The sequence below is a fragment of the Epargyreus clarus genome, unplaced genomic scaffold (genome assembly GCF_041222505.1).
Source record: "Epargyreus clarus isolate Ecla_fem2 unplaced genomic scaffold, WU_Ecla_fem_2.2 ptg000031l, whole genome shotgun sequence".
Classification (NCBI taxonomy): domain Eukaryota; kingdom Metazoa; phylum Arthropoda; class Insecta; order Lepidoptera; family Hesperiidae; genus Epargyreus; species Epargyreus clarus.
Window position 1 is genome coordinate 10,132,909 of NW_027332236.1, and position 70,340 is coordinate 10,203,248.

The 70,340-nt window shown below is 36.8% G+C and overlaps 2 protein-coding genes across 2 annotated transcripts; one reads left to right on the forward strand and one right to left on the reverse strand.

The window, feature by feature from the left end:
• Nucleotides 1-1,359: 1,359 nt before the first annotated feature.
• Nucleotides 1,360-6,355, reverse strand: LOC140754901 (uncharacterized). Its single transcript, XM_073090065.1, has 3 exons — nt 6,244-6,355; nt 2,669-5,898; nt 1,360-1,392 (listed from the first exon to the last, which is right to left on the reverse strand). Exons 1-3 carry the CDS (start codon nt 6,353-6,355, stop codon nt 1,360-1,362), a joined length of 3,375 nt encoding a protein of 1,124 aa, XP_072946166.1.
• A 7,128-nt stretch (nt 6,356-13,483) lies between these two features.
• Nucleotides 13,484-57,643, forward strand: LOC140754902 (uncharacterized). The gene is made up of 4 exons (XM_073090066.1): nt 13,484-13,631; nt 54,647-54,854; nt 55,400-55,624; nt 57,632-57,643. The coding sequence occupies exons 2-4, from the start codon at nt 54,711-54,713 to the stop codon at nt 57,641-57,643; spliced, it is 381 nt and encodes a 126-aa protein (XP_072946167.1). The 5' UTR covers nt 13,484-13,631; nt 54,647-54,710.
• Nucleotides 57,644-70,340: the final 12,697 nt, after the last annotated feature.

A 70,340-nucleotide genomic window follows, 5' to 3' on the forward strand; every position in this document is an offset into this window, starting at 1 on the left:
AGTATAAAACTTCCACGACGGTCCAAATATTCGAAATCCAAAATTAAACCCGTTTAAAGTATGACTATGCGGTCTTCAGTTCAAAAAATACATATCAAAATATTCTCATTCCTGTAAAGTGCCGTTTTACAGCAAAAGGAAAACAACTCGTAAGTCTACATTTCATTTATGTAAAACGCCTGTAACCTACCCGTCTCACTGCTAGCTATGAACGATGAATAAATATATCTCACTGTAAAAAGAAATACATTTTATTAATTTTTTTTCGACTGAAGGGAGTAATGTTTTTGGAGTGTATGTTACATTCTGAAGGCGGTAGAACCCTTTGTGATTCAACTCCGGCGGCACCATCGCCAAACCTATTTCTGCCTCATAACAGCAGTGTTAGGCGCTGCTGTGTTCCGTTTTGAAGGGTGTGGTAAGGGAGACATACTTTGCCGAGGCGTTCCAGCTTAGTCCTCAGGGGTAGAGGCGCATCTGTGGCCGACCTCAGGTAGGAATATCTAATCCTATCTGGGGTTGATTACAGATGTTCAAGGGCGGCAGTAGCCACTTACCATCAGGTGGACTGCATGCTCGTCTGATACCCCTATATTATATTTAAAAAAATATTTGGCGAATCCTTTAGCTCAATTGACATGATGGATTTGTCAGTGGCCTAACATAAATATGAAGTATCGTTGGATTCCTCTAAATTGTGGTGGTTCATATATTTTGCCTCCATAGCGGTAATATGTTTTCTTTTAAAACTAAAGCTATACTTTCCGTATACTCCTTTAATAAAAAAATAAAACATATGTATTATATTACGAGTAAGATATAATATGTATATACATAATCATTTTCTTTTTAAATTTACGCACCCATCCGTGTCTGTGTCTATTCAATACCGTGTCTTATTATATCTACCCAACTTTATTGTATCTGATTTAGATATCGATTCTGTAAACGCTTCAAAAGACATATACCAAAAAATCCTTAAACTATCAACAACATCAGGGTCCGTGCAACTAAAGAACACTCGCTGTTGGCAGCCCTCTGTCGACAAAACAAGCCGGAAGCCAAAGCACTAAAGCACTTCTCTACGCGACAGTACGTGTCGGCGCTAGGGCGATGCACGAAATATCATAAACCGAGTCTCCGTACGAATGTATTATTGATGTCGGCCACAGATGCATTGCCCTGAGTATTAAGTTGAAAAAGCTGGTATGGTTCTTACCACAACTTTTATTCTAGAATACATCAAGGTATAACACTGTTGTTAAAAGACAGAATGTGGCCTTTGGAGTCGAATTACGAAGGGTTCTACCATCTTTTATCTACATCCAAAAAATCCTTAAATCAACAATATCGTTCGTGCTAAACTAAAAAACACTCGCTGTTCGCTGCCCTCTGTCGACAGAACAACTCGGAAGTTAGAGCACAAGAGCACTTCTCCACTCACCAGTACGTGTCGGCGCTAGGGCGATGCACGAAATATCATGAACAGAGTCCGTACGAATGAATTATGTTACAGCTCCGCTAAATAAATTCCCAAGCCGCTCTACTATTGCATGCAGGACTGCAATCATATTATTATAATACAGTTGCAAATTGCCTATAACTGTCGGGGTATGGCGGTTCGTTTATTGGATTACTCAAATTAATGGTGGATAACTGGGAAGACTAAAAAATGTATTAAAATAAAAAGGAGGTGTGTAAATCGCTTTTTTATTTGGTTGCAGTAGCGAATGAGTATGCAATTCACCTAAAGGTAAGTGGACATTTTCGCTTTTGAAGTAATCAAATCAAATATTTTTTTTTAATTCAAAATTCTAATTAAGTTCTTTATAGAGTTCTTTTCGAATGTCAATACATCTACCGCCACTTCACAAGGTGTTTCTTTATGGAGAAGAAGCGGCAAAAAAATCCTTAACATACATCTTTTTAAACAAATAAATGTTAATTATTTACAATAGTAAACTTAACCTGTTAAGGCGTTAAGGTTACTTTTCACTTGCTGGGAATATTTTAAGCAAAACAAACGTGCATTCACTTCGAAACTTTATTTGCAACTAACTTCAATAGACAAGTGGACTGTATTATTGTATCTTAGCGTAAAGTACTATTCTATTTAGACATTCCGCCCACCAAGAACATAGTTCTTAAACTAATTTAAACATAACTTACAATACATAAAAGAAAACCTTCATACAGAACATAACAAATGATAATAAAGGCTACAATATTAGTTGTTTGCAATATCTGTTACAATCAAAGAATAAATTTTATTACAATGCTACAATTTAAGAATATATTGTATTATTATATAATACTACTTAGTAATAATACACAATTTATTCACTGGACGCTTTAACACTCCTGATTTACATTGAACTGTCACAACTCTCGTTATGTTATCAGGTCCAGTATGTTTTTCTATTATCCTGCCTAAAAACCACTTAGCCGGAGGAAGGTTATCCTCTTTTAAAATTACAATGTCATTAATTTCAGGCTCGGTACATTTTGTGTTCCATTTATTTCTTTGATTTAAATTTACTAAATACTCTTTGTACCATCTATTCCAAAAATCATTTACAATTTTTTGCGTTAAGCGCCATCTGTCTAAACCTTGAACATTACATTTAGTGTAGTCATCATCTGCAATATTTAACAATGGTTCACCTACCAAGAAGTGACCAGGTGTCAAGGGGAGAGGGTCGTTTGGGTCGTCACTAAGTAAAGTTATAGGTCGCGAATTTAGGCAAGCCTCCACCTGCGCCAGTACCGTCGCTAACTCCTCATAGGTAAGTGTATTGTTCCCAACTACTTTACGCAAGTGTGTTTTTGTACTACGTACCCCTGATTCCCATAATCCCCCGAAGTTCGGCGAATGGGGTGGCAAGAAATGCCACTTGGTACTCTCCAAGGTAAGTAATGCAGCAATCTCTCCAGGCAGGGATGACTTGGCATTGTTGAACATCTCTCTCATCTCTCTATCTGCGCCTACGAAGTTAGTGCCATTATCACTGTAAAGATTTTGACAGTGGCCTCTTCGAGCGGTAAAACGTCTGAAGGCAGCAATGAATCCTTTAGCGGTCAAGTCAGTCACTGCTTCTAAGTGTACTGCTCGAGTGACCATGCAGACAAAAAGGCAAATGTATCCCTTGTAGGATTTAGCTCCTCTTCCTGGTGAAAATCGTATATTTATTGGACCACAGTAATCAACTCCAGTAGACTTAAATGGCTTACTTGGTTTTAGTCTAGCTTCAGGTAAAAGTCCCATGAACGGAGTAGTCTTCTTTGTTGTATAACGTAAACAAATTACACACTCTCGGTAAACCTTTTTAACTCTCTCTTTAACTTGCAGTATCCAATATTTTGCTCTTAAAAGGTTCAGCATAGCTTGTGGACCTCCATGTAATGTCCGATGATGAGCATCAAGAATTATCAGCATGGTAAGATGATTCTTAGCAGGCATAATTATTGGATGTTTTGTATCATAACTTGCGTCACATTGTGTTATACGTCCCGTCACTCTCAAGATCCCTTGTTTGTCTACAAAAGGGCAAAGAGTTCGCAGATTACTCCTTTTTGGTACACATCCTCGAGTCTTTAACTGTTTTATCTCATTGTCAAATTCCCGCTCTTGAACTTGTTTTATGCAAGCCAATAAAGTGTCATTTCTTTCAGTTGGTGTAATATATTTAGGTAATTTTATTCTCTTCTGTTTTGGCAATTTTAAATTCAAAATTCTTCTGCAATATGATAATACCATAAGCATTCTTGATAATGATGAAAATTTAGTCCAAATAAATTCATCTTCAATGTTTGATACAACAGTTAAAGATTTGATTCTTTCTTCTTCGTGCGTATCTTCAATACAAGTGTTGTCCTTCTTTAAGTTAGGTTCTGCAAGCCATTGTGGTCCAGTCCACCACAGTGAATGAGTTAACAGCTCGTTCGGTTGTAACCCTCGTGAAGCACAGTCAGCAGGGTTTGTCTCTGTGGATACATGACTCCACTGATCAGAGTCCATTACATTCAATATCGTAGATACTCTATTACTCACAAAAGTCGTCCAACGGCTAGACCCACCTTTGAGCCAAGCCAGAACAATTGTGGAGTCTGTCCAGCCATTTAGGTTCTCCTTGGGTATCTCCATCACCTGTGAAACTTCGCTTATAAGCTTTGCTGCCAAGGCAGCGCCACACAACTCGAGCTTTGGAATTGAAAGTTCCTTCTGTATGGGAGCAACTTTGGTCTTCGCAGTTACTAAGTGCACATGTATTTGGTTTGTCTCATCTATAACTCGTGCGTACACTGCCGCGGAAAAGGCTAACCTTGAAGCATCTGAAAACACATGAAGCTCTGTCTTAGAACCACTTGTTACATTTAACCATCTCGGTATTTGTAGTTGTGTGAGATCTGCTAGTCCATTCTTAAATGTCCGCCATTGATCCAGGAGGTCTTCGATTAAACAGTCATCCCACCCAAGTCCTGATTGCCATAATCTTTGTATCAGGACCTTGGCAACTACTACCACTGGACCAATCCATCCCAAGGGATCGTAGAGTTGTGCTATAATTGAAAGTACCTGTCTTTTAGTTATTGGCTCTTTAGATTCACGTAAATTTACCATATATTGGAAATTATCACTCTCTCTGTTCCAACTCACTCCTAGAATCTTAATGCAGTCATTAAGTTTAATATATTCTGGCGGATCTCCTTGCTCATTACGTTTTCCAACTTTCTGTAGAACCATGTTACAATTACTATTCCATTTTTGAAGTTCGAATCCTCCTGATTTCATTAACTCCGTCATCTCATTATATATAGCTATTGCTTCATGTTCATTATCAGCGCCAGTAATCAAATCATCCATGTAGAAATCTTTTTTCGTTATTCTCGCTGCTAATGGATATTTTGCTTCTTCTAGCTCAGCCAGTCTTTGTAAGGACTTAACTGCCAAGTATGGCGCGCAAGCAGTGCCAAAAGTCAGTCTCAGTAGCTTGTAGTGTACTATAGGCTGCGTCCTGTCAGATGAAAATCTCCAAACGATTCTTTGGAAATCCGTATCTTGCTCCGCTACACAAACCATCCTATACATTTTAACTATATCTGCAACAATGCATATTTTGTGATTTCTCCATCTCATCAAAATATGTCTCAAATCTTGTTGTAGCTTGGGACCAACTAGAAGTTCATCATTCAGTGACCTATTATTATTGTCTTTACTCGAAGCATCAAACACAATCCTCACCTTGGTAGTCTCTTTATCCTCTCTCACCACGGCATGATGAGGAAGATAAACTGCTTTGGTACTCTCTATCTCATCCTCATAAACTTGTCTCATGTGATTCAAACTCAAATACTCTTGAAATACCTTGTTGTACTCTTCTCTCAGTTTAGGCTCTCTTGCCAGTTTTCTTTCTAAAATCTCTAATCTCTTGATAGCTATCTCCTCAGAATTGCCATACAGACACTTTGGATCATCAGTTGCAAATGGTAATCGCACAATAAATCTGCCCTCATTATCTCTCTCTGTCGTTGCATCAAAAAATTCTTCACAAATCTTCTCACTCCTTGTCATCTCTTTTTGAATAGTGTTAGGCTCATTCTCCATTTCCCAAAATTTCTTCAATAAATCATCGTCCCTTACTTGAATGTGCATACCAGTGAATGATGCTCTGGGGGACTCTTCCAATCCTCTGGTAGCTCTTCCAGACAAAATCCATCCAAAAATAGTGTTTTGCGCTATCAAACTGCCCTCGGATTGTTTAACTATACCATCTAGCAATATCTGGCCATAAACCTCGGCACCCAGCAGCATATCAATTTTATCCGGTGTTGCATATGTTGGATCAGCTAAGGGTAGGTTTTCAATTTCTGCCCACTCCGATACGCTAAGCTTTGTAGCTGGAAGTAAAGAAGTTAGGGAATTTAAAACATAAGCAGTTATATTTATGAATCTCTCAGAGCTATGGTGTGACTCCACGCGTAGTGAAACTGTGTATTTGATTCTCATACGACCATCTCCCAGACCTGACACCCACCCACTGATTGGTTTACGCCTAAGGCCAAGTAACTGTACAGTAGCCTCAGTGACAAAGGACGCCTGAGACCCTTGATCAAGTAATGCTCTAATAGCTCGCTTACAACCATTTGAATTAAATACCTTAACTCTAGCTGTCGCCAGTAACACGCTGGTAGGGTGAAGCTCTGCTTCTCTCGAGAAAGCTGTAGTTACATTATGTGCGTCACCTCGTGATGTGATAGGTCTCTCAGGTAAACTCGATGACGTTGTTGCTGCAGCTTCCCTCACATTGCTGGTATTATGATCGGGTTCCTTACTCACTCTCTCAAAATGTAGCATAGTATGATGCCTTCTTCCACATCTTCTGCAACTCGATGACTGTCGACACTTCAATGCAGTATGAGTCGGTGAAAGGCAATTGAAACACAATCTATTGTTTTGCACAAAATCTTGTCTATCTTGAGGCGTCATAAGTATGAATTTTTTACAGTGATAAATATAGTGGTTCTCATGACACATTGAACACTCAACATCACTTTTCTTTGGCTTGCTCTCAATAGCTGTATGAAACGTTTTAGTTTTCGATATATTTTTGACAGCTTGTGTTGCTCGAACTGAACTTGTATCTATCATCTCTAACGATCTGAATCTGTGTTCTAAATATTCACGTAATTGTTCCCAAGTGGGTATATCATCAGTAAGCATGTTAATATAGTGTTCCCACTGTTTCATCGATTCGGTATCTAATTTTGTGACGGTTAAAAACACAATAATTGCGTCCCAAGTACTCGTGTTAATGCCCATATTCTTCAAAGACTTCAAACAGGTAGATGTAGTGTCCAATAAGTGCTTAATCGCGATCGCTGACTCTGTATGTAATTTCTTCAATGAAAATAAGTTTCTTAACACAGCATTTGAGTTGTATCTTTTGTTATCATACCGCCGCACTAATTGTCTCCATGCTTCGTCATAATTACTTTCAGTAATCGAAAAATTATTTAATAAATTTTGTGCTTCACCTGTCAAATTTCCTTTTAAATAATGCATTTTTTGCACCGTTGTAATAGTCTGGTTGTTATGGATTAAAGATGAAAACATGTCGTGAAATGTTTGCCATTCTTCATATTTGCCACTAAAATTGGGTAGACTTATTCGAGGTAATTTAACATCACAATAATTATTCTCGTTAGCACCACACGTGGCCACAGAAGGCGTAGTAGTAGGCGGCAAAAGGTTCTGCAATGTTTCACGTAAAGAAGTCTTGTATTGTATATAAAGCTCTTCAAAAGTCTCGTATATATTCTCCGTAAAATATTTTTCTTTTTTCTCTTTTGAAGCCTGCGATACAATCGCCTTATGGCCATCTTTAAACTCATTATACTGTTGTTCTAATAACTCTAATCTCGTTTGTAAATAAGGAACTTTAATTTTGTCTTTAGCTGTCTTCTTGTAATTTCTTAAACCTTTCTCCAAATTGCCGTATAGATCTTCTTGTAATGATATTAGTTTCTCAACGGTAGCCATCTTAACTCACTCGTAATAATCCCAACAACACCACAATATGCACTCAGTCCTGGTTAAACTTGTAGAATTATGATTAGACACGCTGTCCGTTAATGTATCTCACTCAATTAAACGTAATTAACTCGCATTGTCTATAAAACTCATAAACTCGATGTAATAACGCGTAATTATAGTTGCACTCAAACTTGCACATCGCCGGTCACCGAGCGCTTCTTATCTCTGTTCAGGTAGCCGGCCTATTGTTCTCGGTGCTCGGGTCACTTCCGGCGTTGCCGCTCCGTCCGGCTCGATTTGGACCATATGTTAAGGCGTTAAGGTTACTTTTCACTTGCTGGGAATATTTTAAGCAAAACAAACGTGCATTCACTTCGAAACTTTATTTGCAACTAACTTCAATAGACAAGTGGACTGTATTATTGTATCTTAGCGTAAAGTACTATTCTATTTAGACATAACCTAATGGTACATAAGCAAACGAACATGCAATCCACCTGATACTAATTGGCTACAGTCACCCGTGAATATTTTTATTTTATCCCAGATAATATTAGAGTCAACCTGCGGTCGGGCTCAGTTGCTTTCTCTACCCTTGCATTCCATGTTCAAACACATCCGATAATTATTCGTCTTTGTCTTTTTCACGCTTTAACTGCAGTGTTTAGAGTTGCTACTAAGGCCCCTAGTTTACTGTAGTACCGGGACCAGAATAGGGCTACGGTATCCCCTGCCTGTCGTAAGAGGCGACGAAAAGGGGCTTTCGGGGTTGCGGGCGGCAAGAGTGGGAGCTCAAACCGTCCAGCAAGCGACCCTGGAAAGGACAGCGGTTTGTGTGGTCGCATATCGCTGTAATCACCAGGGGAAAAAAAAGGCCTCTAGTTTAAGGCAACTATGTGTGGCAGACGCAGGGTCTGATTAACCCTTAGGCTAATTAGGCTGCAGCCTAGGGCGCGAGGATCAGCGCACCAAAATTGTGTCTTCGGCACTATTAATGTCATGCTAGTAAACAAAGTCAAAACTAATATATCACTTTTGAGGTCTATCATTACGATGGGGGCGCATCTTCGTAATTAGCCTAGGGCGGCCAGAACTCTTGATCCGTCGCTGGGCAGACGGCAGTGTTGCCTCTGCCACACATGTGTTGACTTAGCTTATTATAGATAACTTATCGTATGTAGCTGCAATAAAAGACTGGTATGTCTTAACTTGTGAAAACTTCTTAGCTCTTAAAAGAATAACTCCCGCCATTTCAACTTTTTGACAACCTGACACATATGCCATTTTTAATTCGTTTTCATCCACAGATAGGATAATAATCCTACTGACGTAGAATATATTAATAAATTTATGCATTCGAATTTTAAAGCCATTATAAATGGTTTTATATGACTATTTTTCTGTAATATTATATATATTTTTTTATAGACCATTTAACAACATAATATTATGAAGTTAATAAATGGTTCTACTCCGCCTGATCTTTAACTAACACTGTGTAGAGTATAAGAGTAGTAAGATGGTCACCTCATCTGGGATTGATTACAGATGTCCATGGGCGGCAGTAGCCACTTACCATCAGGCGGTATTGAAGGTGGTAGAACCCTTTGTGGTTCGACTCCGGCGGCACCACCGCCATACCTATTTCTGCCTAATAACAGTAGTGTTAGGCGCTGCTGTGTTCCGTTTTGAAGGGTGTGGTAAGGGAGACAGACTTTTCCGAGGCGTTCCAGCTTCGTCTTCAGAGGTAGCGGCGCATCTGTGACCGACCTCAGGTAGGAATATCTAATCCTATCTGGGGTTGATTACAGTTGCCCATGGGCGGCATTAACCACTTACCATCATCATATCGTGTCGGTGGTATGTGCTCGATCGAACCTTACTCCTGGCTCTACTACATTTTCTCTGGTTCTCTAAAATGTAATGTAAAATCTGAAAACTGATCAAATAACAAGATACGGTACAATCGGGCGCGTTACGTTAAAGAGTTCTGATTCGTTTAACATTTGCAAGCAAAATACATATATCCACCTAACCACTTATTTCATTTCAAAATAAAATCTTAAATCAATTACTTACTTCAACGGTGAAGGAAAACATCGCGAGGAAACCTGCATACCTGAGATCTAGAAAAAATCTCAAAAAGGTGAGAAGTCTACCAATACAATACGTACTTGGCCAACGGGGTGGACTATGGTGTTATACTTATCATATTGAGAGGCGACCCGTGCCCAGCAGTGGAACAGTAATTTGACGACAAAAAAAAATTAGTAAGTCAGTAAGTCATCATCATCATCAACCCATTAATGTCCCACTGCTGGGCACGGGTCTCCTCTCACAATGAGAAGGATTAGGCCATAGTCCACCGCGCTGGCCAAGTGCGTATTGCTAGACTTCACATGCCTTTGAAAACTTTTTTTTTTAAGTAAGTGTTTTTTTGAGAATTAAAGAATCTTAAACCATAAATCATATTAAACCGAAAATCTGGAATCAATAAGGTAATGTGTAACGGAATATGTAACGGCATAATTTCACCAAACCGGATGTCATACATAATACGGCGTGTTGATTACAAATCTTGCGTGGAATAGTTAATTACACGAAAAAATAATGTTAGCTATGAATACATTTGCGTACATTACAAGAATACGAGTATTTATAAGCCGTTTGAAAATTTTAAGATTTCACAAAATTTCTAACTTCTTTCGTTGATTGTTTAGATTTTTAGCGATACCAAATATAATTCATACGGCACGAAAACCTGTATTTTTTAAGTTTTAAATACCATTTTTGTGAATATTTAATTTTATGTATCCCATTTTCATAATAGAATAATGAATTTTATTAACAATCGTCTAAATAAGACTAAAATAGGTTGACAAAGTCTGACAAACATCAAGTCAAAATCATCTAAAAAGTCTAAACAATCAACAATGAATAGTCACTGCTTAAAACTGCAAATTATATGATAGCATAGGTGTCGCAGTTAAAAGTGGGTGTTAGCAGTTTCTACGTAGCTCTGTAGCTTGCTACGATAAGCGTAAATATGCTACGATGTGTCTACGTACGTAGAGTGCGTAGACCCACGGCGTACGCTGTTTGTCCACCGCACAGTCACCGAGCCGATACCGAGAACGAGATTATTTCGGATTTTAATATGTCGTGAGGGCAATACCATACAAACTACAAACTATTGTTTGTCCACCGCGACTGATATCGACGGTTTAATTTATTCCAGCTGTCACGCGTGTGACGGCAGTGTATGGACAAGTTCCAATGCGTTTTATATTGCCGGCACATCGGCCCGTCATAATAGCGGTGCCGATCTAGCGGTCACGCCGATCTAGTCGAAATATCGGCGGCAGAGATCTCGATCTAGTCGAAATAACGGTGCTCGGGTGACGGATGTGCGGTGGATAAGCGGCTATAGAAAATGTATGTACGCTACTTCGGCGCCGTCATTAATTATCGGTATCAGCTCGGTGACGGATGCGGTGGACAAACAGCGGTAGACTATTCTTTACTCGTAAATACCAAATATTAAAACTACTTCAACTATACAGCAAAATATGTCCGGTGATGTATTTGTTTATAAAATTTGCGTAGCAAATGAGGATGTACAACTGATCGTAAGAACGTCTGTAATCAACGTCCGATCTAATAAGGAATCGGATCGGATCCGGGCCTGATTACTTACCACAGGTAGGCCTCAGGTTGTTAACAGTACCCTTACCATGAGTTTTCAAAACATCCCACAATTTATAGTTACGTTTATTCAATCCAATATTCTGTTCCGTTTGCTTCAGTAGACTGAGTAAACGTAACAATAAGTAAATGCTCACATGTTGGCTAAAAAGAGAGACAAAACATAAAGCGCCATTTTGTCAATTTAGACTTTTAATTTTACGTTACTGGAACTATAGTTCTGATACAATCCGCTAGGGGTGCTGATTGGGAATTGTATGGGCAAATACGTAAACAAATACCAAAACAGTCATATTTGTCAAAACGTAAAAACTCATGGTAAGGGTACAAATGCGTTGCTCTTGAGGACTAAGTTAGAAAGTTTCGGATAAATATGATTTCCTTACCACATCCTTCAAAACAGGATACAGCAGCGCTTAACACCACTGTTATTGCAAAATCAGTTGCGGTGGTGGTGCCGTTAAAGAAACACAGGATTCTACCACCTTTAAACCATAAAGAAATCCACCACATTGAAAAATATTTTTCAATGTGGTTTCACACGTCCATTATTTTTATATTAAGCTTTTAAATCGGTTAAAGCTTTTAAATACGCATCGTTACGCCAATACAAGAAGCTGTAATATGATCCAATGAGCATCAACTGGGTGTTTCAGATTTGTGCCAAGCCCAATAAAAATATCTATGTATGCCAAACTTTAAATCGGTTGAAGAATATTGTGAGACCTTGATGGTACCCGCATTAAAGTTAGGTAACAAACTTAAAAATGGGTAATATATTACTATTAGCATATTGATTCATACTCAAACTATGTTTGTACGAATAAATGGTAAAACCTGTTGTTCGAATTTTTTTTTATAATATAGTAGTAGCAGATGAGCATGCAGTCCACCCGATGGTAAGTGGCTATAGCCGCCCATGGAAATCTGTAAGTAAGCACAGATAGGGTTAGATATTCTTATTTGATGTCGGCCACAGATGCGCCGCTACCCCTGAGGACTAAGCTGGAACGCCTCGGAAGAGAATGTCTCCCTTACCACACCCTTCAAACCAGAACACAGCAGCGCTTAACACTTCTATGAGCCAGAAATAGATGTAGCGGCAGTGCTGCCGGAGTCGAGCCACATAGGGCTCTACCACCTGCATAATTATAATAATACTAGCTGACCCGGCAAACTTTGTGTTGCCATAAAATAATGTTAAGCGTGAACAACCCTTATCACTTAGGGGGATGAAAAATAGATGTTGGCCGATTCTCATAGATACCGGATAAGCACAAAAAATTTCATCAAAATCGGTCAAGCCGTTTCGGAGGAGTATGGCAACGAAAACTGTGACACGAGAATTTTATATATTAGATTTATCATAATAACAGTAGGGTTAAACGCTGCTGTGTTCTGGTTTGAAGGGCCACACCAGAACGCAGCAGCGTAAGGGAGACATACTTATCCGAGGCGTTCAACTTAGTCCTCAGGGCGTAGTAACTATCTGTGGACTATCTGTGTGGGCAGCAGTGGCCAGTTACTATCAGATGGACTTCATCGATGGAATATCAAAGAGACTTGCTCATTTGCTAAGAAAAAAGGCCATTTCTAATATTACTTCATAATTTAATCCAATTTTATATTGGTAGCAGATAAGTGTCTCAGTTTAAAAATGGTTATTTCACAATTATAGGGATGCATGAACGCTATTTATTTTTATACTCAATTATTTATTAAATATTTTTTATTAATCAGAGATACAATAGTATTTGAAAATAATTTTATGACAAGAAGGACACCACGATATCACTCATATAATTTGAAAAAAAAAACATTACACTATACTATTCAAATTAGCATAGATGACTCCACAACACGTCATTGGTTGAATTATGACTCAAAATTGTAGAGGCGAGAAATCACTGATTTCAGACACCCGTCTACCGCTCAGCCGATCATATTTCACGTCAAATACGCCCCTATTAACAAAACATCTACAAGCATGTTAGCACGCGAAAATCGTTCTGATTAAATTGGTTCATTTCCTTTATAGGATTGCTATTGGGTGGCCGGCGGGTTCAAGGACCTAGGCAATGAGGGCCCATGCAATTACCGCCTGAATCATCGCCAAAAAAGAGTATGCGGCGCTCAATTGCAGCTGTGTTGTATTTTCTCCCGATTATCAGGGAGTTTGAAGGATGCAGCGAGGAAGGGGGAAAGAGGAAGCGCGGCGCCTCAGTCGACTCGTGACCGCCGCGCCGCTCGCACGCCATGCTGTTAACCAAATGAAGGCTCCGCGGAATATAAATCCGCGATCAACGTCTATCGAGATACCTAGTTTTTGTTAGTGTGTTAACCTATCGCCGACAGACAAGACTCTTTTGGACTGTTCCCGTTTGTGGCTAATGTGAGTTGATCTTGCAACGTGTGTCTGCGAATCACGTGCCCTACATTTGGGGTGTCGTCTCCGGATCGCTCCAATGCTACATTATTCAGTTTATTTACCAGGCAATGCTTGTAGATTAGTTCTAGAGCTATTTTAGTTGAATTAATGTAGGAAATAAAATTGTATTGATTTTAGTCTAAAATTGATATTGACCGCACGCGAAAGCAAAGCAGATTATTTACTGTGTTTTTCTTAAGTAATAATGGTCAAGAAATCCTTGAAGTAATAAATTGTATGTGGAAAATTTAGTGTAGTATTTATCGAAGCCATAACCGAAACCGTAGACTCCGCCGCGCCTGTCTTACACTTATATCGTATTGCGTAGTGACTAGTTTTAGACTTTATTGTCATTGTATTACAGTTGGGTTTCCCAGCGGCCACTTTAGGTAGAAACATAAAACCGGATGTCTGTAAATTTACAATCTTATTTCTTCATTTTTAGTTACTTCTCCGCATTGCATCGCCAGTAGTTTTATACATTTTAAGTAGTTGTTGTTTTATAGCACTTTTAGTACTAGATTTAGCGTTTGATAGTAAATGATATGTAACTTAAGATTAAGTGTAAGAATGTCTCTCGAGAAAGTTTTATTGCCATATGAATTATCGCGAGGGTGGCAAACGCACGTGGTTACCTGAAGGTAAATAATTGCTGCCACGTGGCTCCGAGCTCAATTAACCGCCCCCGTGAGGGGTTGGAGCGCACGCTTCCGGTGATGGAAAACCTTTACAACTTTCATAATAAACACAAATAAGTATGGGAAATGTTTCGCAATTTTTAATTCTGATTTTTCTTTCCTCATATTTGGGTCATACCAAGGAACCGCTTTGGGCCCGTTCGTTTTCGTTAAGCATAAATTAGTCATGCGAATCAGATTGAAACCTAAAATCAATTTCTTTTTTTATAATAATGTAGCAAACACTATCTTTGGTAGTGCCGCTCCAGTCTGGACCAATCAGGGCAGATGACTATCAGTTTTCAACTACAGACAACTTAATATTCGGAACGGATCATTTGGCAGAACACATTAGATGAGGAGTTGTGTGTGTGCGTGTACGCGGGTGTGTGGGGGTTTGGGCGTTGGGGGGGGGGACTGCGGGTAGAGGCACATGGCGGATCGATGCGGCGCGCGTCGCCTCTTATCATTTGCGTGCGACCCCGCCCCCCTCCCCCCGGATGACCCGCCAATGTATATAGGCAACTATAAACTGATAGACACCGTCTCCGATTGTTGTTGTGAACGGCCGCCGAGTCTTCAGCCACATGACAGTCACATGGCTACAGATGCCGCCGCAACTCATTTTTATGTTTCGTCATCGGAATAATAATGTTGCCCACATTTTTGCTTTACGCGTTTTTGAGAATTTAGGTCATCTTTAAGGTTTTGCTTTGAATGTATGAAGATATGTTTCTATAGTATAATATAGGATAAATAATTCACTTACTCATGGAGATATTTGATAATACTAATAGTTTTAGGTAAGTTTTAGGCATATCACGGATTTTATCATTTAGCTAGTTTTAGTGCTGGACACAGCATCTTTTCAGAGTGTAAAGAGAAGGACCAAAGATCATCACGATAGCCCAATGGGATGAAGTAATTGCATTTGAGGATTTTTTAGTTAATTATTAGTAAGATTTACTCTTATTATATAATTTCACAATCTAAGTGAGTAATTACTTTATAAAACAGATAATTTCGAAAACGTAGAACAGCGTGTTTTGGATTTAATCCACACAACACTTTACAACACTACTACAAGATTTCTATGTTAATTGAAGGTCAAAGAAGTTGGTTTATTCTAACTACGATATAATTACTAAGCCTTGAAGGCAGGCTTTTACGTAGAAGCTTGCGATTTGAAAATAATTTAGCACAGTGACTTGTAAAATGTGGAGAATAGTTTAAGTATTTAAATGAATTAGAAGTGGGTAGAAATTGAGCGCTTTTAACAAAATAGGATAGGTTAGGTTAGGTTAGTTCTAAATTTTGATTTGTAAATTTATGTATTGGTTTTTATTCGCCATAAATTTTTAATGGATTCCTTAGGAGTATATTCTAAAGATTGTGATAAACTTTTGATGATGTCATTTTGGGATGATATTCGCATGCAATTTTAAAGTCTTAATTCTGACTTGACACTGCGGTGTAATGTTCTTGGTTAGATGGGTATAGTATAGCAGAGATCCTGACATGGACATTCCTACTTTATCCTCCGGGGCAACAATGTATATGTAGTCGATGTCAGATTTGACTTCATTTATTATTATTTGGAGCCCGATACTAACGTTAAGAAACATTTTATAAAAATACGCGTAAAGCTCATATGATCCATTATATAGAAAATTCGCGGTAGGCTAGGTGGATATATTTTTTTTTATTTCATAATGTTTAAAAAATATGCTACTTATATATTTTTTTCTGAAAACGTCTTCAAAATAAGTTCAATACAATTGTGACTGGTATCCTTACGATAAATTACAAAATAATTTGAAAGTCCAACAATCTATGTTATTTGAAATTTTAGAACCTCTTACACAGAAATTGAACAAATACCGAATTATTTAAATGTACCTGTTTTTAAAAAGTCTGTCTTTCAGACAGAAATTCTCAGATAGAAGGGGAGAGGAAAATTTACGCTGTAAATGGTTAGGGTTCTGTGTAAAACGTTGAAAACTTTACAGATTCCGGTTATATTATCAAATTGTAACGAAAAAACAGTTTCGTTACACTTGTAACACATATTAGCTACGCGATCGTAGCGGCTCGTAGCATTCGTAGAGAAACGTAGCATATTTGCCGCGTAGCATTCTTACTACGACGTCTACAGCTTACTACACTTTTAATACTCGTTTTCATATATTTTGGTTAGTTGTGTTCTAGATGCTTTGATAATTTAAAGCTAAGTACTATACACCCAGACCCAGAAGTTAATTCTAGTCATTAGTTAGTATATACAAGCAATTAAAATATATTTTATATTTGTGATTTTTTTAATATACTTTATAGTATGATTGTTTCGTTATCCAAGTTATGTGAAGAGAAATCACATAGAAAAAAGTTGTAGAAAATTGCAAGTTTATAAGTATTTTCAAAATGGGAGTACAATTTTAGTAGTGTTTCGACAGCAGCATTACCATTAAACGTATTGTTACACGAGCATTTATCAAAAGTCGATCTCGGGTAAGCCTTCTATTGTATTAAAACGACTATTATAAATGTCTCTAGGATTCTTTTTTAATATATTTTTACTTTATGTAAACGCGTAAGTTTGTGAAGATAAATGGACGTATGTATGTTACTCTTTAACGCAAAAACCACTGATCGGATTTGGATGAAATTTGGCACACAGATGCTTTAAGGCCTAGATTAACATAAGCTGATATTCTTTACTACAGTAAATTAGGTCCAGGGCGAAGAAGCTATGGGCAAAACCTTGTAGTTTATAAAAAAAAAGAAATTCTAACAGAAAATGTATATTTTTTTTACAATATCGTAGAGCAGACGAGCATGTAGTCCATCTGATTGTAAGTGGCCCATGGATATCTGTAATTAACCCCCAATAGGACTAAATTCCTACCTGAGGCCGGCCACAGATACGCCGCTACCGCAAAGAACTAAGCTTGAATACCTCGGAAAAGTACGTCTCCCTTACCACCACTTATTTTATAAAAAACAGCATCCTAGAAGAGTTCAAGTAAACACAATTTACTTATTAACTTCCACCCCTTTTTGGGTTAATTTTGAGTATACACAACGCTTCCAATCTCATGAATCATCTGCGATTTCCTGCTACAATCCATTCGTTTTTCCTCGACACTATTTGACTTGACATTATCGGCCCCGGGGGGTTGCTTGTTATCCTTGTTACTTAACAGACCCTCAAATTAACTTCTTAATGAGGCTTGAAGTATTAGTCTGTCTGACTTCTTGACAGACTTTCCTTTAGTTTTAATTTAAGGAATATTATTGGATTCCTTTAAATTGAGGGAGAAAAATGAGCTATTTCTTTAAGCAGTCGAGATGCTGATTTTGTTCTTTTTTATCTTTTTATATTAGAATCTTTTTACAATAAAGTGAAAATATACGCATTCATTCTCCCATCGATTGACAAATTATCACACAGTATTGAACTATTGAAGCTAGAGCCATGAAATAGACAATAGATTTATTATCGGTTAGGCGTCAATTAGATATAATAAATAAAAAATAAACAATAAGAAAGTAAGTGCGTGATATACGGATGACTTGTAGGATTGTTTATTTGACGAATTTAATTATTAAAGCTAAAATATATACAAATTATTTCTAATTAACAATATATACAATCAAGAGTAAAAAAGATAAAATCATAAATAAAATAAACCATCTAAAATTGCCGTGTGAGGCATGGTTCCCAAAACGCTGGTGGCGTTTCCTTGTTGAACGGCAAGGCTTAGCCTTTGAGCAAAGTAGCCGCCAGCTTTTTGGTCCACGGAAACAGTTACAAGCTTGGTCGACATATCTGACATGAATTTTTTCATGTCAGATGACCATGGACCCATTGTCTCTATTGCAAGCGCCGCAAACAAATAATTGTCTAATAAATTATTATATTTACGGCGCTTGAGAATCTGGGCATGGTCGGCTGCGGCCCCCGCACACACAGATGTATTGCTTACGTGCGATGGGGCCAAGGTGTCTACGCACGTCGCGTCCCATACCAGGGGTCGTCCGAGACTCCATGGAACTAGAGTGATTCCATCGGGTCTCTTGCCATCGTCTCTAAAAAGGCCTGGAGGTTCTAACGTCGCAGGTATAGAGACGGTAGCAAGTGCCCGACGAATCAAACTGTTCAGAGTCCCGTGACGATACAACCTGCCGGCACTCCTGGTACAGGACAAGCCATGCCGACTTGTAGGTGATAAAATGATGACAGATGGACGGATAGACGAGGGAAACATAGTAATATACTCGTAGTTTTGAAGGTGGTAGTCCCTTTGTGGTTCGACTCCGGCGGCACCTCCGCCACACCTATTTCTGCCTAATAACAGCAGTGTTAGGCGCTGCTGTCTTCCGGTTTGAAGGGTGTGGTAAGGGAGACATACTTTTCCGCGGCGTTCCATCTTAGTCCTCAAGGGTAGCGGCGCATCTGTGGCCGACCTCAGGTAGGAATATCTAATCCTATCTGGATTACAGATATCCATGGGCGGCAGTAGCCACTTACCATCAGGTAGACTGCATGCTCGTCTGCTACTCTTATATTATAAAAAAAAAGTTCGGTTTCACCTCTCTGGGCACGAACCCTGAAAATGAAATATATTCAAACGGGTTAAAAATATTGATTTTCCGACTCAAACTAAACAAGTTTATACTCACATTTTTGAAACCGGTTAAAATTTTGTGGTTCATAAAATCTGATTTTAGTAGAAACAGAGCATAGTACCCAGGCTACCTACTTTAGCCTAATTTACTTAAAAGCCACAGAGTGGCTAGTTTATATGATGAACGAGTCTAAATTAGGGATGCCAAAAATCGTGTTATCGATAATAGCGATATTTACATCGATATAAAACCATGGCCAATACGATATTATCATTTCGATATTGATTGAAATTTTGGTGCCGGAAATTTTAAATACTTTAATTCGTTATAGGTAGGCGAAAGAAAAATACTCGTACTCGGATATTTTATTGATATCCATTGTCACAATTATTCTATCTGGGGTTGATTACAGATATATAGACGACAGTAGCCACTTACAATCAACGGACTGCATGTTCGTTTGCCAATCAATATTATAAAAATCGATACTAATATCGATAATGTCGAAACCTTGCATCCCTAGACTAAATAGCTGCATCTCTTTCATCCCGGTACTCCCGAGAGGGATGCAATTGCACCTGAAATGAGATTTACCGCATCCACACAGATTGAAAATTTATTACTTCCCTGGATTTAAGGCTTTATATGACCAATATTCGTGATTTAATACCAATCGGCAGATTGGCTGAACCCATATACTATTCAGTATTATGGAATAAAAAATATTATAAGATTTAACTGAACCTCAGTGCAGTATTAATTTTACGTTATCAAAAAGTAATACAAATTTTTAAACTGTACAATTTTAGAAGACTGAAATTGTGTAAATATTAAGGTACAATAAGTATCGCATGACCAGGGAGGTACCATATATGTCTAGCGTGAAGCAATTCTACCTTTCGATGGAAGAGAGAAGATGCTATACAATTAGAATCTTTGTTATATACGGAGTGGGTTATCACCTCTGATTTTTCAAAGTTATGTGCGTATTAGAAATTAATTATCACTTGCTAAACGGTGAAGGAAAACATCGTGAGGAAACCTACATACCTGAAAGATTTATAAAAAAAAAATCTCAAAGGTATGTGAAGTCTACCAATATGCACTTGGCCAGCGCGGTGGACTATGGCCTAATCCTTCTCATTACGAGAGGAGTCTCGTGCCCAGCAGTGGGACAGTAATGGGTTGTTGATGATGATGCGCGGCAGTGTTACCGCACACTCATAGCCCTTCAGAATTATAGAAAATTTGACTGTCACTTTTTTTAAATTATTTTATAATAAAGGTGTAGCAGCGAGCATGTAGTCCACCTTGTAAGTAGCTACTGCCGCTCATGTACATCTGTAATCAAACCTAGCTAATATTACACTCCCATCTGAGTTTTGTATACCTTCAAATACTTTTAACTGCCCAAATAGACTGCATGTATCGTAAAAAGAGGGACTGCACGCTTATTTTGCAGTTTACTGCCGCATCATGAAATAACACGTTGCATTATGGGATAACAACAGTAACTTCCGAACGTTAACTCGATTGTTTTATCGTTGTTTTGTGGTCAGTGGTCAGCCCTGCACTAATTATATTGTTTAGCTATTTGTAAGATAAAAATCATATGTATGTTTGTCATCGCACAATACTAAAAGTAATTAATGAATTGATTTGATTTTTTTTAAATATTGCTTATTTGTATACAATTCACTTTCAAATTCAATTGTATACATTCATATTCACAATGCATTTATTTCTATGGCTGCAATGACAACAAATACTAAAAAAATGGTGGTACGGAACCCCCGGTGTGCGCATTCGATTCGCACTTGGCCAGGTTTTTTAATATAATATAGGAGTAGTAGACGAGCATGCAGTCCACCTGATGGTAAGTGGCTACTGCCTCCCATGGACATCTGTAATCAAATAGGAGTAGATATTCCTACCGGAGGTCGGCCACAGGTGCGCCGCTACCCCTGAGAACTAAGCTGGAACGCCTCGGAAAAGTCTGTCTCCTCACCCTTCAAACCAGAACACAGCAGCGCTTAACACTGCTGTTAAAAGGCAGAAATAGGTGTGACAGTGGTGCCGCCGGAGTAGAACCACAAAAGGTTCTACCACTTTCAGTTATTTTATGTCGACTGTACTTAACTCCTTTGAACCCATTTAAAATGTTGATCAAAAGTTGTAAGGTTAACAGGAAACTTACACCATTCATCAAATTATGCACCCTCGGGGGGTTCGAATCTATTTCTTATCTTATCTCAAAGACATTTAGTTCATAATGGCAAACATGATTCAGAGAATTGTTACAAGAATACGCCCAACAAAAAGCCGTGATCAATTTTTTAGTTCTTTTAAGGTTTAGAAAAACAATGACATGAAAAGTTCTGAGGTTGGGATCCCATAGGATGAAACTATTTAATCTTAATTATTATACAAAATTGCAAATATGACAATATTATGTAATGTATGATTTAAAACAAAATATTTTTTTTTCGTGAAATGTCCACACGTTTAGTAAAGATTATACAAGCGGTCGCGCATGATGCTTGGCTGTTTGAATCGCAATACTCCTACATATACACTCTCGTTTAAAAAAAGGACACAGAGATAAATCACATGAAGGAACCATAATGCAAATTTTTACTTGATGATTTCTACTGTTTTTTCGGTCCACCTGATCGTATGCTATCAATGCTGCATATTAATCTTTGACCATCTTCATATAAGACAGGTTCTACCTAAAGCTGACCACAGACGCCACTCCTTAGGATTAAGACAGGTTATATCAGTCGACATCACTCTACTACCTATAGATATACTCTAACACCTTACCAGTCGTCTATATCACTCTACCACCGAAATGCAAAACCACTTCACACAAGAAATAGGTGTGACGGTAGTACCTCCCCAGTCAACCATAACTATACTTTTCGAAATCTTCCTACTATTCATCTCCTACCGCAAACCGCATTACGTAACGTCGAACCAAACCTATTTGTGTTTAAAGTCGTTAGTATCGAAAATAAGCAGAGTTGTGCAACGCATAAATTTATTCTTGGTCCTTCAAGCCGGATCGACCATCTCATTTAACTTCAGTAAGCGCAATATAACTAGTGGATGGCTTTTTCATATTAAACAAACGATTAATTTCGAAGATAAATTACTTGCAATCGCTAAGGTGATATTGGAGGGCAAATAAATGTGTGGGAAATAAATGGAGGGGCGATTAAGAAGTCAACCCCTTCTAAATTACACTTTGTTTCTCCATAACGACTTTCAGACCGATAGTTTCGTTTAAGGCTGTCGTCTCACTGTTAGTGGAAGAATTAAAGAAATCTCACACATGTATGTTACTTAGCGACTTTTTTCGTCGGGGATTCGAACCCTGGACATTTAACGTGAGGAGTCGAAGTTACTGGACCACTTCAGTAGGCTATTGATTATATGGTTTGTAGCATATGTAAGCCCCAAAACATCTTATTGCAAAGAATAATGTTTCCATACTCCGTTCATATATTTCATACCTGATGGTAACTGGGAACTGTCGCCCATGGACATCTGTGATTAACCCCAGATAAGATTAAGAGTTCTATCTGAGGTCGAACCGATTGAAGCGTTGCTATCTTGAGTTGTCAAGTTGAAATATAGTGGAAAAGAAGTTTGCCTTATCACATCCTTAAAAGCAAAATAGCAGCGCTTAACACTACCGTTGGTGAAGTACAAATTGATCCCAAGAGGGGATTTTGGGAGCTACTCGAGCGCGGTAGCTTAGTATGGGGTGCGGGGGGTATACCTTACACCTTGTAGATTATCTTCACAATATACGAGCTATCTATATAGGGGCTTTTATGCATACCCAAGTTCGTCAGATTAAGAGAAAAGTAGGTTAGTTAAATGTTGAAATTTTCCAATAATCTGACGATTTCGTCAAGCCGAAGTGACAAAAATGAAAAATCATCAAAAAAGCTCAGTATGTAGAGCTGCGCTGAGACGTGTATTTTTCTATATATTTAATAATTATTTACTCGAGTTATTTTTATTATTTTATTATTATTTAAGAAAATCCTACCAAATAAACGTCAGATTAAGTACGAGTACCACCACGATCACTATATCAAACTGAACGTTGTATATAAAAATCTGACAAGCATGAGAGTGTCAAGATGGCGATACTTTTTGCATTTTCAAAAAATCCCCGTGCGTGCGTCGCATCCCAATCGTCAGTCTTTTGAATTGGAGCTTCGTTAGAGGTCACTTTGTATCCTCTCTGAATGTCTGACGCGTTCAAGTAAATTCTTCCCCCACTTTTAATTCGTCCTTAGTCGTCAGTAGTTAACTGTCCTAATGTATTATTTTTTTCAAAATGTTTATTGTGTTCAAAAGTTATCTCCGTGTTGTTCACATCACTACAACAGCGTCTTTTAAGTTTGCTAATAAATGAAATATGTTAAAAAGTAATAAATGAATATCTGATATTAAGTAGTTAAGTAGTTAGTTGCTATCTCTGAGAAGTAATATCCTGAGAGTAAATATCCGGAGGAAATACCTGAGAGATTTTAAAAATAGTTCTCAAAGGTATGTGAAGTACACCAATTGGCTAGAGCGCTTGACTATGACCTAATCTTTTTCATTTTGAGAGACCTGTCCCTAACAGTGGGACAGTAATAGGTTGACGACTAATAACTATATAGTCTCATCTGCCTTTGACTGAGCGGGTCCTAGGTTCAAGTCCCACACATCCACCCTTTTATCCATAATTTTGTATTAATGTTTTTATTTTTGTAATACTTACTCGGATTGCATGTTAACGTTATTTGATACACGATCTTGTTATTTTTTGATTAAACTCTGCAAAAAATCATTTTTTTACATGCGTACATTTACACATACGTTTTCAATATGTGAATAGTGCATGTGTGTGCATTAATTTAAAAAGTGATGGAAAACATCGTAAAGAAACATACGACTGAGATATCTATAGCAATAGCCAAGTGAGAGTCGAACTTATACATGGTACCAGAATTTTTTTAGTTATTTTTCATTTTTAGTATTTATAATAATAATAATTATATTATTTATTTAAAGTAACTAAGACTCATTTACATTTCTGAATTACAATTACAATTTTCCATTAAATTGCAATTTTAAATGTAGAAAGCTTCAATGATAATAATAATAATTATTATTTATCAAAACAGTCATAGTCAAGTAAATGTATTGTGAAACTAGTTTTTGCCCGCGGCATAAAAAAATAATATAACATACTAACATATATAAAACTGAAAATTCGTACCTTCAACGTTGCGAAAGATCATCACTTGATCAAATGCATATTTTACGATTCAATCTTTACTAATATCGATTAAAATAATCGATGTTTTGGGTCCAAAAAACCGACTCTCTGATTAATCGATTAGATCGCCATCCCTAGTTCCCGTGGGATTTCCGGGATAAAAACTATCCTTTGTCCTTTCTCGGCTCTCAGACTATCTTTGTACAAAATTTCATTAAAATCGATTCAATGGTTTAGGCGTAAAGAAGAGACAACCAGACAGACAGACAGAGAGACAGACAGATAGACAGACAGAGTTACTTTCGGATTTAAAATATTAGTAAGGATTAGTAAGGATAAGGATACACTCTACCTATTTACTACATAAAAATATATAATCGCTTGATGCCAGCTATGAGACAAACACCTAAATCTAGATTCCGATTCAGTCATTTTTCTCTTTTCTTAATAATTTTCGTTTAATGTTTTCTGATATTTGTTTGAAGGATTTGTTTTGCGATGCATTTTTATTTGTTTACTGTTTATGGTTTAGCGTCATGGCGTCTATACCTACAATAAATAACTGTTTATAAACCTGTGTCATCATCAACCCATTACTGTCCCACAGCTGGGCACGGGTCTCCTCTCAGAATGAGAAGGATTAGGTCATAGTCCACCGCGCTGGCCAAGTGCGTATTGGTAGACTTCACATACTTTTGAGATTTTTTTTATAAATCTCTCAGGTATGCAGGTTTCCTCACGATGTTTTCCTTCACCACGTGTAATAAACCCGTGTATTTTTTATATATCGTAAGATAGAGTATGGTTCGAATTTGTGGTTCGATTCTGTTCATTTCTGCCTCATAACAGCAGTGTTAAGCGCTGTTTTGTTCTGGTTTGAAGGGAGTAGTAAAGGAGACATACTTTTCCGAAGTGTTCTACCTTAGTCCTCATAAGTAGCGCATCTGTGGCTAATCTCAGGTAGGAATCTAATCTTATCTGGGGTTACAGATGTCCATGGGCGGCAGTAGCCACTTACCATCAGGTGGACTGCATGCTCGTCTGCTACTCTTATATTATATTAAAAATACAGTTATAGCGATCGGATATTTTTTAAAAAACATACAATCAATCAAAAAAACAGTCAATTATACACAACTAAAATCATTATACATTTTTAACTTATTTACAAACGCTAAAAACGTGGAATGTTTTCAAGAAATAAAATCGAAGGCTTCCATTAGCCAGCGATGCAATTTTCACTGATTTAATTTTCCCAACGATCCCAATGTCTGTTGTGAGCGCGTCCAATTTGTTTTACGATCCTCTTTTTCTTATTTATGGTGGATTTGACAGCTGTATAAATGAGATTTTGGTAAAAAACCCGTGTCTGTCGTCCTCTCAAGGTGAAGACCATTGGCAGCGATCCTTACACTCTCCAATTTAGACACACAATACAAGACAAATAGGCTATACACATATTATAAGCGTGCAACTAAATTATTTAGTGTTTAGCAACTAAATTATTTTGCCGAAAATCACGTTTTATTAAAGATCGGTGGATAAATTTGTGCACCGAGTACAATGTGATGTACTTTTTTTTATTAATTATCGTCCCACTGGGTATGGGTCTCTCATAATGAAAAGATTTAGTACTTAGTCCGATATGTTTACCCATTATATAGGCCAACTTCACATGTCTCAAAGATGTGTGATTTCCACCAATTCGCACTTGACCAAAGCGGTGGACTTAGGCTAAATCCTCTCACTCTGAGAGGCGACTCGTGCCCAGTAGTGGGAAAGTAATCGATTAACGACAAAGTAAAACCTTTACACAATAGGTGTTTTCGCGCTAATACCATCCCAATTACCCGTCTCTATGTTACACCCTCTACCAAAGATATTCAAATATAGATCGGTAATGAGGAAAAGTGTTATCCACGAGCTACCAATTGGTAGTAAGTCAAACTGAAATATGTATCAAATGTAAATCTACCCGAGATCGTGAAGTGTGAAGCGAAAGTTTTTGTAGGATAAACCTAACATTATAAGCTATTTATCATCTTGAAATATATCTAACTATGATCTTAACTTATATTATAAATGAAAATGTAAGTTTTTTTGTGTATTTGCTACATTTTCACGCATCTGATCGCGAGCAAAGCCGCGGGTAAAAGTTAGTACACGTATACCTACTTACAACCGTTGTTGTTACTAAAGATTGAAACTTGAACATTGCTAATAAGCACAAATTGTCAAATCGAACTCATAGGCTAAACATTGTATAGGTAGATCGATTACAGACCTTTTTTGTTTGCCCTGTTCCATAATTATAATGACGTTTTCTTGTAAAGTTTGCGCCAAATTGCTAGTCCGCTCTGAAGTTGTTGCGAGCAAATGTAGCCATACAATTTGCTATGGCGACGCGATTCATTTCTATATTCAGAGCGGACTAGCAGTTTTACGCGGACTATACAATAGATTAAAATGGATATTTAATTTACTTGTGTTTCATAAAGGTTTTATCTAACATAGTACATAGTAGAACTTCATTACGTGTCTCAGAAAATTGGATCTTGTTTGGCAGTAGGTCTACCAGAGGTCAACCTGACCTTGTTTTGATTGGGTAGATGGTAACATGCGAAATATATCTATTTTACAAAGAAACTAACATGCAGTTCACCGGTAGGAGGTAGGTTTAGTGTTGCAAAATGAAATATTTGAGTAACTGATTTGTGTAACCATGCACATCTCAAATATTGACGACTCGCGTGTAGGCTCCACCTGATGGTAGTTAAAATAAAGTCAATTTCTGTTTTCGAATTTTATTTTATTATCCGAAATTTTTGTTTATTAACACTGTTAATTGACGATCATGACAGTGACATCGTAACTGACAGTTCAGGGCGTTAGTAGAATAATGATTACGGTGTACACAAATAATGTATGAAAAGTCTCTTAAAAAGGTTAAATGGTTTATTAAGTTTGTACGTGGCCAGTGTTATCAGCTAATATAATTGTAGTAGTAGTATAATGGGATTGGAATTGGGCAAATTAAATTATCTCTTAAAAATTTCTATAAGAAACATGTGTATTTCGAAAATTAAAAATATCTACATTTTACAATTTGGTAAAAGAAACTGACAATTACCGTCTGTTGAAAAATCGATAAATGCAGAATCTTTGATAAAATAGACACTATACAAAAAATCATGATAGGTATGGTATATATTATATACTGATTTAGGCATATTCGTTAAACTTCCAATTACTCTTCTTTCAAAACACTAATATCATCGCTATGTATGATGTATCTTGGAATTTGCTAAAAAAAGCATTGAAGGTGGTAGAACCCTTTGTGGTTCGACTCCGGCGGCACCACCGTCACACCTTTTTCTACCTAATAACAGCAGTGTTAGACGCTGCTGTGTTCCGTCTTGAACGGTGTGGTAAGGGAGACAGACTTCTCCGAGGCGTTCCAGCTTAGTCCTCAGGGGTAGCGGCGCATCTGTGGCCGACCTCAGGTAGGAATATCTAATCCTATCTGGGGTCGATTACAGATGTCCCTGGGCGGCAGTAGCCACTTACCATCAGGTGGACTGCATGCTCGTCTGCTACTCCTATATTATAAAAATAGTCAGTTCTGAAATGTATGTGAAGTCAACGAATACGCACTTGACCAGCACGGTGGACTACGGCCTAATCTCTCTCGAGAGTCGTAACCCGCAGTAACAGTAATGGCTGGAACGAACCACCAAATTAAGAATCAAATCCTTAGGAAATATCTTTAAATCCGGACTGTCGGACAATCGCGGCCCAGCAGTCCCTCCGATACAAAATGGCGACAGACAGCGCGACCAGGCATCAAACCGTTTGTTTAGGAGGCCATTAAATTTGCAATAATGCAACGCCATTGCAGATTCCGACTGCAGGGCTGTCGCGGGGGAGAATTATTGCGGAAAAAAAACTTTTTATCGCCCCGAGGTCAGCGTCGGTGACGTTACGGTCGTAAAATAAATTCAAGACTGAATTTATTGACGTAAAATATGCGTTGAACGCGTATTTTAAGTTTGTCGAATATGCTCGCTTTGTCGGGGTTAGCTGATGTTTTTGTCGTACTCTCTAAATTTGTGCTGTTGGGTTCATTTAAAATGCTGTTTTATTGCAGTATAATAATCACTGATTATTATGCTTTAATTAACAGGAATATTGTTTAAGAGAACTGTAAAGAGATTTTCTAGATTTGTCCTATTTACATCTTTTTATAAGTAGTACAACCCTCTGTGGTCACTTTGAAGGGTGTGGTAAGGAAGATATATTTTTATAAGACATTTCAGCTTAGTCTACAGAGAATTAAATTTTATCTGGGGTCGATTATGGAAGTCCATGGGCGGCAGTATCCACTAACCATCAGGTGGTTTGCAAGCTCGCCTGCTACTCCTATGGTATACATAAAAAAAAATATATATATATACGGTCGAATTGAGCAACCTCCTCCTTTTTTGAAGTCGGTTAAAAATCGAAATATTTTATTGTTGTACATAACGTATGTTTTCGTTCATAGCTCTGGGGTATTCATAAATGATATTATGTAAAGATAGAACAGGTGTCTTCCTGTGTTTTATCGTAAGCAACAAGTGAGTAGCACTGATACATCGCACAGATAAGATAAACGCTATACAATATGTATATTTGTAATATTTGTGTAACAGGCTTGCAATATGTATGTTGTTTTCGCAATCAAATCATAAAGTTGTGGTTATATTATAAACAATGTAGGAGATAGTATCTTTAATACCGATCGGAATAGTAAAGAAGTTTAAACTCAAGTTGAGATACAGAAGATTATTGCATAAGAGTTTCTCAAGAACATCCGACAAAAAGTCAATACTTTTTGTTGGATGTTCGATGTTGTTGATGTTCAATGGATTCTGACAATTAAATATTAAATATTTATGTTTAAAAAGCGATATATTATTATAGTGTTACACATAGGTACATTACGAGTATGTCATCTTTCATTGTTACAAGTAAAAACTAAGACAAAGGACCTAAAATAAAAAAAAATAAAAAGGATACCCAACCCTACGGATGCATGCAATTTCAACTTCATAGTGTCCCACCCCCTACCCCCTTTGGCAAGCTCTCAGAATGTACGTACTATACATGTTACGCAGGGTTAAGGACTTGGTTTACCAGAAAAGATAAACGAGAAACGAACAAAATTAAAATTTAATTGTAAAAGTAAAATTATATATTTTTTTCATAATAAGCAAACGAGCATGCAGTCAACCTGATGGTAAATGTCTTGCTACTCATGGACATCTGTAATCTACCTCAGGTGGGTCACCGGTTCGGCCGTTGGAATATCTTTTATAATTATGTTTCCCTTACCCACACACATTAAATTCTCTCTCTCTTCCTTAAATTTCAAATACGAATACAACAGCGCTGACCCCTGCTTTTATGAGGGGGAATTACAAAGGGTTCTACCACATTCAAATAATGATTATATAAGATGTATTTGAGCTGTGTTTTAGCGTTAAAATGATTAAAAAGTGTAAGAACTCTTCAAGCCTAAATTCCGTTGGTTCCACCGCCACACCTACTTCTGCGTTAAAAGGGAATAATAGTGTGGAAGATATAAGTTATTTCAACTAAATCCTACGAAACAGCAAAGCATCTGTGAAATTCGGTAGTATTCCAGTACCGTGGTCGGTTGTGAGCTACAAGGTCGATGATCGTCTTGGAATTTAAAAATATATTAAAATTGATCTTAATGTCAGCATATTATTTAAATTGATAATTACAATTAGAAATATAATTTAAAAAGAAATTATACTTTTGTCATGTATAGACTTGTCTTGAGGAATTTGGTAAATATATTGCTATTTGGGAGACTTTAAATGGACTTGTTCGACACTCTGAAAGTTCTAGGTTCTGTCACCGAATAGGCATACTTATGCTGAATTTTGGATTCCTAATTTTTTTACTGTTATATTGAATTCTAAAATAAAGAAGACCTGTATTTCCAATCACTTCTGATACAGTCCGCTAGGGACGTTGATTGAAAATGTATGGGCAAATACGTAAACAAATACAAAAACAGTCATTTTCACTTCCAAATTAACGGATTTAAAAATAATTCCAACCCCTATTTAACCAACTTAAGTGTTAATTTTCCAAAAATTGTAAAATTTACTACTTTCTATCGAAAATCCAAATACCAATTTTCATAGAGTTTACATCAAAACTGGGGGACTTTCATACAAATTTTCAACCCTTATTTATTCACGGAAATGCGGTCGAACGCGATAAAATTATATGCCCGTCTCCTCCTTCTAAACTACCTCTCCACCAATTTTCAGTGAAATCGGTTCAGAAGTTCTTGAGTTATAAATAGTGTAACTAAGACGACTTTCTTTTATATATATAGATGTCACTGAATAAAAAATATGTTAAGGCGTAGGCACTTTTGTACCGTATTATAAGTTAATAAGACGTTCATATATCCTCTAAAAGTTCACCGCTAGCCGTCAATAACGCAAGCAGTGGACATTGTCGTAACAGCTATGGCTGTTTCATAACTAAATAATTTCGCTGAAAGAAGAAACTTATCTTGATTTAGGGCCTTTTTCCTGACACGCGGGAATAATATATACGCGTCTCAACTGCACCCGTAAACTAACTCAATGCAGTCTCTTCACGACGCATATGACACACATGATAAGATACATATTTATGAAAAAATAGGATGCAAGTAGCACTCTTGCGAGATCCACACGAACGAACCTGCGTGACAAGAAAAAGTCTCTTAGTCGCTTAATCGTTTTGAAATACACGGTAAGAAAGAGACTTTATAATATAGGAGTAGCAGATGACCATGCAGTCCACCTAAGTAAGAGGGTTCTGCCGCCCACGGTCTTGTAATCAACCCCAGATAAAATTACATTCCTACATAAGACCGGTTACAGATGCGCCGCTACCTTCAGGAGTACGCTGGAATGCCTCACAAAAGTACCCCTTGAAATAGTACGAGACGACTTAACAATGACGCACTTTTTTTTAACAAAACTATTTCTCACGCGTGACATCGTTTCAAGATTATAGTAGTGCGTGAGACGCCACATAGCATCGTTTTATTTTTGCCCAAAACTTAAAGCATTCCTTTGACCGATTTGGCATTATCTTACGACTGTTGAGTGCTGCTTTATATATTTTCGAATGATTTTTTGCCGGCCAAGTGGGTTTTCTTTATAGCGTCTATGAATGATTGCTACGTAAAGAGGTTAATAGTTTCGGCTTGGAAGAGGCTCGGAAAGATAGACATAATGTGTTACATAAAGTATATAAAAGCTACAATAAGTATAAAAGCGAAAGGGTACTTACAGATTATCGAAGGGCCTATACTACTGAAGCTGATGTAGAAATTAGTTTAATTAAGATGTAGGCACGTATATGGAAGGCATTTTGGTAGCGTACGAAAAGAAATATGGTCTTCTATGGACTTGCGCGTCACAGCTGTCTGATATGTAGAGTTCCATACTAGGAATCCGTGTCGAAAGACAGAGAACAGCAGCGCGAACACTGTTGTTATTATGGAAATAGGTATGGCGGTGGTGCCGCCGGAGTCGAACCACAGAGGGTATTCTACCTTCAAACATACCTTCAAACAAACATACATAGGGTAGAATAGCTTTTAATAACATTTTATTATATAAAATGTGGATAAATTTTGTTTTGTGTAGAAAACGAACAGTTACGACCAGTGGCAATTAACCTCGTTCTAGTTGCAGTTGTATGCAGATCTGGCGTGGATCTGAATAAATGTAAGATTACATCTAAATAGGTCGCTGGACGAAATAATTTCTGCATTAAATCTGGTCCCTAGAGCTTAGGTTGTACGGATAATGTTTAAAATAAACACTTTTTTATTTATATAAACGAGTATAGTAAGCAGCAGTGATAGCCTATTGGTTAAGAAACAGGACCTCTGGATCGAGGGTCCGAGGTTCAAATCCCAGGTACCTCTGATTTTTCAAAGTTATGTGCGTAAGTAAGTAATTAGTTATAACCTGCTTAAACAGTGAAGGAAAACATCGTGAGGAAAGCTGTATACCTGAGAAATTGAGAAAACAAAGGTTTTTTAAAGGTACATAATATGCGAACACCAATATGTACTTGGCCAGCGCGGTGGACTATAGCCTAATCCTCATTCTGAGAGGAGACCCTTGCCCAGCAGTGGGACAGTAATGGGTCGATGATGATGATGAAAAGTTTTTTTATTATATAAACGAGTATATAATTTATTTTTATTAGGACATACATAGTTATATTATAAACTTAGTATCAAAAATGTCGAAAAATAAAAGATTTTTGTTAAGCAATCTTTTTATTTTACATATTTGTTGTAAATACTGTAAAAAATTCAAGTGTCTATCTATTACGGTTCAAGAGACAGAGCCCAGAGACGGATAGACAGCGGAGGCTTACAAATAGGATTCCTTTTTAACCGACTTCAAAAAGGAGGTTGTTATCAATTCGGCCGGTATCTTTTTTTTATGTATGTACACGAATTACTCCGCCGTTAGTGAACCGATTTTAATAATTATTTTTTTATTGTATAGAGACGAGCTGGAAGTTGGTCCCATTTAAATATGGTTAGGATCCATCAATGTAAATATAACAGCCATAACTTCGCCGTTTATGAACCTATTTTAATGCGTTTAATTTCCTGTGTGTACAATTGCTACAACTTGGTCCCATTTAAACATGATGAGGATCAGAGTGGGACTTCAGAAATATGTACTAAACCAACATTTATTTGAATTATTTTTTACTTTGTAATGACATAGAAGTCGGTTGTATTTTTTTGTTATTTTTTTTTATAATATAGGAGTAGCAGACGAGTATGCAGTCCACCTGATGGTAAGTAGCTACTGCCGCTCATGGACATCTGTAATCAACCCCATATAGGATTACATATTGGAACTGGAATGCCTCGGAAAAGTATGTCTTACCACACCCTACAAACCAAAACACAGCAGCGATTAACACTGCTGTTGTGAGGTAGAAATAGGTGTGGCGGTGGTGCCGCCGGAGTCGAACCACAAAGGGTTCTACCTTCGTTTCTACCCGTTTTCGAAATCAGTAACGCCTTGCAACCACGGAGTCATAACCGATATTAGAACCATCATGTAGATGCTTTATTACAAGCATAACTGCGGTCACTATATATAAAAATATCGTAAACCGCCCATAAACCGGTCTCGCCGTTATATCGGCTCCGATCGGAAAATCGAGAAACAGCCTTATTGCGGTTTGTTTGTCGGGAACTTAACAATTTGTACTGTTGGGAAATCAGCTATTTCTTTAATCACGCTAGATTAAAGATTGTTATTTATATATATTTTATCTACGCTGCACCAGTTTCGTTTTTTCGGCTTTTTCTAGTATGGAACCCTAATGTTCCGTACTCGGAATAGCTTAGTGGTTAATTCAAATTCAAATTCAAATCTCTCACTCAAAATTGATTCATATAATATAGAATATTTTTTGAAAGTCAACAAACTATAAAGTACCGCCGCTTCGGAAGGTGTTTCGTTATGGAGAAGAAGCGGCGAAAGAAACTCCATGCGTGTGCAAATTTACATCTTTTAAAGAGTAAATAATATACAATTTTACATAGTACATATAATTAATTATTGATGTTGGAGCTGAAGTTGTCATACTGTAGCGATTTCCCGCTACTCGTCAAGAGCTGGGGCTGCTGAATCACGCTATCGAAGTTTTCTAAACATCTTGCATATATACAAGCTCCGAACTGAGACTGTCGGAGCACGGCCGCTCCCCGGGCACGATCACATAGCTCGGCGGGAAATCTCCCTTTGCCAAAATACCAAGTTAAGAACTCGGCCTTTTGATCGAGGGGTCCCAGGTTCAAATCCCAGGCAACGCACCTCTGATTTTTCAAAGTTATGTGCGTATTGGCAGTTAATTATCACTTGAGGATTTAAAACATTGTGAGAAAACCTGTATACCTGAAAAAAAAGTTCTCAAAGGTATGTGAACTCGCACTTGGCCAGCGCGGTGGACTATGGCCTAATCTTTCTCATTCTGGGCGGAGACCCGTGCCCAGCACTGGGACAGTAGTGGGACGATGATACTTGCATTTGTATTTCTTTACTGGTTTACTGGACGACACGTTGTTTTACGAAACCGTTCTTAAATAAATAAATAAAATAAAAAATATATTTTATTCATACGAAAAAAGTTGACTGTCGAAAAAGTAATTATATAATATGATTATTAAGCTAAGTTAGCATAGAAATACTATTAGTCTTATATTAGGCTAGATTTTTATAAATAAAAAGTATCTAAATATCATTGTTTTATTATATTAAAACAAGGATAATAAATTTCTAACTAAATAACAAAAATAATCTTATAAAATTCTCGTGTCACAATGTTAGTTACCGTAATCCTCCGAAACGGCTTTAACGATTTTCACCAAATTTTATATGCATATTCAGTAGTTCTGAAAATCAGCTACTATCTATTTTTCATACCCCTAAGTGATAATTGTTCACCCTTAAAACATTTTTATTTATATGGCAACACAGCGTTTGCCGGGTCAGCTAGTTATACCTAAAAATCTATACAAAAATACCTTAACTATAAAATACCTTATACATATATATAATAGTGGAATAAAAAACGTTAAACGTCGTTTTATAATCGTGATCTTTCTTGTGAAAAAAAACTAATGTTGTTGTTCTGTAAATAGAGATTTTATTCTATTAATCTATATTCTATGTACAATAATAAAATTAAAATGATATAAATGAATAAAGAAACAAACCTGTAAATAGAGAAACGACATTTAACGTTTTATATTCTAGTAAAACATTTTTATATTTAAATTTATGTGACATTGAATTAAACGTCACAAATAAATAGACAATAGTAAAATAGTTCATAGAGAAAAAGAATAAATTAAAATAAACTTTTTCTTTACATATATACAAAAAAAAGAGACAGTATATACACGGACAGGCGTACAAATTAGAGTATGGATCAGTGTTATCTCCCTGGTCAATACAGTCCTTAACCTTACGTCGTCAGACAGCCTTGTGCGGCGCCGAGGCGTCTGGGTAGGCAGACAGAATATTACACCGTGTTTGGGTGTCATAGTATCCAGTTATTAATTCTGTACATTTTTTTAAAGATTGAGGTTGAAATAACTATGCAGGTGATTGTAGTAGTATTTCAAGGTGTTTGACTCCAGCGTCACCACCGCCACACCTATTTCTAATAACAGTATTAAGCGCTGCTGTGTTATGATTTGAGGGTGTGGTAAGGGAGACATACTTCTAAGGCGTTACAGCTTAGTCCTCAGCGGTAACGCATCTGTGGCCAATCTCAGATAGGAATTTCATCTTATCTAGGATTAATTGATGTCTATGGGCGGCAGTAGCCACTTACCATTCAGTAGACTACTTGATGGTAAGCTCGTTTGCTGTGGCAACTTGCAAGGGACATTTATTTCCTTCAACTTAGCCTAGTGGTGAGGCAGTGATAGCCTAATGGTTAAGAAACTCGGCCCCTCGATCGACGGGTCCGAAGTTCAAATTCCAGGCATGCACCTCTGATTTTTATGTGCGTATTAGAAATTAATTATCACTTGCTAAAAGGTGAAGTAAAACGTCATGAGGAAGGAGGATTTTACTCTGAATTAACTCTTTACTCTTAAACTACTTTGTCACTAAAATTTTTTTCTAGTTTTTAGTTCGATTAACAATAAAAACGTGTTTTTTTAGTATTTTAAACTATAATTTAATTTTCATTTTTTAATCCGTGATAAACTCATAAATTGGGGAATTAATTAATCTAATAAGGATAATGAGAAACTGTTATCAAATTATTGCATTGTCATCGGTCCTTGATACGTGTGCAAAATTTCAAATGAATCAGAATTGTGGAAGTTGGTGAAGATTATGCTCAAAGATTCCGTTACATACATACATTTTTTTATAATATAGGAGTAATCAAATCAAATCAATTTTTTTATTCAAAATAGGTTCTTTACAGAGCACTTTTTGAATGTCGTGAGTAGCAGACGAGCATGCAATCCACCTGATGGTAAGTGGCTACTGCCGCCCGTGGACATCTGTAATCAACCCCAGATATGATTAGATATTCCTACCTGAGGTCGGCCACAGATGCGCCGCTACCCTTGAGGAATAAGCTGGAACGGCTCGGAAAAGTCTGTCCCCCTTACCACACCCTTCAAACCGGAACACAGCAGCTGTTATTAGGTAGAACAAACACAAAGGTTTCTACCACCTTTAAAACATACATACATAGATACTCGTACAACCCAAGTTAATAAAAGCGTGTTAAAATATATTTCAGATGCCTACAAAAAGTTCACTCATTTGACTCGCCACACGAAAGAGTTTGCAAAACTTTTTGGTGGGACGCGCTGCGGAACCCTCCTTGTACTCGATTCGTACTTGGCCAATTATTGTATGTTCTTACGGTCTTATTCATAAAAAGTTATAGCACACTTATAACGTTGCTATAGTACGATTGTCAAAAAGTGTTATTCATAAACGCATTTTAGGCACTAAACCGTTCTATAAACCTTCTATAACTTATAGAGGCCAGAACCCTACTATAACAGTGCTATAAGGCAAAGATGGCCGACTCTCAACAGCTGATTCGTGATTACTAACCTAATTTGACAATACGTTTTTAATAAATTATGTCAATGTCCATTTTGTATACAAACTAATAATTTATTTTAATATCCGATAAATAACATTATTATATCACTATTTTAAATTACAATGCAAATTTTACAAAGCTTAGATTATTAAAAATCTAGAAAACCGTCCACTTCGAAGAACATTGCACCAAAGAGTGATCTGTTTTCATTAGACAACAGAGGAACAGAGGAAGCGTTATCGCTTTAATAAATCGACAGTAAATTTTATAATTGATCTCGTACGTAATGATCGTAAATTAGATCGCAGAGGTCCTGGTACACCTTCTGAAATACAGGGTTTACTTCCATAAGATATTGCGAATGTTTACAAAACGAAACTTAATTGAATTTAACTTTATATAATTATATCAACATTAATATTCAACCAATTTTCACTCCTTTATCTTTTAACAACTTTTGCTTCACATCCCATTTTAACAAATAAAATATTTTTAAATTCGCGGTATTTACAAATACAATGACACTGACATGTGATTTGGTTTTATCGACAACCCATTGACAAGAATGTCAAGACAGAATATTTTTTAGTACGAAATAATGTCATTTAATGATGTTTATCTATGGATATTCGTCAATTTGTTCGCCGAACTTTACTATAATGGCAACATTTTCATTTATAGTTGACTTTAGCGACACATTAGTTATAGAAGGTTTATGGAACGTTTATGAATAAGCAATTTTATAGAACGTTTTATAAGCTTATTGAACACTTTAACTAATGAGTGCTTAAAACCTTCTATAAGCATTTTTTATGAATAAGACCGTTTTTATTTATACTTAGTTTATGTATTCCTACGTGATCTGGTCTGTTATGATGGACGATAATGTATACTCTTACTTGTTCTTACTTCTATTATGTTTCTATTTCTTTTATTGGAAAATCTCGAGGAAATAATTCTAGTAGGTACCGTAGTCTTAAAGCAAACTAAATGAGAACTATTTTTTTAATAATATAGGAGTAGCAGACGAGCATGCAGTCCACCTGATGGTAAGTGGCTACTGCCGCCCATGGACATCTGTAATCAACCCCAGATAGGATTAGATATTCCTACTTGGGGTCGGCCATAGATGCGTCGCTACCCCTGAGGACTAAGCTGAAACGCCTCGGAAAAGTATGTCTCCCTCACCACACCCTTCAAAACGAAACATAGTAGCGCCTAACACTGCTGTTATTAGGCCAAAATACAGGATTCTACCACCATGAAAGGAACAACCTTAATAAGGAATATAAATTAAAGGATTATTTTAAAAAGGAAAACCCCAATTCTTAAAAATATGTATAGCCTATGTCACTCCCACAATTAAGACGAACCAAACGACACCGTATAAAAAAATGTTAAAAGCCGTCAAGTCGTGCAGAGAACGGGGCCATATAAAATGTAAAATTTACATTACGCACATACATTAGTAAAGATTACTCACTCATAACAAGAAAATGTGACCAGTTTTGACAATTGAAATTGTCACTGTCATCTATTTTCGTGTTTGAAAAATATTAAAAAAATGTAGTTTTGAAATCATTTAGGAATGAAACGATATTTCTCCGCACTTTTTCTTCGATTGCGTATTTTTGCACCACTTAACTGCCCATATCAGTATTGTTCCGCGTAAATTACACCAGTCGGAGACGTAACACATAGGCTGACACATACTCAGCCATTTAATGGCTTCCTTCAATTACAAGGCGGTGCGATATCAATACTTATCGATGATTACGCATTTAAATAAAAAACAGAACCCTTGTAATGCTGTTTGTCTGTCAGTCCGTTGGCCTTTTTTAAAACTGCTTGAAGTTTAAGAGGCAGAAGAGTGTCTGTATTTTATATTAATGAAGTATAAAAATAAGTGTGGCCTTGAGCATCCTTCAAGTTCCTCCCACAAGATTAAGTTTGTGTTAAAAACATAACGCCATAATGTAAACAACCTGTGATCTATCTATGTGTATCTTTAATGATGTGCCGAGTCGGCCATTTTTGATATTCGAATACTAGTACTCATATAAAAAAGAATCGAGTCAGTACTCGAGTCCAGAGTATTCACATGTACTCGAGTTAGCATGAAGTATTCGAGTACTTTGTAACACACTCCAATAGCATGATGAGCAAAAAAAGGGCTCACTATAGTCGTCACAATTTAATAGGCCCATTTTGACACATGCCATCGCTAGGCTCTAAGCATGTGACATACAAATCGATAACCAAAGAAACTAATTTTTCCGACAAATCGATTACAACCACACATCGTATTGTATAAATTACTTAATATTTTGTAAACAGAATATTTATTCTATATTTTTCTAAATCGTCTAAATATTCAATAAAAAGGAGAAAAGAAAATAAATTCTAGTGTAATTTAAAAATTTAATCGTTTTCAGAAGATTAATTAAAGCATCGGTCGTAAACTGTATTTTTTTTCGTTTTATCATTCACTAAGCAACAAAGTTTTTATTATTTTATTGTTGTTATAATAAAAAAGGGATAAATAATTAGTAATTGCTAATTCTAAGTTTCGATTATTTGAAAATTAATCGATTATGGTTTCTTCCGAATGCTTTGAAGCTGCAAGCTTTAACGGTCACGTGGTCGTAATTTCCTTACTAAAAAGTTAGTTTAAGACATTAATGACATTGGGATGGCATGACATTGGGATGGCAACAAAATTAAACAAGTTGTTACTTGCACAATTCCTGCTGTATTCATTCGTTTGCCTATATAAGGTACATAAGAATGGAGTCAGTGTGCGAGTACCGTCAGTATTCGAGTATCACTGGTACTCGAGTATCATTTATTGGTACTCGAGTATGCGAGTTTATGTAAGTACTCGAGTACTGACTCGGCACATCTCTAGTATCTTTAGGGCGTCGTTGAGAGGATTCGTGCCCAGCAGTGGTACAAAAATGTTGATGACGTAATAAGTTAAAACTCGTAAAGGTAGACTTTTAGGACCCTTTATAATTCGATACCGGGGTCACTACCGCCACACCTTTCTCTGCTTAATAACTGCACTTTTAAGTGCTGCTGTGTTCCGATTTGATGAGTGTGATAAGGGAGACATTATTCGAAATGTCCTTAGTTTTCAGGGATTAGCAGTGATAGCTTAGTGGTTAAGAAACTCGGCCTTTCGATCGAGGGGTCCGAGGTTCAAATCCCAGGCACGCACCTCTGATTTTTCAAAGTTATGTGCGTATTAGAAATTAATTATCACTTGCTAAACTGTGAAGGAAAACATTGTGAGGAAACCTGCATACCTGAGATATTTATACAAAAATAAAATCTTAAAGGTATGTAAAGTCTACCCATACGCACTTGGCTAGCGCGGTGGACTATGGCCTAATCCTTATTATGAGAGAAGACCCGTGCCCATGAGTGGGACAGTAATGGGTTATTAATGAGTTCTCAGGGATGGCAACGCATCAGTGGCTGACGTAATATGATCAGATGTTATCTGGGGTTAATTATAGAGCTCCATGGGCGGGAGTGGCTTTCCATCAGTGGGACAGTCAGCCTGCATCCTCTTTTCCTATTTCTAGATTATATAATCGTAAAACACGTCGAGAATAAATCCTTACTATAATATTATAAATCCGAAAGTAACTCTCTCTGTCTGTCTGTCTTTCTGGTTGTCTCTTCTTCACGCCTAAACCACCGAATCGATTTTAATGAAATTTTGTACAAAGATAGTCTGAGACCCGAGAAATTAAGGACATAGGATAGTTTTTATCCCCGAAATCTCACGGGAACTAGGGATGGCGATCTAAGATCGATTAATCGGAGGATCGAACTTTTGGACTCAAAGCATCGATTATTTTAATCGATATTAGTAAGGATTGAATCGTAAACTATGCATTTGATCAAGTGATGAACTTTAGCAAAGTTGAAGGTACGAATTTACAGTTTTATGAATGTTAGTATGTTATATTATTTTCTTTTAAAAGGGGGCGAAGCCGTGGGCAAAAACTAGTGTAGAATAAATCCAGACTGAAAACGTTTTTAGGGCAAGTTTGGTCAGCGCGAACGGGCTAGACAAATCGATTGTGGCCGTCGTAAAACGAATGTTACGATGTTACAACGGTAACGGCGTAACGTAAACATGGCGATAAGACTAGCTTTGGCCGCGGCTTTGTTCGACTTTAGAACTAAATTCGAAGGTGGTAGAATCTTTTGTGGTTCGACTCCAGCGGCACCGCCACACCTATTTCTACCTAATACGGAACACAGCAGCGCCTAACAGCAGTGTTAGGCGCTGCTGTGTTCCGTTTTGAACGGTGTGGTAAGGCAGACATTTTTCCGAGGCGTTCCAGCTTAGTCCTCAGGGGTAGCGGCGCATCTGTGGCCGACCTCAGGTAGGAATATCTAATCATATCTGGGGTAGATTACAGATGTCCAGGGGCCACAGTAGCCACTCACCATTAGGTGGGTTGCATGCTCGTCTGCTACTCCTATATTATAAAAAAAATCTCGTGTCACAATGTTAGTTACCGTACTCCTCTGAAACGGCTTTACCGATTTTTACTAAATTTTATATGCATATTCAGTAGGTCTGAGAATCGGCTACTATCTATTTTTCATACACCTAAGTGATAAGGGTTGGTCGCCCTTAACATTATATGACATTTTATTCATATGGCAACACAATGTTTGGCGGGTCAGCTAGTAAGAATGTAAGTTTCGTGTGTCTGGACGTCACATATATTTGTAGAAAAAGTAGTTAGGATTACTGAGAATAAGTTAAAAAAACGCTTTCTACGCTTACAACCTAAATAATAGGAGTCCTTGCGTGCGTCGTGCATAGATTAGTAAAGATTACTCACTCCTAACAAGAAAATGTAACCAGTTTTGAGAATTGAAATAGTTGCGTAAAAAAGTTTTACCACGTCTCCGTGCTAAAATTTCCCTAAAATATTTGAAATAATAATTTATTTATTATGTTAATTACGCAGTATTAGTTATTTATTCGTAAATTTTCTCTAAAAATGTTTTTATTTGTCAAGAATTCAAAAAAAGAACTTATTAATAAGCCGTTTGTGGCTTTATTCAATTTCAAGGCGGCGAAGTATCTTTACTAATCTATGCGAGAGTGCCAAGAACACACACAAATATTAATACAGAAACACCCAGATACTTTTGATACTACAGTGTTCATCTACTTTTGAAACTTGACGACGTTCATCTGATTATGGTGCTAGTTGTGTTTAGCTACTTATGAACGTTATGTGAACGGATGTATGGTTATTTTTGTAACCTTAATCTGTTCATCTACTTTTGGAGCTGACTGTACATGCGGAGTGTAGAATTTCAGTTTACCGGTGTGCTTGATAGATGTCGTTGTACCATGACGTTATGATTTGTTTCTAATATAAATTAATTAATAGGTAAGCGTTAATAAGTAGCTAAACACAACTAGAGCCATAATCAGATGAACGTCGTCAAGTTTGAATGAACACTATAGTGTCAAAAGTTCTGGACATTTGTAATCCCATAGTGTCAAAGGTATACGCCCATGGACATCTGTAATTGACCCCAAGTAGGATTAGATATTTCTACCTGAGGTCGGCCACAGATGCGCCGCTACCTCTGAGGACTAAGCTGGAACGCCTCGGAAAAGTATGTCTTCCTTACCGCACCCTTCAAACCGGATCACAGCTGTGCCCAACACTGCTGTTAACAGAAATAGGTGTGGCGGTGCCGCCGGAGTCGAACCACAAAGGGTTCTACCACCTTCGACTTATGACGTTATAATTTGTTTCTAGTATAAATTAATTATTCCTTGAGAATATCGTGTCAGTTTACCCTAACCACCATTACTAGACGCGGGAAATCTTGCTTTGTAATCCATTTATCACCCGCTACCATTGAAGTGTTGACTTTGAGAAAGAAATGCTTCGTGTTTTAAATAACAGTCTTATCACACGAGATATGCGATTGGAATATACATATAAGGTTTTTATTCTACACTAATATTATAAAGAGCAAAACTTTGTTTGTTTGTTTGGTTGTAATGAATAGGCTCAAAAACTACTGGACCGACTTTAAAAATTCTTTCACCATTCGAAAGCTACATTATCTACGAGTAACATAGGCTATAATTTATATGAATATATTTGATAAATAGATTTTGAAGCGGTACATATAGTAAACGTATGCCGTAAATTGATAAAACAGTGAATGTCGCCCAAAAATATTAATTATAATAATAATCATTAATAATCCACCCCAGATAGGATTAGATTCTTATCTGAGGTATCTCAGGGGTAGTAAAGGAGCGCTAGTCCTTAGGGTTAGCAATGCCTGCGTACATTGACGACCAGCGGAACAGTCACCATACCGGTCTGACGCGCAAAGGGTTCCGGGTTCGATTCCCGGCCAGGCAGATATCTGAATGATGCATATATATATCTGTTCTAGGTCTGGATGTTTGATACAGGGAATACTAGTGTGGGGCTGTGAGTGTAGAAAGCGTTTATTTATTTATTCGTGGCAGCCTCAGGTAGGATTCTAATTTAATCAACAACAACAACAACAACAACAACATATTCTTTATTTGTACACCAAATATAAGCAACATATAAAAACAATATATGAGACAGCATACAAATAGGCGGTCTTATCGCTTAGAAGCGATCTCTTCCAGACAACCTTTGGGATGGAGTTAAAGATATATGAGATCGTGAAAGGTAAAGGTGAAAGGTAATCTGAGGTTGTTTAATGCTATCGCCCATGCCTTCTGCTTTGAGAGGCACACAGATAAGGCAACTAAAAACATAGCTTAGCGAGGTTATCGCTAAACTCTACTCGTTCGCGATGAAACACGTGCCTAACTGAACTTTTGTGTTCACATGTATTCTTAATGCGGTTACATTTTGTGCTTCGTAAGCTCGAGCTTTCGTGTGATATGCAACGCTGTGGCAGGGGATGAAAACCTTTTAGTTATTTATTTATTTAGACATGCAAACAGCATAGTATACATAACATTTTCAACTTAAATACAATAGTAATAATGTACCCTATATACATGCCAATTATAAGTATGTACAGCATTCTCGTAATTAGCCAAAGACATGTTATTGCTTATTGTAACAAAAAAATAGACAAATATTCCAAAAATAGAATGTTAAATAGTATTCATTAAGATAGCATTCTTAAAATAGCAGTTCAATTTAAACAGTAAGCAAATGAGTTGTTAGTTTGTTTTTAGACGAAAGACACGAATCATGGAAGATGTCAATGTCTACAATTGATGCACGTGCTCGGTTGTATTCATTACATATTCTTTTCTACCCTACAAAAGATATACGAGTGAATAGGTCTAAGTGGTAGAACTATTTCTGGTTCAACTCCGGCGGCACCACCGCGACACCTATTTCTATTAACAGTAGTGTTAAGCGTTGCTGTGTTCTGGTTAAAGGGTGTAGTAAGGTAGACATACTTTTCCGAGGCGTTCCAGCTTAGTCCTCAGAGGTAGCGTCGCGTCTGTGGGAAATCTCAGGTAGGAATATCTATAAAACTCAGCTTTCAAACGAATCAGTGGCACGTGCCTCAGATTTTTATTTCAAAGTCATGTGTACTTAGTTGAATATATAAACAGACAAATAGTTTTCTATAAAAAAGGGAATCCAAATTTCCATACGAAAGAGGCGACATAACGACAAAGCCAATAAAATACGTTTGCTATTTTTATTTTTTTGTGTAATTGATCGAAACGTGTATGTAAAATGTACTAGAATTTGGTAACGCCCTGCGCTTCTTGATCGTAATTAGAGTTTTATTTACAAGGTATTTATGAATACATTGGAACATTTACGGTGGTAGAACTCTGTGGTTCTATGGGAAAATATACATCAAAAATCTAAATTTCTAAATTCATTTTTTTTTTCAATTCGATTCTTTATAAAATCATTTTGAACGTAAATATAAGCTGCCACAAACTTCAGAAAGTGTTTCGTTATGGAAATAAAGCGACGAAAGTAAATCGATAACACACCTTATTTGACATAACACATTTTATTTTTATTTTAAAAGCTTATTCCATGTTAAATTAATAGTATTTATTATTAATAATACGATTAATTTAATTTATAACATTATTTTTTTAAATTAGGTATTATTCGGTTACCCGTTTTAATAAAAGAAAATAAATAAATAAAATAAAAAAATTCGTCTTAATTACCACGCTTTTATTAGGTTGGGTTGTATGTATGTATGTAACGGAATCTTTGAACTCGATTTTTACCCACTTTGAACGGTCCGATTAATTTAAAATTTTGAACAATTATTAAGAACCTATGACAATACACGATTTTAATAACTTTATCCCATTCTCCTAATCAGGATCGTCACGAATCAGGATTAACGATTTTCCTTATATATAGCATTTTTTACTTTTTAAACTATAATTATTATTTCATACACAATAATAACTTACGCCAATGGAGTATAACTTTGCATGTAATATTAAAAATATACCGTCATTTTAAACTTTACACATGTAAAATACACTGTAAAATACAGATGTCTATTATTGTGTCCAACTGTATTTTAGTGTTGTCGCAAAGAAATTTTCATCGAACTTAGAAGTTGGCATTATGCGAATAATCTACGAATAGCAAAATGATCTCAATTGAATGTTTAACTTCCATTATAATGGACGACTGTTTGCCCTTTAGTTAACTTTGAATGTTAACTTAGTTGAACTTTGTATTTGGCTTGAGTTGAGGTTACTTCAATATTAATTCTACGCTCGTCAAGTTGACTATTCAAAGAATTTCCATAAATTAAGTCACTCGGTAACTTTAATAAAGTAACTATTATAATTGTATTATGCTTTTCGAAAAATTGGGCCAGTGATAGCCTAGCCTAGAGGTTTTTAATTTGATCTGTCACGTGGATCCGGCTCCGAATTACTTTTGTTTTTAGTTTTTTTAGTTGATGTAGTAATGCTTGGCCACATCTTGTACACATAAAAAGTACTTACTATTCTAAAAGTACATTTAACACTGTTGAAATTTCCGTCTAACCTAATAGAAGATAATCGATCAACCATTAAATGAGCTGTATTAGGTTACTCCGATCTAGATCTTTCCATCCGAGTTTGTGTGGGTGTTACCAAAGATGTTAAATATCAGGGGTCAAAGGAATGCCTTGCGAAACTCCGGTAATTGTCGTACTATGAGCGAAGAGAACGCTTTCAAAATTAAAATAATCTCTGGTGTCTTAGTATTCGTAAATTAGGAACGAGAATTAAGCTTAATGAAGCTGTCTACATTTCTAAAATTGGCGCCTGCATGTAAGATCTTATCAAAGGCTTTCGTTAGTTTTAAAATCGCTAACATTTAAGTTCAATTAAATTTCTGAAGGTGGTAAAATCCTTTGTGCTTGGACTAGGGCGGCATTACCGCCACACCTATTTCTGCCTTATAACAGCAGTGTTAAACGCTGCTATGTTCTGGTTTGAAGGGTGTCGTAACAATGGTAAGTTTGCTTTTTACACTTTGTATAATATCCTGCTTCATCTTTCTTTTTTTCTTTCTGTGTGATTTAAGATAAAGTCTGGTATTATTGTAATATTTATCCCCCGAGAAATCGTCAAGATTATTAATTGTATGTAGGCGTCGTTGCTACCTTCAGCTATAGTAACTAAGGCCTCGGGCGTACCTTAAATGTTAAAGTATATATAACAATCTTCGTATATAAATGATGTATATATAGATTGAAGGACTCGTCCTAGATTATTTGCGTGGGTGGTTGCCAGGTGGATGTTCCCAGATTTTTCCAGAATTCCAGCTATTTCTGATTCCGTACAACTGTATGAATAGGATTTAGCTATCTCTAGATATTTGTTATAGAAAATGACGGCCTATTTCTCTTAATTAGTGTGTACAGGTTAGCGCGAATCCTAACATTGTTATTGTAGGAATTATGTTACTATTTATTATATTTAGAACAATAGAAAATGTATACATACATAGAAATAAAAGTGAATTGTCAAAATATGAGTTTTTTTTACTAAATGTTTATAAAAGTGGCTATAGTAAAATAGTACATTACAATACGAGGACGAAAAATTTTTTTCTGACAAGTGTGAGTTTGCAGGCCGAGCCGCAGGCGAGGACTGCAATCACACGAGTCAGAAAAACATTTTTCGTCCGCGTGTTGTATAAAATTTTATATTACGGGGTCGGAAATGGAGGTTTTGCGCACGCGAAGCGTGCGTAAAACGTCAATTTACGCACGCCGTGATATAAATATTTTTGTTACATATTTTTAAATACGGTATATATAACGAAAAATATTTTTTTTTAATATTTGTCTGCCTGTTTGTCTGTTGGTTTGTTCCGGCTAATTATTTCTGCCTAATAACAGCAGTGTTTGTCATTGCTGAGTTTTGGTTTCAAGGGTGTGGTAAGGAAGGCATTTCAGCTTAGCCTTGAGGGGTAGCAGGACACCTGTGGCTGACCTCAAGAATATAATCTTATCTGGGGTTGATCAGTACCCTTACCAGGAGTTTTTACGTTTCGACAAATATGACTGTTTTGGTATTTGTTTACGTATTGGCCCATACGATTTTCTAGACACAATCCGCTAGGGGCGCTGATTGGAATTTGTATTGGAATTGGTACAGGTGGACTGTTTGTCCGTTAATCCTATATCAAAAAAAAATGTCTGCCTTCCACAAGATCAGTTAGCTAGAAACGTATGTCCAGAAATGGATTCTAGCCAAAAGCACAAAAAAATGAAAAGCAGAACATTTTTCAGAGTCCGTGGCCCAGATAGCGCCGAATTTGATTTTAAAATACGTCTGAGCAGAGAGAATTATAAGCACATGACCCACTTTTGAAGTTAGCTCAAAATGATTTATGGACTAACTCTAGTTCTGTTTGCAGTGGAACCAGCTATGAAATGAAAAACAACAGCCAAAAGTACTATGTAACGTCCAATGTGCGTTACAAAAAATATTTTGAAATGAAATTATAATAATATATAAAAAAATGAATGCAGCAGTGTTAAGCGCTACTTTGTTCTGGTTTGAAGGGTGTGGTAAGGGAGACTTACTTTTTCGGTGCGTTTCAGCTTAGTCTTCAGGAGTAGCGGCGCATCTGTAGCCGATTTCAGATAGGAATATCTAATCCTATCTGGGGTCGATTCAGGAGTAGCGGCTCATCTGTGTCCAATCCCAGATAGGAATGCCTAATCCTATGACAGTCGATTACAGATGTCCATGTAGTCACTTACCATCAGGTGGACTGCATGCTCGTCTGCTACTCCTATAATATAAAAAGGAAACGTTTATATATAGACTCCCTTTCCCTATGACGTCTTCGCCGCCCTTAAACCACAGAAGTACGTAACCGTTGTTATATTTAGAACATAATATATTTTATCGGCGCAGGATGTATCAAAGATGTTTAATAAGTTTTCGCCCACTTCCCAAACGATAAATACATTACGGAGTTACTTGTACTAGAAGTGGTATAAGCGTAGTTTGTTGTAAATTGGGCGTACTCGTAGTCTTTTCACCCGATTGTAAAAAAATGTTATATTATGTATGTATGTATGTTATGTATGTGCGTATGTATGTTGCATTCTTTGGCATGCCCTGCAGGCCAAACGGCTTGACGGATTTTAACATATGTGGTGTCGTTGGATTCGTCTGCATTCTGGAAGTGATATAGGCTACATTAGTTTCCTTTAGAGCTGGTTATCTTAAACAGTCGTGTTGCATTCTCAAGAAATTGCAAATACAAGAATTACATGTTTTTGCTGTAATACTTAGTAGAAAGATTTTTATTCGGCTTAAATCGCACTACATAAATGTTTTTAATATTGTAAATTTTACATAAAGCTGTATTGCAAGATATTAATTTGTGTAGCCACTTTATTGGAAGTTGTTAAAGACTGAAACATCGTTTTATGAATAAGCTATGAATTTATGAATAGGGCAACTTATGAATAGGGCAAATTCCGAGTTGAGACTGTAATAGCATGTTCAAATCCAATCGAAAACTTACTATCGATAATCTTAATATGTTTTATCTAGTAACTTCCCAAAACAGTATGTTTAAAATGAGACAAGCATTTGCATGCGACTTTCTTTCTTTAATAAATACAGATTTTCTAATCTTTATATATATATTTCTTATGTGTATGTGTATGTCACTTAACTCCTCCTTAACGACTGGACTGATTTTGATGAAATTTGTTGTGTGTTCAATGGGACTTGAGAATGGTTTAGATTCACAATTTAGTCCGTGGGAAAAGTTTTTTAATTAGGTTTTTTTTTAATTTTTAATTCGTGAGTAGTTATAGAATCGGAAACTATGCATTTGATCAAGTTTAGGAAAGTTGTTGTCCAAGAGCCAATTTTCGACATATGACACCACTTTCATTCCAATGCAGGTACAAATTTTCCGTTTTATGTATGTCATATTATTTCTTTAAAATGCGGGCGAAGCCGCAGGCACCACTAGTTTAATATAAACTCAGTGATATCGAGAGACTTGAATGACTGAAAATTTGATTGAAGGAAAACTCAATTGAAAACGGTGAGTTACAAGCATAGGAGTTGCTATATAAGGTCGACGAGCATAGGAGGGATATTGTCTTAAAGGTCTAAATAGGGGTCTGTACGTACTGTAATTTCAAACAAATATAATATATTGAAAGAATAAAATAAAACTTTAACCATTTTACAACTTTTATTATTCCCGCTCAAAATACAACTCAAACGTCAAGACGCGTTTTTTTCTTTTTTTATGAAAACTCATACAATCGTACCAGCCAGTGACTTTATAAATGAGAACTCATTATAATAAAAATAATACCTCCTATATTTAAAAAAATCGAATAGATACCTAACAATATAAACACGAAATGTAACGCCAGTATCAGTAGAGATCGTATTATCGTTATCAAATTGTCACATCTAGTAATGATCTTACCCACAACTTGTAGGAAAGTGGCCGAATTATCAATAAATGTGTGGGTTTGCGCTCAATATATATTAGAGGTAACGGGACCTCTGCCTCAGTACTCGGGAGGCTGTTGACGGTAAAAGAATAGGTCCTTTTGGTTTCAACGGTCCGTTATAATAAATTTCTCTGGTGGTTTCTAAGCAATTTGGATATTTTTACAAACTGTAAGTTCGATGTTTGGTGTTGTATTTCGTTGTGTTTTATTTTTTTATAACTATTTTTTTAAACTATTGTAATAATACGTTGTATGTTGATAGTTTTATAATAGGACTCCTTTTTCGTTTTATGAACTCAAATAAAAATAAATCGAAATAGAAAGTCAAATTATTATTTAGATTTATAAAAGAACCTTCCATATTTGGACAGCGGCATCTCCGCTACTCTTGTCTGCCTATTAGCAGTGTTAAGCGCTACTTTGTTCTTGTTTAAAGGGTGTGGTAAGGGACAAACTTATAGGAGTTTCAAATTTCACCCTTTTTTATACTAAATATATCTAATAGTTGCCTCCAAAAATTGTAATATTTCGATCTTTAGTATGCAAAATTAAGATTATTTAATAATAAAAGAATTAAGTTATCGGGCGTAGAAAAGAATCTAGACCGACCTCGGATAGGACCCCTATTCTATCTGAGACTGGTTATAGATGTCCACGGACGGCAGTAGCTCAGCATCAATTAAAATAAACCTGAGGTCTTGCTCGTACTGTCCCATATTGTTCCAGCGTATACAATCGGAATTTATAACTATGTTGTACGTTATGACATATTTCCCTTTATCTAGATTACAATTGATGTCCGCCATCAATCATTTTGCGCTTATTGACGAGGTCGATTTCACCCTTAAAACAAAGGAAAACAATTCTTCATATTGTGTGTACATACGTTAACAGAAATGCAAGGAAAAAAATATATTACAAATTAAACATGTGTGATTTAAAATAATTTGATTGGAATATATTTTTTTGATTTAAAATCATGGATAATAGTGATTAAATCAATTGTGGGTTCGTGGTTCCAATCATGGGCACGCACTTCTAATTTTTTAAAGTTATATGTGTATTAGAAATAAATTACTCGCTGTAACGGCGATGTGTAAACTTCGTGAGGAAAGCTATATGCTTGAGAGCTTTTAAAAAAGCTTTTCAATGGTATGTGAAGTCTACCAATTCGCACTTGACCAGCGCAGTGGAGTGCGGCTTAAACTAGTCTCTGAGAGAAGATCTGTGTCCAGCAATGGGACAGTAATAGGTTGATGAACTTAGCCTTTAATATAAGTGGTAGTCTGAGATATAAGTAACATATATTTCGTATAAGTTTTATCTGAAGCTAGACAGGCGAGTTCACATAAGCGGCAGCTAAGTTTGAGCAGCGACTCTCAAACCGTGTTAAATTAGTACAATGATAATACTGACAAAAAATACAGTCTTTATCATAAAAATGCATAACGATTTTTAATTAATAAGACAAATTGTCTAAAAAACGTAAATGATTACGTTACACGTAGTAACTATTTATTATTCTGTGGTTACACTATATGGGAAGCCGAGAATTTGAACTAAACATTTTTTTAATCTATTTGTGTCTAATCTGTAAGCTTAAAATAACTTGTGTATTATGATCGCCAAATTTGCCTGTTGCAGAGAGTTCAATCCCCGGCAAGTCGGACATTTCAATGTTAATTTAGATTTTCTTTTCTGGGATTGAGAACATATCCATTTAATTTCTACAATGTATTCAGGACACACAAACCTCATATATAAAGTTACAATGTTAATGGTAAAACAAAGTAGAGTAATATTTGAGAATCGCTGACCCAGACGCAATTACTCAAGTAATTTGAGGTCAATAAGTTTCATTCGCGTCTTGTGGGGCATGCAATTATGTAGTAAATAACTTAGTTATTTAGTTAGTAATAACTAAGTAAATAACTAAGTTATTTACTATACTTTATTGTATAAATAGAGACAAAGTCTCTACGAAATATGTTGTAAGCGTAATAGCAATAATATATTTTTTTACAATATAAGAGTAGCGGATGATCATGCAGTCCACCTGAGGGTAAGTGGCTATCGCCGCCCATGGACATCTGTAATCAACCCCAAATAGGATTACATATTCCTACCTGAGGTTGGCTACAGATGCGCCGCTACCCCTAAGGACTAAGCTGGAACGCCTCGTAAAAGTATGTCTCCCTTACCACACCCTTCAAAACGGAACACAGCAGCGCCTAACACTGCTATTATTAGGCAGAAATAGGTGTGGCGGTGGTGCCGCTGGAGTCGAACCACAGAGGGTTCTACCACTTACAAACGGTGTCCATACTCTCCATGTGCGGACACATACAAATGATGGATTGCACGCTCCATAGTATAAAATCTAGCCTGATTCATAGGCAAGACGTGCTGTCAACAGAAAAATAAACGTAGAGGCCACTAAAACGGCGATGTAAAAGAATCGTTAAAAAGAAAAAGGCAATAAACTTAAAGTTTTCAATTACAATAATGAAAGAAGCTTGTGACCCAGTTCGCTGATTGCGGCTACATAACTCTACATCAAGTTAGTAGTTACAATGTTGAACTCTAACTCTGTAAACTATTTCTGTGATGAAGTTGCAAACACAAGATTATATCTTTTTTACAATATTGGAACAAATCATGTGCAGAGACATAGATCTGTAATCAAACCATACTATCACCGCCACAACTATTTCTGCCTAATAACAGCAGTGTTAAACGCTGCTGTGTTTTGGTTTGACGGGTGTGGAAAGGGAGACATACTTTTTCGAGTTCCAGCTTAGTCCTCAGGGGTAACGTCGCATCTGTTGCCGACCTCAGGTAGAAATACAAAATCACCTAGGGTTGATTGCAGATGTCCATGGCAGCAGTAGTCACATACGATTAGGTGTACTGTATCCTAGTCTGCTACTCCTATATTATAAAAAAAACCTATAATCAAGATCAAATACGATCAGATTCCTATCCGAGGTCATCCAGATGCAATGCCCCCGAGAACAAAGTTCGAATCCCTCATGTGTGTTTCAATATAGCATTGACTCGTCAACATTTTATAAGTAATCCAAATATCAGTCCCATTGATTATGTGGACATAGTTAAAAGTTTAGTTGTAAGGCTTGACCAATACATAATATATTAACATACCAAGTGAATGTTGCTGTAAAATAAATAATAACTAAGGCTAAATAATAATAAATAATAACATACTATTGAGGTGCTATGCTACTCTATGCAACGTGACGTGTATCTGTGATCAGAATTACATTATTCACAATTTGAACTTGGAAGTGCCTTCTGTGGTGGCACCACCGAAAATCTTATTTTTGCCGTTTAACAGCAGTGTTAAACGCTGTTGTACAAGGCTTTCCAACTTAGTCCTCAGGGATAGTATTGCATCTATTGTCAATCTCAGATAGGTATCTGGAGGTTGATTATAGATGTCCATGGGCAACAGGAGCTATTTACCGTCAGGTGGGTTATACGCTCGTCTGCTATCTCAATATTATAAAGAAATAATAATAATAAAGTATAGCAATCTGATCAAATCGGGAGTTTTTATAGACGTCCATGGGCAGGAATAATCACTTACCATCAGTTGAACCACATGCTCGTTTTCTACCTCAATATTATAAACAAATGATGATGATAAAGATGACGTTGATGTTGATGTTGAGGCTGACGTTGATGTTGATGTTTATAGGTGATAGTGATGAATTAAATAAAGATTTGGTTGAATTTGAGCGCGTGCGAGGGACATTATAAAAAAAGCCGGTGAAAATTTACTATTTGAAACTATTGGAAAGATATGACACAGAAATAGATGACATATATAAGAGAACCTTCGGGCGCACTCTCGTATATTAAATAAAATAGAACACATAAATACATACATACTCGCTTGTTGAGCTAACTAAAATAACATTAGGAATAAATTACATTAATTATTAAAATATACAGTGCGTCGCCTACAATGTTGGTGTTGATGTTGATGTTAATGTTGTTGTGGATGTAACATTCTAGCATCGCATACCGTATATCGCGCGCTATCAGGCTGCGAACGCCGATCTGCCAACGCTAATTTAAAGTTTTAAATTATTTCGTTCCCTACTGCTGTCCTACATAATTTGGATGCTGATATTGATGTTGATGTCGGTGTTAAATCAAATCAAATCAAATATTTTTTTTTTATTCAAAATAGGTTCTACAAATAGGTACAGAGCACTTTTTGAATGTCAATACAACTACCACCACTTCACAAGGTGTTTCGTTATGGAGAAGAAGCGGCGAAAGAAACTCCATAACACACATCTTTTAAAAAAATGTTTTTACAATGTCAACTTAACGTAATGGTACATGTGGAGTTAGAGCTAATTCAGACCACACCGTTTTGTCAGTCAAATAATCACTTACTTTATAGTACGCTTTTTTACATAGCGTTAGTTTAACGACATGTTTGAACTTTTTTCTGTGAGATTTAAAATGTGGTCGGGTATTTTATTGTAGTAGCGAATACAGTTGCCCATGAAAGATCTAGCCACCTTACATAATCTATGTTTAGGAATTGCTAATTTATTTCTATTTCTGGTATTAAAGTTATGGTTACTATTTTTACTAATATGCTGTTGTTAATTCACCAGGTGCGGAGATGTCCCGAGGGCGCGGTGCCGATGGCGCGGGCTGAGCGCGCTCGGCTAGGCGCCCATGCGCGCCTGCCTCCTGCTGTGTGCGGCGCTCGCGCTCGCGCCGAGCCGGCCGCGCGCCGCCGCCGCCTCCCCCCGCGCGCACGAGCCGGCCCCCGCGGAGCCCGCGCGCCTCCAACACATCAAGACACAGATTCTCGCCAAGGTAAGCCTATTTGTGGGGCATGGAGTCTGCTGGATGGAACGCATATCGCCCATCTCGTAGGTCTTGCACCCTTTACGCTCGACCACCGCCGGCTCACTCGTGAACTCGAGGAGTAGTTATTATAGTTGCAGTATTAGACAGTATTGGTATCATCCGACAATCTGGAGAAATAAAGCACAGTTCGAAGACCAAAGACTGCACCGCTGCCTAATAGCAGCTCACATCACCCTTGAGTGGTATTCTCACTGCGTGAGTTGCCGGGTAAGGAGGAATTCCTCAAAGCCCATGGAACCTTTCGTTATGCGACGTCATATCGCGGCCTAGGACGACCACATGGTCGATAAACGATGTCGTTTGTCGATCACGCCTTGACAACTTGAATAGGTTCTTAGAGTAAACAGCAGCCGACTTGAAAAATAACTGCTGAGACTTCATCAGGGGCCTGTTGTCATCTATCAAAAAATGTGGTGGTGCCTCTGGCGTTGAACCATGGACCCTACCTCCTACCACCTTATTCAACTTGTAACCCAAGCATGTGTTCCCAGCTGGGCCTGTCATCGCGACCGACGCCCCTGGGCGCGCCGCCACGCGACGTGGTGCGGCAAATCCTGGCGCGCGCCGCCGACCCACAGCCCGAGCGCCGCCCGGAGCCCGAGCACAGCATGAGAGAGATCATCGCGATAGCACATAGAGGTGACACACTGATTAGCGTCACACACACTGATATAATCAAACGATGCTCACACACACACACACATTCAAGAGAAAATGTAAGTTACATAAAGACCGAAATCATGAATTATAAACCGGAAATAAAAGTTAAGTTAGGTTAGGTTATGTCAAAATCAGATAAATACAGCCAGTCTTTCACTAAACATACACGATGAAGAACATTTTGAATCGATGAAAAAATTAAATAATGTAAGTTTATTGTGATTGTCAAGTGGAATGAGTGGATAATATATGGAAAGATGGATGTTGCAAGTAAATTTATTACTTATTTTGACATTTCATGTACACATGTTTGATGTGCGGCCTCACTTATATTCGTTCTTACTTGTCAGTTTATTTAAGTGAAAACTCATAAATCATCTCTGAACTATTCCAAGATCATCCATATTTCAATATCTTCATCCATATTTTAGTAATATTTATTCTCATTATTAATAATCATAATGAATACAGAATAAGCTAATCGGAATAGAAGAACGTGTTAATTTGATTCCACTTAGGGTTTTAACTCTATCTTCTTACAAACACTCTTGGCTAATTAATGTATCATATTATTCCGAACACATTCGCACAATCATCGCCGAACAACTGAATGTAATCCGAGATCCACCTAATATTCGCACTTCAATAATAAACTGCGCTGTCTTCGCCAGTTAAAGTCCCCGAAATTAGCAAACATTACCAGAATTTGGCGTTACGCCAAGAAATGGTAAAGATCAGACGATTTTCATGATATCTGCAGAGTTAATCTGCGGCCGGAGTCTTGGTCGTTTAATAAGATTTGAAACTCGTAGACACTTTATAACTTAAAGCTAGTAAAAAGTTAAGTCTTACTATCAGCTTTACTTCATGAACTACTTTGTGCACTTCCTTTTTGAATTTCTTATCCATGTAATATATTACTTTCCTTTTTTTATCCGATTAACATGGTAGGGTTATTAGATTTATTCTACTGATCAACAAGTATTCTTTAAAAATCATTTTGAAAAATATTGAAAGTAAAAATATTTGCTGCGGTCACATATCAAACTCTAACGTTGCAGAAGGTGTTTCGCAGGTTGAAACTAAACTACAAAATCTTTCTCCTCTACGATCATTTTCAATATTCAATTCCTTCGAACTAAAGCATTTTTTTGTAGTACCTGTGTCTTAAGCCACAACCCATTGGCATACATAAAATTATTATTTATCGTTCATCCTTCACGAGTAATATTTTCTTATTTATCTTAACATATTCTTGCAGCATCAATCTTTCCCATAAATTCCACTCCATCTATGTCTACACCCGACCAACATTGACTTTCAAAGTCACTGGCATCAGTTTCATTTTTTCATCGTCTCCGCCGTTCTTATTACCATATTTCATCTTACGTTAGAATATAAATACTAAGTTTTGTCAAATCATTGTCTGGTGATACGAGCTAGACGTCGTTAGGTACATTTTAGGTATTATCAGGAGCAGCATATGGAAATAGATCGTCGGGGCAAGTTCCTTAGCCTCTTTACCCGGCGTTGCTTGAATAATTTTGATAGTAGGTCACAGATGTTGCCGCTTTAGGAATAATCTCTTCAAATTTCTTCAGCTTTTGTGACATTTTTATGTAATTTGTTTTTGTAGTTTTGATGTTCTCGTAAATGTTGTTTTAGCGATATTTTTATATGTTTAATCTCATTTGTTTGTCATTTGTTTTTAATTTTTTTACTCTTACAATATAGTTTAGTTTTCATTAGTTTTATTAGATACCTCTTGAATTATTGGCTGATAATTCATTGGGTATCTTTAGTATGGTAGTTTTTTTTGTTGTGTTTCTTACATACTTTTTAAAGGTTCTCAAATAATTAATATATACATATAAGAATTATCTTAAATATAGTAAATAGCATATTTTGTCAAATATTTTTTTATCTTTATATCTTACTTAAAATATGGCGAAACGATCTTTCTAATTATACAAAATTGTCTTTTTATGATTATTTCTTAAGTGTTTGTCTGCCAACTATGAAATTGAGGGCATTATAACAATTTGTTTTAAGTGTGATTTCAGGCCAAGATGTAGAACTTTTTACAGCCTTCCTGCAACACGTCATGATGAGGTAAGATTTTAATTTAATTACTATTATTACTACTATTATATTCAATTACCCTTTCACTTATAATATATAATAAGTTAATAATATGACAATATAATACATTTTTAAATGCAATAATTAATATAATAAAATATATGTAGTTTGATAAAAAGTCTATGTTTACATACTTGTTTGTGGGATAGGCTATGTCGGAATAGTGTTACGTTTTTATGGTTCCGGACAGAAAGGGTAAAAACCATATCCTATTAGTAAAACTCCGCTGTCTTTCCCTCTGTCACATGTCTCTGGGCTCTGGGCTCTGTGAAAACTCTTAAACCGTAATAGATGACACTTGAATTTTTTACGGACTATGTATAGTCGAAGTATGCATAGTGTACGCTCGCTATAATAAAAAATACTAAAAATATAAAAAAGGTGGAAATAAATGGGGGTCGCTGAACAAGCAACCGCAATTTTTTTGGTGTTTTTAGCTATTTCTATTGAACCTTAAGCAGCAGTCATAGCCTAGTGGTTAAGAAACTCGGCCTCTCGATCGAGGGGTCCGAGGTTAAAATCCCAGTCACCTCTGATTTTTCGAAATTATATGCGTATTAGAAATTAATTATCACTTGCTTAAATGGTGAAGGAAAACATCGTGAGGAAACCTGCATACCTAAGAGAATTTTAAATAAAAAAAAAATCTCAAAGGTATGTGAATTCTACCAATGCGCACTTGGCCAGCGCGGTGGGCTATGGTCTAATCTTTCTCATTCTGAAACGAGACCCGTGCCCAGCAGTGGGACAATAAAGGGTTGATGATGATGATATTGAACCTTAATAGATAGACAGTTAAAATTTTCACAATGCATTTACTTCTATTGCTGCTATGATATCAAATACTAAAAATTAAAAAAATACTTTTACGGAACCCTCAGTGTGCGTTCAACTCACACGGGGCCAATTATTATGAGATAAGACGATATTTGCTATATGTCTAGAATTAGTTGAATCCAGACAGTCTAGGTCCTAGGAACGCTAATAAACGCGTTACGACCAACGACGTCTGCGTCTACACCAGAGGTTCTCAAACTTCTTCTATAGTAAAATATAAGTGAATAATATAATTTTTTTGGTATATTAAAATATAAGGCAAGATGGCTCTGGCTTTTTTTTGTTTTTATATACAGGTAATGGTACAAAAAAAATACAATGTTGATATTTTTGACCCGGTTTATATAAATATACCGGGCATATTTAAAACCGGGTATACTATAAGTATAGTAAGTAGTATAAGAAAAAAAAATACTGAAAATTTGTAAGGCTTCCCATAGCTCTATATAAAATGAATATATTTTATTAATGTTGGTTACCGCCAACTTTGAGCATCAATATTTTTTTAAAACAGGACCAAAATTTTCCTCTAAATTTTTAAATAGAGCGATATCTATTCGCCTCCAGACACATACACTTAAATATAATATCAGTACATTTAATACATATTTCCCCACATTTCATTTTTAAAACGTTTATTTCATTCATAAATTGAGGATACTATCTACTTTTTATTATAATTTACTTATGTAGGATATTATTGTACAATACTAAGAGACTATATAAATATATATATATTTATTTATTTTATTTTATTTTATTTTATTATATATATTTTTTTAATTTTTTTTAAATATAAGTACTTATCACAAAGCGTAGTCTAATTTATATTTTAACTTACCTATAGATTGTGGCTCATAGACAAAGAGGCAGGGTTCCAATGTTCGTGGTGGTACTAGTATGATCTGGCAGCTCATCATGTTATCGTCAATACTGTAGGTACGAGAACATCTGGCTAGACTCGTTTCCTGGAAATAACGATAAGTAGTGTTCCATGACGCCTTGTTTAATTTTCGTTAAACACAAATTTTAAATTTACAGTTTTTTTTTTTTTTTTTTCATTATTAAAATGAAGGTACTCACCGTGATACCTGATTGTCTCACGTATCGGAAATAGACAGCGATTTGTATTAATACGGCACCAGTAACAAGCATGCGGACAGCCGTCCGATTGACATCATGCCACGGGGCTAACTGAAAATCAGGGCCAAGACGCAGTCTACCTGCTCATGGCATTCACTGAGTTTATCCCCATTCACGTTTGTTGCAGCACATAGCATGTTATAATAAACTCATTTATTGTGCAATAAATAAGTTCAGTTGTGTATTGTATCTTTTTAATCTTATTTGTTTTTTTAAAGGATCTATTCTAAATTGATTGTCTTATTTATTAACTAGTTTTATAACCGTGCAGTTTGTGTATTTATTTTGTCTGTTTGTAATTGTACTGTGTGTTGCAATATTCCTGAATAAAGTATTTCTTTCTTTCTTTCTTTCTTTCTTTCTATATCAAATCTGTTGATTCCTAAACTATTTTAATAAAATATTCTTTACATCTTTTACTACTCTCAAATTAAGCCAAGTAGGGGCTACAACATGTCGATCCCCATACTGGTATGATACGGGTGCGATCCCCGGCCAGACAAATATTAAATTTAGACATATCTCTTCTGGATCTGGATGTTCAAGTATTTATGTGTGTGCATGGCATAAACGATACAGGGAAATCTAGTGTGGGCCTGTACTGTAAAATTTTGATTTTGTGCTCACTTTGAGGAACGCTGGCCTACACCGACGGTAATACAATATGTTGATTTGGATGTAAAACTTCGAAATTAGAGTATAACTGAGAGTTTTGAAATTCGATCCGTCAGCCTGGGGGTTCGGGGTTCGGTTCCCACCACCGGTTCTTCGAAATCTTGTGCATATTAAATAGTAGTTCTTTCCCGCGATTTTACCCGCGTTTTAAAGTTTAAATACTGTGGCAATTTAAGAGGTTTTAGATTTTTTGTGCGGAATCCTAATTATTTCCTAATACTAATGGAGATCCCAAATGAATCCTAATCCTAAATCCTGATAGATAGAACCGATAGATTTTCCATGACTTGCGAATAAACCGATACAATACCTTCGTTCTACAGCTAAATAATTTAGCATTTTTTTATAATATTGGAGTAGCAGATCAGAATGCTGTCCACCTGAAGCCACTGCTGCCCATGGACATCTGTAATCAACCCCAGATAATATTCGTTTTCTACCTGAGGCCACCCACAAGTGCGCCGCTACCCCTGAGCACTAAGCTGGAACGCCTCGGATAAGTTTGTCTCCCTTACCACACTCTTCAAACCAAGAGACAAAAGTGTTTAGCACTGCTGTTATGAGACAGAAATAGGTGAGGCAGAGGTGGGGTATCTTCAAGTAATTGTTATAAAAACGAAATGCCAGTATCACTCCCAATAACTCGTATAAAATCACACGAGTTATTTGGAGTTTGAGACGTCCCAAAGGATGAGATATACAAGCGCTAGAAAAATATTACCTTCAGTAGTCGGGAAAAAATAAGGGAAAAATGTTCCCTTTGTACCTATAATCTATGTAACATAAATTAGTAGTTCGTAAATAATACATGGGGATCACATATCACTACTTTATGACATAGATGCTTGATTTCATGAGAAAATATACATAATAGGTAACTTGCCTTCATATTGTATCGTAAATAAGAGATTCTACTGCCTTCTTGTGGAGAAAGTCATGGATTATTTGGAGATGAATTGTGATACGATTTAATGAGCAGAATATGTGCATGTGTTTTTTTTTTTGTTGTATTCACTTGTGTTTTAGCAGTGATAGGATAAATGTTGAAAGGTTTGAAGGTTTTTTATAATATACGAGTAGCAGACGAGCATGCAGTAAACCTGATGGTAAGTGGCTACTCCCGCCCATGGGCATATGCAATCAAGCCCAGATAGGATTAGATATTCCTACCTGAGGTCGGCCATAGATGCGCCGCTACCCCTGAGGACTAAGCTAGAACGCCTCGGAAAAGTATGACTTCCTTATCAAACCCTTCAAACCAGAACACAGCAGCGCTTAACTCTGCTGTTGTGAGGCAGAAATAGGTGTGCCGGTGGTGCCGCCGGAGTTGAACCACAAAGGGTTCTACCACCTTTTAACTACCTATCTTTTAGGTACCGCCACACCTATTTCTGCCTCATAACAGCAGTGTTAGGCGCTGCTGTGTTCCGTTTTGAAGGGAAGACATACTTTTTCGAGGCGTTCCAGCTTAGTCCTCAGGCGCCCCGGCGCATCTGTGGCCGACCTCAGGTAGGAATATCTCTATCTGGGGTTGATTACAGATGTCCATGGGCGGCAGTAGCCACTTACCATTAGGTGAACTGCATGCTCGTCTGCTACTTCTATATTATAAAATTTAAATAAAATGATAGCAGTGACAGTGGGTAAAACCACGTACAACTCTGTTTCTTATACGGGGTCCAAGGTTTAAATCTCAGGCAAATTTTTCAATGTTATGTGCGTATTACGATTAATAATTATCACTTATAATTATAACTTGCTGAAACGGTGAAGGAAAACATCGTGAGGACACCTACAGTACCTACACGGCTGAGAGTTCCTTAGAAAATACAAGCCACTTCTATATTACTACAAAGTAATCTTCTTCTTCTTAGTCGTTCCTTCATGGCTGAAGTTCGTGCCTGCTTTGGAAGTCTTTTATGCAGGTGTTCTGCATATCCAGCCTGTGTGCTCGATCGTCTGCTTTTCTAAAGCACTCCGTAACAGACATCTTGATGAGGCCTTTGATCTGATCAGACCACCTAGTTGGTGATCTTCCCTGAGGTCTTTTTCCCTCCACTTTCCCAACTACCATGTTTTTTTCAGCAGTCATCTCCCCGGCGTGCTATATTACCAAAGTAGTAAAAGTAATTAAATACACTTAAATGTAGACAATAAATAGTGTTAAAATTTCAAGTCAATCCATATAGGTATTCATTTTCGAGTATTCCAAACACAAATAAACTGAATATTTTATATAAATGATAAGATTTTCATTACCGTTTTCTCCAAGACAGTTTTTGTCAAAAATAACTTTCAAGATATTATAATAAGAGATACAAATTCAGTCAGCTCACTCACGGCAACGGGCAAATACCCATCTGATAAGGCCAATGGGTTTTGGCCCAAGTTTCCAATTGTATATTTGGCGTTACCCGAGAGAATTGCACTCCCATTCCGACGTAATTTACGCACAAATGCTACTTTGAATTCTTTTGCACTTTTCTACGAACTATTTTAAAAGATAAAATATAATTTTTACCATAAAAATTTAGTGCGTCAGATAATCGTATAACGTGTTCATAGCGTGAATAGTAAGCAACCCGCCGTCTTTTTAGGGTTCCGTACACAAAAGGCTAATAACGGAACCCTGTTACTAAGTCTTAACTGTCTGTCCGTCTGTTACGGAGATTTTTTGAATTATTTTTTGAACTATAATGAGTACACTTGAAATTTTTATAAACAATATGAATGCTAGAAATAAAAAGTTGAATATAAAAGGGGGCCCCTCACAATAAATCAATTTTATTAATGCGTTTACTTCTATAACTGCTTTACAAATAATAAAAGTAAAAAATAAATGAATATTTGATGGTATGGAACTCTGAATGTGCAAGTTCAACTCGCACTTGGCCAATTATTTATAGTAGAGAAGTACCAAACGAGGATGCAGTCCATCTGATAGAAAGTGGTTACCACTTACTTAAGCTCGTCCGACTCCGGCGGCACCATCGTCACACCTATTTCTGCCGAATAACAGCAGTGTTAAGTGCTGCTGTATTTTGGTTTGCAGGGTGTGGTAAGGGAGGCATACTTTTCCGTATCTAGGGGTAGCGGCGCATCTATGGCCAACCTCAGCTAGGTTATCATTATCACCTAGCTTATCAGGGGTTGATTACATTACATTATTTATTATTACAAACATTTCCATGTGTGACAGTAACCACTTACCGTCAGGTGAACTGTATGCAATTATAATAAAGTCCTTGAGGACTATTTGTAATGCCTCGTAAAAGTGTCGTTGCTTTACCACATCCTTAAACCAAACCATTGCGGTTACCACTGCTGTTATGAGTCTGAAGTAGTCGTGGCGGTGTCTGCGGAGTCAGACCATTAAAATTTGTACTACTTTTAACTAATTAGTTAAAAGTAACTAATTAAATTTAATACAAATCCTTTCAAAAGAAAATAGCAAAAAGCATAAATATATTTACTTGTTTTATTGCTATTGTATTACATCAGGCGCAACAAATATGAAACGTACGTAAAACGCACATAAATTATAGTGTTGTGATTTCGTGCCCTAAAAATCCGATAAAGTTCCCATAAAATAATTTTATGGCGATCCAAAACATATACAACCCTTTCCGCGTCGCAAAAGTTTTTATTTGTTTTATTCGAAGGCCGGAACATTGAAATATTCGACATATTTAACGATATGATTGCAGACTGTTCATTTGTCGTAACGTTTGTTGCGTGTTTACATTTGTATTTTTTATAATATGGGAGTAGCAGACGAGCATGCAGTCCACCTGATGTTAAGTGTCTACTGCCGGCCATGGACATCTGTAATCAATCAGATAGGATTAGATATTCCTACCACTATCGGTCACAGTCTCGGAAAAGTATGTCTCCCTTACCACAACCTTCAAACCAGAACACAGCAGCGCTTGACACTGCTGTTATACGCTGCACTGCACTTACCTTCAGGTGGATTGGATGCTCGTCTGCTACTCCAATATTATAAAAAAAAGCTAGCTACAACGGAGCATACAGACCCGTTTCCCATTAGAACAGGACGTGACTTTGGCAAAAGAAATAGTGTAATGCATACTACGCTTGACTACAGTCACCTAAAAACGATAAGCCAAGGGGTGGACGTAAAACTTTCAAAATTTAGATTTACACCCAAATATTTTTTCGCTTGACAAAGTATGTTGGCTCTTTCGAAATTTATCGTTAAGGATGGAGGGGATAAATCTGTGGGTAATAATACTCCTGGGAAGAGGCTAGTACTAGAGGCGCCTGTGCCAACAACAAAACAACCTAAGCGTTCGCCCGGTGGCCTCATTGCGAGCGGGGCGACACAAAACCCGCGAATATTAGAACAATGTTACACACAAACTACTAAACATTCTAAACAAAATCGTAAGTAAATGGAGATGAAAATAAATAATAATAAACGTAGATATGTTATATATGTGCATTTTTACTAAGAGCTTTACAAGTACAGTTATTTATTATCTATTTATTGCTTAATGTTAAAAAAACGGTCATACACCAATTACACTTATTAACAAACATTAAAAATTTAATAGAGCTACAATTATAATAAATAATTATTTTAAATAGGAAATCTTTCTAGTAATAAAATACATTTAAATATTTTACAGCAAAGGCTGTAGCGATTTATGCGCTTATCGCTTCCCGCTCCGCTCGCAACATAAACCCGCCCTTATAATTACGCAGCCCGCTCGCATAGTCCGCCATACATCAAAATTATGCCTTCTGAGGGGCAATAAAATTTTAAAGTTAAATTCAGCCTGCAACGATTTTAAAACGAAACATACTTGCTTGTATGTCGGAATTGCTTTTATTAATGTGGATAACTGCCTCGTTCAAATATTGTTCTTAAGTTATGATGCGAATTTGAAATGGGTATGGCCTTTTCGTACTTTTCTAGAACGGTTTTAAGAAAATAGTTTGTATAGACTTTTAGCTTTATTAATAAGGCGTTATTACACAGGTGTTGGGTTCGATTCCGGGCAAGTTTTTTTTTTTTAAAAAGGAGCAATTTGGGGATATGTGTCTATTACCACCCATGGATATCTGTCACTTCAGATAACTGACGAAGTGGATATTGGCACTATGGGCTAGACCAACAATGGAGTAATAATATTTTATACCTATATATAAATCATATTTTCAGTCATGTAAATAATTTTATATCACGGCGTGCGTAAATGGACGTTTTACGCACGCTTCGCGTGCGCAGCACCCCCATTTCCGACCCCGTAATATAAAATTTTATACAACACGCGGACGAAAAATGTTTTTCTGACTCGTGTGATTGCAGTCCTCGCCTGCGGCTCGGCCTGCAAACTCACACTTGTCAGAAAAAAATTTTTCGTCCTCGTATTGTAATGTACTATTTGAAGGTGGTAAAACCCTTTGTGGTTCGACTCCAGTTGCACCACCGCCACACCTATTTCTACCTAATAACAGCAGTATTAGGCGCTGTTGTGTTCCGTTTTGAAGGGTCTGGTAAGGGAGACAGACTTTTCCGAGGCGTTCCAGCTTAGGCCTCAGGGGTAGCGGCACATCTGTGGCTGACCTCAGGTTGAAATATCTAATCCTATCTGTGGTTGATTACAAATTTCCGTGGGCGGCAGTAGCCACTTTCCATCAGGAGGATTGCATGCTCGTCTGCTACTCCTATATTATAAAAAAATAACGAAATAGATTCATTTACACTCAAAAACGCCAATGACGAAAGCTAGTGTCATATAAACTTACAAAAGCACTCATCTATTATTTTCTGTTTTCAACGTATCATTTCTCAAAGTACCCTCGTTCGAGCAAAACACGGAGATATGTTTCTAGCACGTACGAATACGTGAGATTTGGACACCGGCCAGCTTAAAATATACCTGAGATACGGTTGGCCACACGTTTGGACTTTCAAGGATATTGCAGAACTGTTTCTCCAGTTGCTGACCATAAAGATACTCAAGTGTAGGCGAATAGGCGCGGAAATATGCGTATATTCTACTCGGCACTGATCGACTGGTGTCTACAGGGTGTGGTTTTTCAGCGGGAATTTAATGACGCGTTTGTACTCATATGCAAGTTTGACGGTTGTAGAACCCGATGTGGTAGTATCATGGAAAATATTTCTCCAGGAAGATGACAAAGGAATAAGCTAAACTCTTACAGCTAAAATTCTGTAGTGTCCCATGGTGATGTGATGAAAGAACGAAATGATCGAAAGTGGTGAGCATTTCAAGGATATTTTTGACCTGGTCCGTATATCAGCATTTCTATAACGAACCATTCGCCGAAGGATGAAGTTCTATCCACACCGACGTGACTCGTGGTGCTCCACGGTTCCGTTTGCACAATCATTTGTATCTGGAACGTGCTAGGTGGTATGGTGACCCTATGGTATTGAGCTGTTCAAAAAAGGTGCAAAATGGGCTCTCCGACAAAGCCAACGACGCATCAGCGACTCCTCTGGTGTTGCAAATGTCCATAGGCAGTGACTGCTTACCATCAAGATTTCCTCATCGTTTGCGTTTGGTTCACCATTTAGGTTTAAAAATCTATCACCCTCTATCGAATGCCACGTGCACTCTTTACCATTCTACCGCGATCTTGTCAACTTTAGCCCCGTTTAAGGGCTCCTACATTAACTACCGGAGAATATTCTATCTATCTACCCCATAGCACATTTTCTTGTCTCCAAAATCTTGTATTCATATAGGCCTTAAGAGTGTGGTGTACTTACCGTTTCTATATTAAAATGTATTGTATTATTACCTGCTATTTGTATAATATTTTTGCTCTTACACGCGGCTTCCCTCGCGGTAAGAAATTATGAGCTCCGGCCCAAGCGGTCGAATTACAAGACGTAAAAAGGGCTACTAAAAAAAAGAAATACGGTAGAAAAAAACAAAAAGTACTATTTTATTTGTATTGGTTTAATTGATTTTTTTTTTTTTTTTTTTTTTTTTTTTACAATATAAGAGTAGCAGACGAGCATGCAGTCCACCTGATGGTAAGTGGCTACTGCCGCCCATGGACATCTGTAATCAACCCCAGATAGGATTAGATATTCCTACCTGAGGTCGGCCACAGATGCGCCGCTACCCCTGAGGACTAAGCTGGAACGCCTCGGAAAAGTCTGTCTCCCTTACCACACCCTTCAAACCGGAACACAGCAGCGCCTAGCACTGCTGTTATAAGGCAGAAATAGGTGTGGCGGTGGTGCCGCCGGAGTCGAACCACAAAGGGTTCTACCACCGTGATTTAAGTATTGCATACAATATGGAACACAAGATGTTATATTTTTGCCACTTTTGTTTGTGTTTTCCACATTATGGTCACCCTACACAGAATAGAATCAGAACTAAATGCTCGGAATGAGAAATATTGGATCTTTTTATAAATTAAGGCTCTATTCAGTTTTCAACCATAAAACCCGTATAAAACGATTTGAATTCGAGATTTATGTTCGTATTAGTTCATTCTATATTGCCAAAATGTAATCGTATCCCGTTTTATTACTATAGTGTACGGGAATGCGGAAATAAAATTATTTAGCAAATTGGAAATATATATTACATATTTCAACTAGCAGATACCGCGGCTTCGCCCGCGTTTATAAAAAAACATGACATACATATGGCTGAAAATTTGTAGCTTTAACAATGTTAATGATGAAATAGGATTAATATTTAATTGATGCAAGTATTGACGACCCGCGTGGCGGAGCGGTCACCATACTGGTCTGACGCGCAGATGGTCCCGGGTTCGATCCCCGGCCAGACATAAATCTAAATGATGAATTAAGGGTTCCTGTTTCTGGGCCTGGGTATTTGTGTATTTGTCTGTGTGTGTGTCAATAGCACCCACGATATAGGGAATGCTAGTGTGGGGCTGTGAGTGTAGAAAGCGATTTATGTTTTTTTTTTCGTTACTGTGTCACTTAATTGACCCAGATTTCTGGAGGAACATACGATAAAATCTATTCAGTGAATTATATTAAAACTCCTTGTAAATGCACGGCTCTTGTAGGATAAAATTATTATACTATTCCACTGCAAAAGGATATCTATAATGTTTTAAAAGATGGAGCCCTGTGAGAGATGGGGATACAGCAGAGGCTTAATACCTCAGTAACTTAGGGTCCCGTTTTTGGTTATCACACCTTAAAAAAGTAATTAATTTATAATCACATTATTTCAGAAGACAAAATCAGAATAATGGACTACCGCAGAAGATTATTAAAATGGAGATTTCGTGCTGATTGAGACGAAAAATTCGCGTGTACCTATTGGTAAGTATTTTTATTTTTTTAGTATTTTAATTGTAATATTTCTATGTAATACGAGTAATATAGAAGTAGCAGCCGATCATGCACCGTCTTTTCCCCTGAGGACTAAGGTAGAATGCCTCAGAAAAGTATATCTCCCTTACCACACCCTTCAAACCAGAACAACAGTTACAGCCACGTTATATTACAGTATATACGTACATTATTTTACAGTAAATATAAACTTTATAATTTTCTCCTTTTACAAAATTTGAAACTTTATAATTACTATGTGTCTAATACATAGTTATTATGTGTGTAAGTTAAGAATAAAAAATATGAAAATATTGGTGGTACGGAACCCACCGATTGCGAGCTCAATTTGAACTTGACACTTTGAACACAATTTGAACTTACTATACAAGTCGTCTAAATGATGAATTTAGACTTCTGTTTCTGGGTCTGGGTGTTTGAGTATTTGTGTGTGTCCATGGCACGTACGACACAGGGAATCCTAGTATGGGACTATGAGTGTAGAAAGAGTTATTGTTTTAATTTTTTTTTTACTTTTTATACTTTTGTACGATATTGCCATTACGAACATAACGAATCATGTTATAAATTATGTAAGGAACATGTGTTGAACTCTTGAATCTAAAAATACTTATTATCACAACACTATCTCAATGTTATTTGTATTACTTCATTGTAATTATACATGTCATTAAAATAATCATCCTTTTAAAAGCTACGATGCCTCTAACAGACACATGTAAAACTTATAATAACTTTTTTCTTTTAGAAGTTAACAATAAGTTATTGTAGATGGTAAAACCCTTTTTGGTTTGACTTTCGTGGCACCACCGTCACACCTATTTCTGTCTAATAACAGCAGTGCTAAGCCCTGATATGTTCTGGTTTGAAGGGTGTGGTAAGGGAGACAAACTTTTCCGAGCCGTTAGTTCTTAGAGGTAGCGGCGCGTATGCAACTGACCTCAGGTAGGAATCTAATCCTATCTGGGATTATCACAGATGTCCATGCGCGGCAAAAGCTACTTTCTATGAGGATTGCATGTTCGTCTGCTAGACCTAAAAGTTTATTTATAAAGTAATTTTATTTAAACTAGGAAATAAGTTTTAATTCAAACATAACGATATAATATCAACGGTCAGTGCCTCAACACAAAGAGTTTCTTGCTCTCCCGTTATTGTTATATATTTATGTTATATATTATATTTATCATTTTCGTAATCAAATTATTAGTTCAGCGAAGTATTTTATAAAGTGTTTGTGAGTTCACGTGGAATCATTATAGAAGGACAATTGTAAATGGTGTGGTAAGGGAGACATACTTTTCCGAAGCGTTCCAGCTTAGTCCTCTGGAGTAGCGGCACATCTGACCGACGTCAGGTTGTATCTAGTCTTTTCTGGGGTTGATTACAGAAGTCTATGCGCGGCAGTAGCCATTTACTGTCAAGTGGACTACATGCTCGTCTGCTACTCCTATATTATAAAAAAAGGGATGAAATCCACAAAACAATTCGCGTGACAGTGCCAGTATGATCGTTATTCAAATGTCAGTGCGTTTACCCCCCCGTTATCTGGAGGTAAACTTTGAACTTGCTTGTTTGTTATTTGCTTGCACTTGTGATATGAACTGGTAATTGTTATCACAAATTAC

Coding starts and splice junctions, on each gene's coding strand:
- LOC140754902 (XM_073090066.1), top strand. CDS start 54,711: ATGCGCGCCTGCCTCCTGCTGTGTGCGGCGCTCGCGCTCGCGCCGAGC. Junction 54,855..55,399: donor AGACACAGATTCTCGCCAAG/GTAAGCCTATTT, acceptor ATGTGTTCCCAG/CTGGGCCTGTCATCGCGACC.
- LOC140754901 (XM_073090065.1), bottom strand. CDS start 6,355: ATGCTACATTTTGAGAGAGTGAGTAAGGAACCCGATCATAATACCAGC. Junction 5,899..6,243: donor GAGACCTATCACATCACGAG/GTGACGCACATA, acceptor CTTTACTTCCAG/CTACAAAGCTTAGCGTATCG. Junction 1,393..2,668: donor TGACACCTGGTCACTTCTTG/GTAGGTGAACCA, acceptor TTCTGTCGACAG/AGGGCAGCGAACAGCGAGTG.